The following is a 68,599-nucleotide window of genomic DNA, read 5'->3' on the forward strand; positions in this document are numbered from 1 at the left end:
TAGTGTCCCGCTGCCACCAAGAAGACAAACACAGGCCCGTCGTGCCCATAATGCCCTTCCTGCTGCATTCGCCAATCCTAATTGGGAACCCACCGCTTCTGCAGCGCCCGTACTTCCCCCATTCACATCCCCAACCAAATGCAGTCGGCTGCATGAGAGGCATTTTCTTTATGTCCTCCCGAGTACCCCTACCCAGCGAACCCCCCAAAAAAGATGTTGTGTCTGCAGCAAGCGTGGATATAGGCGTGACTACCGCTATTATTGTCCCTCCTGTCCTGACAATCCTGGTCTTGCATTGGTGAATGTTTTGAACGCTACCATTCACTAGTTGAGTATTAGCGTAGGGTACAGCATTGCACAGACTAGGCACACTTTCACAGGGTCTCCCAAGATGCCATCGCATTTTGAGAGACCCGAACCTGGAACCGGTTACCGTTATAAAAGTTAGTTACAAAAAAAGTGTAAAAAAAAAAAAAAAATATGAAATAAAAAAAAAATAGTTGTCGTTTTATTGTTCTCTCTCTCTCTATTCTCTCTCTCTATTGTTCTGCTCTTTTTTACTGTATTCTATTCTGCAATGTTTTATTGTTATTGTTATTGTTATTATGTTTTATCATGTTTGTTTTTCAGGTGTGTAATTATTTATACTTTACTGTTTACTGTGCTTTATTGTTAACCATTGTTAACCATTTTTTTGTCTTCAGGTACGCCATTCACGACTGGTTATACCAGAATGATGCCTGCAGGTTTAGGTATCATCTTGGTATCATTCTTTTCAGCCAGCGGTCGGCTTTCATGTAAAAGCAATCCTAGCGGCTAATTAGCCTCTAGACTGCCTTTACAAGCCGTGGGAGGGAATGCCCCCCCCACCCCCACCGTCTTCCGTGTTTTTCTCTGGCTCTCCTGTCTCAACAGGGAACCTGAGAATGCAGCCGGTGATTCAGCCAGCTGACCATAGAGCTGATCAGAGACCAGAGTGGCTCCAAACATCTCTATGGCCTAAGAAACCGGAAGCTACGAGTATTTCATGACTTAGATTTCGCCGGATGTTAATAGCGCCATTGGGAAATTGGGGAAGCATTTTATCACACCGATCTTGGTGTGGTCAGATGCTTTGAGGGCAGAGGAGAGATCTAGGGTCTAATAGACCACAATTTTTTCAAAAAAGAGTACCTGTCACTACCTATTGCTATCATAGGGGATATTTACATTCCCCGAGATAACAATAAAAATGATTAAAAAAAAAAATATGAAAAGGAACAGTTTAAAAGTAAGATTAAAAAAGCAAAAAAATAATAAAGAAAAAAAAAAAAAAAAAAAAAGCACCCCTGTCGCCCCCTGCTCTCGCGCTAAGGCGAACGCAAGCGGCGGTCTGGCGTCATATGTAAACAGCAATTGCACCATGCATGTGAGGTATCACCGCGAAGGCCAGATCGAGTGCAGTAATTTTTCCAGTAGACCTCCTCTGTAAATCTAAAGTGGTAACCTGTAAAGGCTTTTGAAGGCTTTTAAACATGTATTTATTTTGTTGCCACTGCACGTTTGTGCGCAATTTTAAAGCATGTCATGTTTGGTATCCATGTACTCGGCCTAAGATCATCTTTTTTATTTCATCAAACATTTGGGCAATATAGTGTGTTTTAGTGCATTAAAATTTAAAAAAGTGTGTTTTTTCCCCAAAAAATGCGTTTGAAAAATCGCTGCGCAATTACTGTGTGAAAAAAAAAAAATGAAACACCCACCATTTTAATCTGTAGGGCATTTGCTTTAAAAAAATATATAATGTTTGGGGGTTCAAAGTAATTTTTTTGCAAAAAAAAAAAACTTTTTCATGTAAACAATAAGTGTCAGAAAGGGCTTTGTCTTCAAGTGGTTAGAAGAGTGGGTGATGTGTGACATAAGCTTCTAAATGTTGTGCATAAAATGCCAGGACAGTTCAAACCCCCCCCAAATGACCCCATTTTGGAAAGTAGACACCCCAAGCTATTTGCTGAGAGGCATGTCGAGTCCATGGAATATTTTATATTGCGACACAAGTTGCGGGAAAGAGACAAATTTTTTTTTTTTTTTTTTTTTTTGCACAAAGTTGTCACTAAATGATATATTGCTCAAACATGCCATGGGAATATGTGAAATTACACCCCAAAATACATTCTGCTGCGTCTCCTGAGTACGGGGATACCACATGTGTGAGACTTTTTGGGAGCCTAGCCACGTACGGGGCCCCGAAAACCAAGCACCGCCTTCAGGCTTTCTAAGGGCGTGAATTTTTGATTTCACTCTTCACTGCCTATCACAGTTTCGGAGGCCATGGAATGCCCAGGTGGCACAAAACCCCCCCAAATGACCCCATTTTGGAAAGTAGACACCCCAAGCTATTTGCTGAGAGGTATAGTGAGTATTTTGCAGACCTCACTTTTTGTCACAAAGTTTTGAAAATTGAAAAAAGAAAAAAAAAAAATGTTTTTTCTTGTCTTTCTTCATTTTCAAAAACAAATGAGAGCTGCAAAATACTCACCATGCCTCTCAGCAAATAGCTTGGGGTGTCTACTTTCCAAAATGGGGTCATTTGGGGGGGTTTTATGCCACCTGGGCATTCCATGGCCTCCGAAACTGTGATAGGCAGTAAAGAGTGAAATCAAACATTTTCACCCTTAGAAATCCTGAAGGCAGTGATTGGTTTTCGGGGTCCCGTACGCGGCTAGGCTCCCAAAAAGTCCCACACATGTGGTATCCCCATACTCAGGAGAAGCAGCTAAATGTATTTTGGGGTGCAATTCCACATATGCCCATGGCCTGTGTGAGCAATATATCATTTAGTGACAACTTTATGAAAAAAAAAAAAAAAAAAAGTGTCACTTTCCCGCAAATTGTGTCAAAATATAAAATATTCCATGGACTCAATATGCCTCTCAGCAAATAGCTTGGGGTGTCTACTTTCCAAAATGGGGTCATTTTGGGGGGTTTTGTGCCACCTGGGCATTCCATGGCCTCCGAAACTGTGATAGGCAGTGAAGAGTGAAAGCAAAAATTTACACCCTTAGAAATCCTGAAGGCGGTGATTGGTTTTCGGGGCCCCGTACGCGGCTAGGCTCCCAAAAAGTCCCACACATGTGGTATCCCCATACTCAGGAGAAGCAGCTGAATGTATTTTGGGGTGCAATTCCACATAGGCCATGGCCTGTGTGAGCAATATATCATTTAGTGACAACTTTTTGTAAATATTTTTTTTTTTTTTTTTTTTTGTCATTTTTCAATCACTTGGGACAAAAAAAATAAATATTCAATGGGTTCAACATGCCTCTCAGCAATTTCCTTGGGGTGTCTACTTTCCAAAATGGGGTCATTTGTGGGGGTTTTGTACTGCCCTGCCATTTTAGCACCTCAAGAAATGACATAGGCAGTCATAAACTAAAAGCTGTGTAAATTCCAGAAAATGTACCCTAGTTTGTAGACGCTATAACTTTTGCGCAAACCAATAAATATACGCTTATTGACATTTTTTTTACCAAAGACATGTGGCCGAATACATTTTGGCCTAAATGTATGACTAAAATTTAGTTTATTGGATTTTTTTTATAACAAAAAGTAGAAAATATCATTTTTTTTCAAAATTTTCGGTCTTTTTCCGTTTATAGCGCAAAAAATAAAAACCGCAGAGGTGATCAAATACCATCAAAAGAAAGCTCTATTTGTGGGAAGAAAAGGACGCAAATTTCGTTTGGGTACAGCATTGCATGACCGCGCAATTAGCAGTTAAAGCGACGCAGTGCCAAATTGGAAAAAGACCTCTGGTCCTTAGGCAGCATAATGGTCCGGGGCTCAAGTGGTTAAATGAACAATACAGTGAATGTCCATGTCATTTCCCTCCTTTTGTTTATTTGTCACCATTCTTCTCCACGTTACATTCAGCCGATTGCTGGTAACTCCTGTTACATTGGCGCAGAGAGATGGCGTCCTGTTCAGCTCTCTCCTAGCTTTCTCACAATAATGGGTTCATCATGGTTGGTGATACATTTGTTGGTACAGCGGGTAGTCACACAGAGACATAGCCTGATGAAGATGTAAATAACAAATATGAGAAAGAGGAACATCACAATGTAAGCGCCTAGTTTATGTAACCATGTTGCTATGCCATATAAAAAGTCACCAAAACCTCCTAAACCCTTAAATGGGTTCCATCCATCTTTAGCAATATCTCTGGCCTTATTCTGTAGTTTTCTTATCTTAGCAAGATGACCTTTAATAATGTCCTTATTATCAGAAGTGTATATACAACAGTCAGTGTGAAATACCTAACATCCCTAGAAAATAATAAAAAAACACTATAATGAATCTGCTCATGTCAAATGAAACATGCAAATGATTAAAACGATTTGTCAATATGATGGGCTACCTCCCACGTAGCAAAAAGGATATAATAGAAAAAAGGAAAAAAGGGACCATAGCAGCCCCTGGATAGCCAACAAAAGGGAGAAGCTACAACGTAATGAGATCAATTGCAAAAAACTTTATTGAAAAAATTACATATAAGTAAAAGAAGAGGGGGGATCCCACATATGTGGAGCGTGGCCACACAGGTGGGGTCCATTCCTCCGCGATATCTATGAACTGTGCAAGACAAATATCAATTGACAGACTGTGAAAATAGAACAACGTTGAATGATTAAAAATAAACGCTGGAAGACCAACCCTTCCCCTCAGTCTCTGTGTAGAGGCCACTGAATGCACTTTCATGCCTAATGATGGATAGGATAAATCAAAGTCCACCTAAGTATACTTAGCAGCTAATGTATATCCCAAATCGTTCCTGACAATAGGTATGCCCTGTCCTGGGCTTAATGGTATTGTGTGTGCATTGACTGGTCATGGTTGGGATATATGAAAGTATAAAAATATTGCTGCTGTTCGGTCTAGGACAATGAAAAAATCACAATGATGATCCTGCAAGTGCGGACATGGAGCTGGTATATTAGTGCTTGAAATACCTGCAGAGGTAATACAGGATACACATCCCACCTTGAGCTGCAGTGAGATAATTTAGCGTTAATCTGTGCTCTAATACTACTTTTTTTAAGCTGAGCCATTTCTTCACTTAATAAACCTATATCAGTGGTAGTAAGGTTAATAATCTCATCTACAGTTCTAGTGTAATTATTTATTCTTTTCATTGCTTCAATTCCCCATCCTGTCCAGGAAGGGAACCATGACCATGACATGTCACCTTCAGTGATCAGCTCTCTTTTGAACACTAAAGGGTATCCTGGACTTTGATCTGGTCACACTGTATCTTTGCGAACAGCCAAAGCAGGTGCTAACTTCCCAATATAAGATGTTCCTGTAACATTAGTAGGAATCCAGGAGTAAGCTTTATTTCCACATATATAATATAACCTGTACGTATGGATGGTATATCTGCTCCTAAAAAAATGGAAGCAATAACATAGAATGTCAGGTAACCGATATTTTCACATATTGGGAACTGTGAGCAATTTGTACTATAAAGGGTTCTATTTAGTTCTGGAAACAGGACCAGAATAAATGGCTCAGACATCTCTCCACAGCTAATAAGCACAGATCAGTAACTTTGATGGTTTCTAAAACAAATAGACACTCCACAGATTTGTTTAACCTCCCTGGCGGTTTTCCCGAGTGTGGCTCAGGGTTAAAATTCAGGACCATTAGCGGTAACCCCGAGCCACACTCGGGATTGCATCGCAGGATCCTGGTGCCTCCTTACTTACCTTGTCCCCGGGATCCTGCGATGTCCCCCGCAGTGTCCGCGGGCTGTGTCCTGTTCCGAAGCCTCTCTGTGCCAGGCTCCGTTCCCTGCGAGCGGCGCGACGCACGGGGGCGGAGCCTGGCGGCAAATTCAAAAAATGTAAAAAGCATAACACATACAGTACTGTAATCTTACAGATTACAGTACTGTATGAAATCATTTCACATCCCATTTGTCCCCAGTGCTCTGGCCCATGCCCTGCATGCAGTTTTATATTGCATATACTGTTCTTTCTGCCTGGAAACTGGAGATTGTCCATAGCAACCAAAAAGTGTCCCTTTACGTCAAAAATGGCTTTAGACCATCTAGAAAACAGCGATAGTAAATTAGAACACTTGCAGAATTGAGCGATAGTGAATCGTGTGGAAATTTATTTTATTAGTATTTATTTTTATTTTTTTTAATTATTATTTTTTTTTTTAGTATATTATAATTTATGTTTTTGTGTTTCAAACTTTATCATACCCGGGATATCTACTAGACTCTTGTTTGGACAGATTTAAGTGTGTTATTGTTAAGAATTACAGACCTACAATATAAAACGCCAAATTTCCATGCAAAATAATTGTACCGCTTTCAGCACCTAAAATCCGAAATAATCATACCGCCAGGGAGGTTAAACATTACATGCCCGTTTAACACTAAATGTATACGGTTGGGCGATTCAGGTTGCACCGGAGCAAAAATTACAGTTCATGGAGGAAACTATAGTCAATATTATCATATCCCAGATCCAGAACTTAATAGAACCCTTTATAGTACAAACTGCTCACAGTTCCCAATATGTGAAAATATTGGTTACCTGAGATTCCGTGTTATTGCTTCCAGTTTTTTAGGAGCAGGTATGCCATCCATACGTACAGGTTATATTATATATGTGGAAATAAAGCTTACACCTGGCTTCCTACTAATGTTACAGGTACATGTTATATTGGGAAGTTAGCACCTGCTTTGGCTGTTCACAAAGATAAAGTGCGACCAGATCAAAGTCCAGAATACCCTTTAGTGTTCAAAAGAGAGCCGATCACTGAAGGTGACATGGCATGGACATGGTAGTATTAGTAAAGTAGTATTAGAGCACAGATTAACGCTAAATTATCTCACTGCAGCTCAAGGTGGGATGTGTAAGGTATTTCACACTGACTGTTGTATATACATTTCTGATAATCAGAACATTATTAAAGGGCATATTGCTAAGATAAGAGAAGTACAGAATAAGGCCAGAGATATTGCTAAAGATGAGGGGTTTAGGAGGTTTTGGTGACTTTTTATATGGCATAGCAAGATGGTTACAGAAACTAGGCGCTTACATTGTGATGTTCTTCTTTCTCATATTTGTTATTTACATCTTCATCAGGCTATGTCTCTGTGTGACTACCCACTGTACCAACAAATGTACCACCAGCCCTGATGAACCCATTATAGTGAGACAGCTAGGAGAGAGCTGAACAGGACACCGTCTACCTTTTCGGAGCAGACATACCATCCATACGTAGAGGTTATATTATATATGTGTAAAGAAAGCTTACGCCTGGATTCCTACTAATGTTACAGGTATATGTTATATTGGGAAGTTAACATCTGCTTTGGCTGTTCGCAAAGAAACAGTTTGTCCAGACCTAAGTCCAGAATACCCTTCAGTGTTCAAAATAGAACTGTCTACTGAAGGTGACATGTCATGGTCATGGTTCAATTCCTGGACAGGATGGGGAATTGAAGCAATGAAAAGAATAAATAATTACACTAGAATTGTAGATGAGATTATTAACCTTACTACCACTGATAATAAAAAGCAAAAACACGCCCTGACTAGTTTCATCCTTCGACTTCTCCTGGGGGCGCCCTCAATAAATGTGAGAAACGGAATTACACTATTGGAAGTGTTTCTTTTATTCCTGAGAATCAATGGAGATGCTGTGACATTGCCTCGTGTGCTGCTGAATACTGTGGTTTATCAATCCATGCCTAAAACATACATCTTTTTGGTGAGTGTAAACCCCGAAGGGGAGCGTGTCTCAAAGATTGCGGTGGGGAGCCTTTGATACAGCATAACAAGATTTCTGGGACTGTCTTCTCACGACATCTGTCAAATATTTTCCACTCATGTGTATTTTATACACATAAAAGCTGATCATATGAACTGTATGATAGTAGCGCTGCTTTAGTAATTACTAACACTTGATCTGGTCTTGTGAAATTGTTATTATTAATATTGTTTTAATTGTGCAGCAGCTTTTATTTTTATTATTACTATTACATAGTGATGAAATTAAGGTTATAAATGTAAATAGTCCATTTATGTGAAATCTGATATATGCTTTGCGCCGAGATAGTGGAAGGAGGCCGTGTGTACACTATGGGGTTGATTTACTAAAGGCAAATAGACTTTGCACTTTGCAAAGTGCAGTTGCCCTCTGCAAGTGCAGCTGCTCCAGAGATTAGTAAATGAGCAGAAACTCTGCTGACTTCCATCATCCAATCATGTGCAAGCAAAATGCATTTTTTTCATTTTCCTTGCATGTGATTGGGTATCCATTGCAAAGTGGAGCCTTACCTCATTTACTTAGTTTTGGAGCAACTGCACTTGCAGAGGGTAAGTGCAAAGTTTATTTGCCTTTAGTAAATCAACCCCTATATGTTTTATTTTGATATATATATATATATATATATATATATATATATATATATATATATATATATATATACAGTCAGGTCCATAAATATTGGGACATCGACACAATTCTAATCTTTTTGGCTCTATACACCACCACAATGGATTTGAAATGAAACAAACAAGATGTGCTTTATCTGCAGACTTTTAGCTTTAATTTCAGGGTATTTACATCCAAATCAGGTGAACGGTGTAGGAATGACAACAGTTTGTATATGTGTTGCCCTCTTTTTAAGGGACCACAAGTAATGGGACAGATTAACAATCAATTACAGCCTGAAGTCTGGAATGCATAGACATCACCAGACGTTGGGTTTCATCCCTGGTGATGCTCTGCCAGGTCTCTACTGCAACTGTCTTCAGTTCCTGCTTGTTCTTGGGGCATTTTCCCTTCAGTTTTGTTTTCAGATAGAAGATAGAAGATAGAAGAAAGAAGAAGCATTTAAATAAAGGAATTGTCAAAAACTGTCTCCTGTCATTTTTAACATTTTTGACATTTTTTTGGTGAAATGATACCATTTTACACAGGGGGAGGGCTGGGATCTGGGGGTCCCCTTGTTAAAGGGGGCTTCCAGATTCCGATAAGCCCCCCACCTGTAGACCCCCACAACCACTGGGCAAGGGTTGTGGGGATAAGGCCCTTGTCCCCATCAACATGGGGACAAGGTGTTTTGGGGGGCTGCTGGTATGGTTCAGGAGGGGGGTCATTCTCTCGTCCCCCCTCTGTTCCTGCGGCCTGCCAGGTTGCCTGCTCGGATAAGGGTCTGGTATGGATTTTTGGGGGGACCCACACCATCTTTTTAAAAAATTGGCACGGGGTTCCCCTAAAATCCATACCAGACCTGAAGGGTCTGGTATAGATTTTGAGGGGGACCCCACGCCATTTCTTTTTTTTAATTTTGGCCAGGGTTCCCCATAATATCCATACCAGACCTGAAGGACCTGGTATGGAATTTAGGGGGACCTCCCATGTCATTTTTTTTCCTGGGGCAGGACCCAGGTCCCCAAACACTTTTTATGACAATACCATGCATATAAGCCTTTAAAATTAGCACTTTTGATTATTCATGTTCGTGTCCCATAGACTTTAATGGTGTTCAAACAAATTTTTTGCCTGTTCGCATGTTCTGGTGTGAACCGAACAGGGGGGTGTTCGGCTCATCCCTACTACAGTCCCTGTCTTGTTTGCACTGCCTGTATACTGCTGTTCAGAGTATATAGGGCCTGGGGGACCCACGCCTTTCCTTTTTTTATTTGGGTGCGGGGTTCCCCTTAATATCCATACAAGACCCAAAGGGCCTGGTAATGGACGGGGGGGTACCCATGCCGTTTGTCTCACTGATTTTCATCCATATTGCCAGGACCCGACATTACATTAACCACTTGCCGACCACCTAACGCAGATATACTGCGGCAGAGTGGCACGGGCAGGCAAAACCACGTACCTGGTATGTGATCTGCCTCCTGCAGGTGGGAGGTGCATTGCGCCCCCCCGGTGCCCAAGGCAGTCGGCTTTGATAGGGGAGCGATCCAGGCTGAGGGGGTGGCCACGATCGCTCCCAACGAATGAAAATCTTCCTCTGCTGCTGTAATGTAAACAGCGGCAGAGGAAGTGATGTCATCTCTCCTCGAGGCGGTCTTTTAGTTCCGGCGCCGAGGAGAGAAGACATTGATGTGAGTTGCACAACACTACACTAACAGTAGAACACACTAGGCACACTTTTCACCCCCCATCACCCTCCAATCACCCCCCGGTCACCCCCCCCATCACTCTCCTGTACCCCCTGTCACAGTGACACCAATAGCAGTTTTGTTTTTTTTTGCATTGGTGTCAGTTTGTGACAGTTATAAGTAGTAGGGCAGTTAGTGGTAGCCCCCTTTAGGTCTAGGATACCCCCTAATAAAGTTTGAACCCCTTGATCACCCCCCATCACCAGTGTCACTAAGCGATCGTTTTTCTGATCGCTGTATTAGTGTCACAGGTGATGCTAGTTAGGGAGGTAAGTATATAGGTTCGCCGTCAGTGTTTTATAGTGACAGGGACCCCCATATACTACCTAATAAAGGTTTTAACCCCTTGATTGCCCCCTAGTTAACCCTTTCACCAGTGATCACTGTATAACTGTTACGGGTGACGCTGGTTAGTTAGTTTGTTTTTTATAGTTTCAGGGCACCCGCCGTTTATTACCTAATAAAGGTTTAGCCCCCTGATCTCCCGGCGGTGATATATGTTAGGTTTTAGGGTCAGATAAGGTCTGTGTCGCCCCAGGCAGCGTCAGGTTATCGCCAGTACCGCTAACACCCACGCACGCACCGTACACCTCCCTTAGTGGTATAGTATCTGATCGGATCAATATCTGATCCGATCAGATCTATACTAGCGTCCCCAGCAGTTTAGGGTTCCCATAAACACAGTGTTAGCGGGATCAGCCCAGATACCTGCTAGCACCTGCGTTTTGCCCCTCGGCCCAGCCCTGCGCAGCCCACACAAGTGCAGTATTGATCGATCACTGTCACTTACAAAACACTAAACACACATAATTGCAGCGTTCGCAGAGTCAGGCCTGATCCCTGCGATCGCTAACAGTTTTTGTTGGTAGCGTTTTGATACAGTCGCTAACAGTCAGGAGCTTTTTTGCCTGTGAGTCTCACTAGTGTAGCACTAAATTTAGAGCCCAAAATGGCAAATCGAAGGTACACTAGTGAAGAGGCCTACACATTTCTGAGCATGACAGGTAGTGAAGAGGAAATCACTCATCTGTCACATTCAGGCTCAGAATACGATCCTGTAGAGGACAGCGGCTCCATGACAGATAGCTCTGACGACGGAGTTGTGGTCCCTGCCAAGGTCAGGCGTACCAGACCCCGAACTTCTTCTGTCTAGCGCCGTTATTCCTTCTGGTGAACTGGCAATCACCAGCGGCCTAGTACACCCTGGTCGTACATCCAGCACTGCAGTATCACTTGGTGACGTGGCGAGTCCCATAAGTGCAGTTCAAGCTGGTGAGGTGGTAAGCACAAGTAGTGTCCCGCTACCAACAAGAAAAAGACGAACACAGGCCCATCGTGCCCATAGTGCCCTTCCTGCTGCATTCCCCAATCCTAATTGGGAACCCACCACTTCTGCAGCACCCATACCTCCCCCATTCACTGGCCAACCTGGCATTGAGGTGGAAACTGTTGATTTTACGTCACTTTATTTTTATTCGCTGTTTTTTACTGAAGATCTCTATAGATCTATTGTGGACCAAAGCAATTTGTACGCTGGTCAACACATTGCCACTATTCCCCAGTCCACCCTTGCCAGAGATTGGAAACCAATTATGGTCTCCGAATTTAAGATCTTTCTGGGCCTTTCCCTCAACATGGGCATGACCAAAAAGAGTGAGTTGTGGTCATATTGATCCACTGACCCAATTTACCATATGCCCGTGTTCTCTGCCTCCATGACCAGGGCACGATACGAGCAGATCTTGCGGTTCATGCACTTCAATGACAATGAGCTCTGTCGTCCTCGTGGAGACCCTGAATACGATCGGCTCTACAAAATTCAGCCCCTCGTAAACCACTTCAACCAGCGTTTTGCAGACTTGTTTAATCCCCATCAAGTTGTCTGCGTTGATAAGTCCCTGATGAAGTTTTCTGGCTGCTTGTCATTCAAACAGTACCTTCCCAGCAAGCGTGCCAGATACAGGGTCAAGATGTATAAGCTCTGTGACAGGGCCACAGGCTTTACATGTAGTTTTATGGTTTACGAGGGAAAAGATAGTCATGTAGAGCCGACAAACTGCCCTGACTACATAGGAAGCGCTGGCAAGATTGTGTGGGACTTGGTATCACCCTTATTCGGAAAGGGGTACCACTTGTACGTGGACAATTATTACACGAGCGTGCCACTTTTTAGTCACCTTTTTGATCATCAGATTGGGGCATGTGGCACCGTGCGACCTAATCGCGGGGCTTTCCCCAGTGGCTTGTAGATTCCTGTCTTAGGCTGGGGGAGAGAGCCTGCTTGCAGTGTAATAATTTGCTCGCTATGAAGTGGAGGGTTAATAAGAATGTTTTTGTTCTTACCTCCCTTCATTCAGACATGACGGTCCAAATTACTACAGCGACTGGTGTTGTGGAGAAACCCCTCTGTGTCCACGAATATAACCTTAACATGGGAGGGGAGGACCTCAACGACCAGTTGTTGGTGCCATACCTAGTTGCCCGTAAGGCCAGACGCTGGTACAAAAAAGTGTCTGTTTATTTATTTCAATTGGCTTTGCTGAACACTCATGTGCTGGATCCTTCCTTAAATTCCAGGAAAAGATCATCAGAGCCCTTCTGTTTCCAGACGGTGCTCCACCTCACCTTCCCCAACCAAATGCAGTAAGCCGGCTGCATGAGAGGCATTTTCTTTATATCCTCCCGATAACCCCTACCCAACGAGCCCCCCAAAAAAGATGTCGTGTCTGCAGCAAGTGCGGATATAGGCGTGACACCCGTTATTATTGTCCCTCCTGTCCTGACAATCCTGGTCTTTGCATTGGTGAATGTTTTGAACGCTACCATACACTAGTTGAGTATTAGCGTAGGGTACAGCACTGCACAGACTAGGACACACTTTCACAGGGTCTCCCAAGATGCCATCGCATTTTGAGAGACCCGAACCTGGTACCGGTTACAAAAGTTAAAGTTACAAAAAAAAGTGTAAAAAAACAAAAAAACAAAAAAAGTAAAAAAAAAACACAAAAAATATATAAAATAAAAAAAACAAAAATAGTTGTCGTTGTATTGTTCTCTCTCTCTCTCTATTCTCTCTATATTGTTCTGCTCTTTTTTACTGTATTCTATTCTGCAATGTTTTCTTGTTATTATGTTTTTATCATGTTTGCTTTATAGGTATGCAATTTTTTTATACTTTACTGTTTACTGTGTTTTATTGTTAACCATTTTTTTGTTTTCAGGTACGCCATTCAGCTGCAGAGCGGATTTATTTATCTTGACAGCAACAGCATTTGCTCCCACTATACATAAAGCCATGACTCCAGCGCTGTCGGAGGTGATTTCACCACCACAGTTACATACTTCAGCATATATGCCGAAGCATGGGGACAGCAGTGGGCGGAGGAGCGATTTGCTCCTACCTTTTGTGGGAGGATGCCCCATGCTTCGGCATATATATATTTTAGGCACAAGTTGCGTTAAATGTTTTATTTTTTTACTATGTTTTTTGTATTTGCTTTGCAGGTATGGTAAGTCTTACTTTATACTGTAATGTTACTTTGTTTTATTGTTAACCATCATTTGCTTAGCAGGTACGCCATTCAGTTGCAGCGTGGATTTATTTATCTTGACAGCAACAACGTTTGCTCCCACGACACATAAAGCCGTGACTCCAGCGCTGTCGGAGGTGATTTCACCACCACAGTTAAAAAAAGAGCATATATGCCAAAGCATGGGGGCAGCAGTGGGCGGACGAGCGATTTGCTCCTACCTTTTAGGGCGGATGCCCCCATGCTTCGGCACGTATAAACGGTGCATGTATGCCCATCATTAGAAGTGGGTGGATGAAGGGAGGTATTCTAATGGTGGGCATACCCACCAATCAATCTCTTTTTTCATTCAGCCCACAGGCCGCATGAAAAAAAAGTTTACAATATATGCCCAACAAGGACCAGCAACGTACTGGTATGTTGCTGGATTTTGAGTGGTTATACCAGAATGATGCCTGCAGGTTTAGGTATCATCTTGGTATCATTCTTTTCAGCCAGCGGTCGGCTTTCATGTAAAAGCAATCCTAGTGGCTAATTAGCCTCTAGACTGCTTTTACAAGCAGTGGGAGGGAATGCCCCCCCGCCGTCTTCCATGTTTTTCTCTGTCTCTCCTGTCCAAACAGGGAACCTGAGAATAGAGCCGGTGATTCAGCCAGCTGACCATAGAGCTGATCAGAGACCAGAGTGGCTCCAAACATCTCTATGGCCTAAGAAACCGGAAGCTACGAGCATTTCATGACTTAGATTTCGCTGGATGTAAACAGTGCCATTGGGAAATTGGGAAAGCATTTTATCACACCGATCTTGGTGTGGTCAGATGCTTTGAGGGCAGAGGAGAGATCTAGGGTCTAATAGACCCCAATTTTTTAAAAAAAGAGTACCTGTCACTACCTATTGCTATCATAGGGGATATTTACATTCCCTGAGATAACAAAAAACAAACGATAACAAAAAATGATTTAAAAAATGAAAGGAACAGTTTAAAAATAAGATAAAAAAGCAAAAAAATAATAAAGAAAAAAAAGCACCCCTGTCCCCCCCTGCTCTCACGCAAAGGCGAACGCAAGCATCGGTCTGGCGTCAAATGTAAACAGCAATTGCACCATGCATGTGAGGTATCACCGCGAAGGTCAGATCGAGGGCAGTAATTTTAGCAGTAGACCTCCTCTGTAAATTTAAAGTGGTAACCTGTAAAGGCTTTTAAAAATGTATTTAGTTTCTCGCCACTGCACGTTTGTGCGCAATTTTAAAGCATGTCATGTTTGGTATCCATGTACTCGGCTAAGATCATCTTTTTTATTTCATCAAACATTTGTGCAATATAGTGAGTTTTATTGCATTAAAATTAAAAAAAAGTGTTTTTTTCCCCAAAAAATGCGTTTGAAAAATCGCTGCGCAAATACTGTGTGAAAAAAATGAAACACCCACCATTTTAATCCGTAGAGCATTTGCTTTAAAAAAATATATAATGTTTGGGGGTTCAAAGTAATTTTCTTGCAAAAAAAAAAAAAATTTCATGTAAACAAAAAGTGTCAGAAAGGGCTTTGTCTTCAAGTGGTTAGAAGAGTGGGTGATGTGTGACATAAGCTTCTAAATGTGCTGCATAAAATGCCAGGACAGTTCAAAACCCCCCCAAATGACCTCATTTTGGAAAGTAGACACCCCAAGCTATTTGCTGAGAGTCATGTCGAGTCCATGGAATATTTTATATTGTGACACAAGTTGCGGGAAAAAGACATTTTTATTTTTTTTTGCAAGTTGTCACTAAATGATATATTGCTCAAACATGCCATGGGAATATGTGAAATTATACCCCAAAATACATTTTGTTTCTTCTCCTGAGTATGGGGATACCACATGTGTGGGACTTTTTGGGAGCCTAGCCGCATACGGGACCCAGAAAACCAATCACCGCCTTCAGGATTTCTAAAGGCGTAAATTTTTGATTTCACTCTTCACTGCCTATCACAGTTTCGGAGGCCATGGAATGCCCAGGTGGCACAAACCCCCCCAAATCACCCCATTTTGGAAAGTACAGCATTGCAGGACTGCGCAATTAGCAGTTAAAGTGATGCAGTGCCAAATTGTAAAAAGTGCTCTGGTCTGGAAGGGGGTAAATCCTTCCGGGGCTGAAGTGGTTAAAGCCGCAAGCAGTTTTAAATGACTTTTATTCCTTTAAAAATGTCATTTTGTGCAGGGACTGTTCTAAGCACGGGATACAGGCATACTATAGACACCCCCCAGGTACGATATTTAAAGGAATATTTCACTTTTTTTCACTTTAAGCATCATTAAAATCACTGCTTCCAAAAAACAGCCATTTTTAAAACTTTTTTTTGGATTGATACATGTCCCCTGGGGCAGGACCCAGGTCCCCAAACCCTTTTTAGGACAATAACATGCAAATTAGTCTTTAAATTTAGCACTTTTGATTTTGAACGTTCGAGTCCCATAGACTTCAATGGGGTTCTAAAGTTCGCACAAATTTTCGGTCCATTCGCAGGTTCTGGTGCAAACCGAACCGGGGGGTCGGCTCATCCCTAATCAGTGGTAGTAAGGTTAATAATCTCATCTACAATTCTAGTGTAATTATTTATTCTTTTCATTGCTTCAATTCCCCACCTTGTCCAGGTAGGGAACCACGACCATGCCATGTCAGCTCTCTAAATAGAACCCTTTATAGTACAAATTGCTCACAGTTCCAAATATGTGAAAATATCATTTACCTGACAATCCATGTTATTGCTTCCAGTTTTTTAGGAGCAGGTATACCATCCATACGTACAGGTTATATTATATATGTGGAAATAAAGCTTATGCCTGGCTTCCTACTAATGTTACAGGTACATGTTATATTGGGAAGTTAGCACCTGCTTTGGCTGTTCACAAAGATAAAGTGCGACCGGATCAAAGTCCAGGATACCCTTTAGTGTTCAAAAGAGAGCTGATCACTGAAGGTGACATGTCATGGTCATGGTAGTATTAGTAAAGTAGTATTAGAGCACAGATTAACACTAAATTATCTCACTGCAGCTCAAGGTGGGATGTGTAAGGTATTTCACACTGACTGTTGTAGATACATTTCTGATAATCAGGACATTATTAAAGGGAATCTTGCTAAGATAAGAGAACTACAGAATAAGGCCAGAGATATTGCTAAAGATGGATGGAACCCCTCTAAGGGTTTAGAAGGTTTGGGTGACTTTTTATATGGCATAGCAACATGGTTACAGAAACTAGGCGCTTACATTGTGATGTTCCTCTTTCTCATATTTGTTATTTACATCTTCATCAGGCTATGTCTCTGTGTGACTACCCGCTGTACCAACAAATGTACCACCAGCCATGATGAACCCATTATTGTGAAAAAGCTAGGAGAGAGCTGAATAAGATGCCGTCTCCCTTTTCGGAGCAGACATACCATCTATACGTAGAGGTTTATATTATATATGTGGAAAGAAAGCTTACGCCTGGCTTTCTGCTAATGTTACAGGTACATGTTATATTGGGAAGTTAACATCTGCTTTGGCTGTTCGCAAAGAAACAGTTTGTCCAGACCTAAGTCCAGAATACCCTTCAGTGTTCAAAATAGAACTGTCTACTGAAGGTGACATGTCATGGTCATGGTTCAATTACTGGACAGGATGGGGAATTGAAGCAATGAAAAGAATAAATAATTACACTAGAATTGTAGATGAGATTATTAACCTTACTACCACTGATAATAAAAAGCAAAAACACGCCCTGAATATTTTCGTCCTTCAACTTCCTCCGAGGGCGCCCTCAATAAATGTGAGAAATGGAATTACAATATTGGAAGTGTTTCTTTTATTCCTGAGAATCAATGGAAATGCTGTGACTCCCCTTTTCTGAGTCACCCCTTTTCAACGCCCCTACCCACCTCCGAGCACCGTCCCTTGGTTCCATCCCCTACCCACCTCCCAGTACCTCCCAGTACCCTTTTAGACTATACAGAACCAAGTATCATTTTGAGGTGCTAAGTAATTTGTATGGAATTTGGCATGATATCAAGAAAAGCAGTAAAATCGATCCCCTTCAGCCAGAAACAATAGATCCCCCTAACAACAATGTACCACCCACAACAAAATCCCCCCCCCAGCAACAATAGACTCCCGGGAAGCATCAACAGATCTCTGACCCACCCCTAGCAACAATAGGTCCCCCACCAGCAACAACAGACCTCCTCAGCAACAATAGACCCCCTGCAAAAATAGATCCCCCTTCAGCTAGAATAGATCCCCCAGCAATGAGCACCAATACCCTGCAGCACACCCCAGCACCCCTTGCCATTACATACAGTCAGCCCAGGAGGTGCTGGAACTGTGTTCCCCTGCGTTCTCGCTGAAAAAAAACCCTGTAAATATATATATATATATATATATATATATATATATATATATATATATATACTCTGCATTCAGTGTAGCCTATATATTCAGTGTAGAATCTATATTCAGTCAATGCAGGCAGTGTAGTTTATATAACACAGTGTATTGAAGTGGTTAAGGGGAACCCTGCACCAAAATTAAAAGAAAATTGTGTGGGGTCCCCTCCAAAATCCATACCAGGCCCTTCAGGTCTGTTATGGATTTTAAGGGGAACCCAGAGCAAAAATGTAAAACAAAAAATGTCATGGGGTCCCCCCAAAATCCATACCAGACCCTTATCCGAGCATGCAACCTGGCAGGCCGTAGGAAAAGAGGGGGGATGATAGAGTGCCCCCTGAACTGTACCAGGCCACATGCCTTCAACAAGGGCCTCATCCCCACAACCCTTGCCTGGTGGTTATGGGGGTCTGCGGACAGGGGGCAATATTTTGCAGGAGGGCTCAAACTAGAGTATCTGTGAGGGGTTGCAGTGTTGTGGCACCAGTGCCTAAGGCTCAATTTTTCTGCCCCTGTTCAACAGGGACATGTAATTACAATTCTTGATCTAATATTTCACAGCAGGGCACATTTATGCGCCCACCAAAAGTAACTGTGAGGACTTACAGTGTTGTGGCACCGGCACCACCACCACCAAAGGCCCAATTTTTCTGCCCCTGTTTAACAGGTGCATGTAATTACAATTCTTGATCTAATATTTCACAGTAGAGCCCGTTCCAGCTCCCACCAAGAGTAACTGTGAGGGCTTACAGTGTTGTGGCAACACCAACACCTAAGGCCTCAATTACAGCAGAGTATATAGGGCAGGCCCCTACTTTCAAACATCCAACTAACAAACGACTCCTACTTGCAAACAGAAGGAGACAACAGGAAGTGAGATGAAATCTACCCCTAGGAAGAGAAATTCTCTCCTGTAAGAGTTAATATGGGAAAAACATTTCTCCTTTCCACTGATGCTTTATCACCAATCCTTGTTTCACTAAAAACCCCAAATTGTCAAAAAACATTTGTCATTGGGACAGAAAGTGAGGTGAAATCTTCTGAAGAGGTGCACAGACAGCAAAACAAATGTCACAGGGGCAGGGGCGGATCCAGAGTCTTGTCTCGGGAGGGGCACTGTCAGAAATATGTTTTTTTGTGGGCAATTTATTGGGGAAATAGCTGATGTTGGCGCTTCATTCATCACTGCACCATGGTTGTTATGGTGTCAGGATGATTGAAGCGCATTATTTCTATTATAAATTGTAATATAAAATTAAATGGTTCAACTCACCATAATGCAGCCCCGAGTGTGTCACTTTCCACCGTCGCCTGCCACACATTCCGAATTGTCACTTGCCTGCCACCAGATGCAGATTGTCACTTGCCACGTCACCTGCCACACCTTGCGGATTGTCACTTGCCACGTCACCTGCCACACATTGCGGATTGTCACTTGCCACATCACCTGCCACACCTTGCAGATTGTCACTTGCCACGTCACCTGCCACACCTTGCAGATTGTCACTTGCCACACCTTGCGGATTGTCCACTTGCCACGTCACCTGTCACTTGCCATGTCACCTGCCACACCTTGCGGATTGTCACTTGTCATGTCACCTACCACAATTTGCGGATAGTCATCTGCCTGCTAAGGTGGTGTTTTGTCTGTTTCTTGCTGTGTCCCAGACTCAGGCAGCAGAGAGATAATGTAATCTCTATGCTGCCCACGCTGCCTGCACAGTGAGGGCGGAACTTATTTACTGCAGGGATGCAGGGCGGTGAGAGATGATCTCATCTCTCTGCTCCCCATCCTTCGGCTAGCTGATTGGCCATCTGTGCACTCACGTACTGATGTGTAGCCCGGCCCGCCCACAAACTGCACCAACCGCTCGCAAACCACGGAGAGACCTGCGGGCCTTACCTGCCAGGCCCACAACAAATTTCTCGGGGGTGGCAATTGCCCCATTGCCCCCCCCCCCCGGATCTTCCCCTGCACAGGGGTGATAACCCTTCCCTATGTTTTCCAAAGCTTAAAAATAGATTTTTTTTGGCTGGAGCTACACTTTAAAAATGTACCAGTTCAAAATTACAAACAGATTCTACTTAACAACAAACCTACAGTCCCTGTCTTGTTTGCACCACCTGTATACTGCTGTTCAGAGTATATAGGGCCTGGGGTCCCCACGCCTTTCCTTTTTTAAATTTGGGTGCGGGGTTCCCCTTAATATCCATACAAGACCCAAAGGGCCTGGACTGGGGGGTACCCATGCCGTTTGTCTCACTGATTTTCAACCATATTGTCGATACCCAACATTACATTAAAGCCGCAAGCAGTTTTAAATGACTTTTATTCCTTTAAAAATGTCATTTGGTGCAGGGACTGTTCTAAGCATGGGAAACACGCATCACTTTACAGGCATACTATAGACACCCCCCAGGTACGATATTTAAAGGAATATTTCACTTTTTTTTCACTTTAAGCATCATTAAAATCACTGCTCCCGAAAAAAACAGACGTTTTTAAAACTTTTTTGCATTGATATATGTCCCCTGGGGTAGGACCCGGGTCCCCAATCCCTTTTTTTAGGACAATACCATGCAAATTAGCCTTTAAAATTAGCACTTTTGATTTTGAATGTACAAGTCCCATAGACTTCAATGGGGTTCTGAAGTTTGCGTGAATTTTCGGTCCGTTCGCAGGTTCTGGTGTGAACCGAACCGGGGGCGTTCGGCTCATCCCTAATCAGTATCATCTAGTGTCCCTCAAAAAGCACCTTGTCCCCATGTTGATGCGGACAAGGGCCTCATCCCTACAACCCTTGCCTGGATGTTAAGGGGGTCTGTGGGCGGGGGGCTTATCGGAATCTGGAAGCCCCTTTTAACAAGGGGGCCCCCAGATTCCACCTCCCCATGTAAATGGGTATGGGGTACAATGTACCCCTTCCCATTCAACAAAAAAGTGTCAAAAAAAGTAAAAACAACGGGAGACATTTTTGGACAATTCCTGTATTACAAAAAAAGTGTCGCGCAATGTCCATCCATCTTCAATCACGGCGCCCGATGGACCCGAAAAATAGGAAAAAATAAATAGCTTTTCCTAGCTGGGAGGCGTCTTTTCACAGTGACAGCTGCTATATAGCCAAGGGTGGGGCCACCTGGTGATGTAAGTGGTGACCCCGCCCCCTTCTAGCATTCTATCCCTAACAATTACCGCAAACCCTAAACAAAACTCTATCTCTAACCCGAGACCTTAACCCTAACCTGTGACTTTGGACACATAGTATAGTGGGATACGGGGCGCTCTAGATAAAGACCATCCAGGAAACTGAAAGTTCAAACTCTATGACTCAATGAAGACAAGTCGGGTAGTGGGCGGGTGTCTTATGGTACATGTCAGCAGCACTTCATGGGAGAACCAAATCTGGTAAAAGATAAAGCAGAAAGAAGTCTCTTCTAAGTGCAATAAAAATCAAGACTTTAATAGCCCGAGGAGAGAAAAGGTGTACAAGTTTATCATATAAAGTGAAGCCTCCACCCTACAGGATCCGCTGTGCCGCACTCAGAGTCATAAAAGGAAATTGTGCGCATGCTCCAAAATGCATCACCGCCCCTCCTGACGTCACATCTGGTAACTGCATTCCACGCTGGTTCCAGCAGTGAGGTGGATCCTGTAGGGTACCTGACATGCAACTCCACACTGCTGGCCGGCTAGAAGACACGTTGATAAGGGTCACCCAGGGAGCTCCTCCCACTGGACGCTTCACATTATATGATGAGCCTGTAAAAAACACAAGGCACAAAATGCATTAAGAACACATCTACTGGGGGTCCACTGAGGTCTATTAAATACAAACTGCATCCTGTTGTGGAGAAAAAGTCCCTGACCCTTTCCAAAATTGCAGTGGCTGAAAATTGCATGGATGCAAACATGTCCCACAGGAAACAATGTTAAATGGACTGTGGTGTGTGAACCGAGCCTAAGACCCCTTTCACACTGAGGCACTTTACAGGAACTACAGCGCTAAAAGTAGTGCCTGCATAGCGCCTGTAAAGAGCCTCTCCTGTCTCTTCAGTGTGAGAGCCCCGAGGACCTTCACACTGGAGCGGTGCGCTGGCAGGATGCTAAAAAAAAGTCCTGCTAGCAGCATCTTTGGAGCGGTGAAGGAGCAGTGAATACTCTATTCCTATACCACTCCTGCCTATTGAACTTAATGGACACCGCTGCCGAACCGCCAGCAAAGCGCCACTGCAGCTGCACTTTGCGAGTTGTTTTAACACTTTTTCGGCCGCTAGCAGGGGTTAAAACCACCCCGCTATTGGCCGAACCCCCCCAAAAAATGGTGGTAAAGCGCCACTAAAAATAGCGACACTTTACCGCCGACGGTGCTGACACCCCAGTGTGAAAGGGGTCCAAAGGGAATATATTGAAGAGTTAACAACTACAGCAGACATAATGGAGCTCATCTCAGCAGTAGAGAAGATACAATACAACTGGGACACGGAGTGGAGGCAGTTGAGCCCCTGTCTTTATGGACCTTGCTTTGTGCACTGATTGGTCCAAATCATTTGGTGGAGGGGGGATTATGGTGTGGGGGTGTTTTTCAGGGGTTGGGCTCGGCCTCTTAGTTCCAGTGAAGAGAACTCTTAAAGCCTCAGCATACCAAGACATTTTGGACAATTTTATGCTCCCAACTTTTTGGGAACAGTTTGGGGATGTCCCCTTCCTGTTCCAACATGACGGCCCACCAGTGCACAAAGCAAGGTCCATAAAGACATGGATGAGCGAGTTTGGGGTGGAGGAACTTGACTGGCCTGCACAGAGTCCTGACCTCAACCCGATAGAACCCGTTATGAGCCAGGCCTTCTCGTCCAACATCAGTGCCTGACCTCACAAATGCTCTTCTGGAAGAATGGTCAAACATTCCCATAGACACCCTCCTAAACCATGTGGACGGCCTTCCCAGAAGAGTTGAAGCTGTTATAGCTGCAAAGGGTGGGCCAACTCAATATTGAACCCTACCGACTAAGACTGGGATGTCATTAAATTTCATATGTGTGTAAAGGCAGGCGTCCCAATACTTTTGACAATATAGTGTATAAGAAGAGTGTATTACCTTTCCTCTTAGGTGGAGACTAAAGTTAGAGGTAGATAGGACTATGGAGGTAGAATGCTGGGTTCATAAGTGTAAGGGGGGCTATGAAACATTCTATAAGACATGGGGGGTACATGGATCCAATACTCCTCACAGATGTCATTCAGAGAGATAGTATAGGATTCATGAAGGTCACTGTCACTCACCTATACTCCCCCATGGAAGGAACTATTTTCATGGGTTAAAATACTTTTCTTGTATATTATTATAACTATATTCCTCACTTTGTATTTATTTATTTTTGCATTTTCCACTTTCTATTTATTTATTGCTTGATTGATATTACATTTGCATTTACTTTGTAAAATCATACTGAGAAATCAATTAAAATAAGATATTATACAAAAAACTATTTCAAGGGAGGTTTTTTGCAAATGCACAAGATTGCCGTGCCGGTTATAGGTCAAAGGTATGGTAAAGACCCCCGGGGGGGGGAGGGGAATGTACAGAATGTTCTTGTGTGTGGCATGTTGCCTTTTTATAAGACTAAAATGAAATTTGACCATAAGCAATACAAGACGTATCTAATGATGATTGATGGACATGAAAGAAGTCTTCAGTGTTTATGTGACACTTGTTGAGAGACGTTATCTGTCACCAGGGACATTTCTGTACTGATGAGGAGAAAACACGATCCTCCTCCGATCCCCGGAGATTTCCCTGCGAGTCGTCCCGACCCGACTGAGGATAAAGACAGGTGAGGTCCTTCCCTTTCTCAGGAAAAATCTGCCCGTCTATTGCCAGCTTTACTCTCTTCCCACCCGTTATTTACCCCGAGATCTACAAGCCACCCATAGCCAGGTACACAGATGTCCCATGATGATCACAGCCATATGCACAGATATTCCAAGACACCCGGAGAACACTGAACCAATCACATCAGTCTCTGTACCAGAGGAGCTTACACTCTAATGTCCCCTCCCCCCACAGTCACACACTATTATTATTATACATGTATATAGCTCTGACATATACCGCAGTGTGTATTACCCCCCTGCTGTGAGGTAGGTTCTTGGCTCCTGAAGTGGCCATGGATTATATGGAGCGGCCGGTTCTGATGGCGGGTCGGAGTTCAGGTTTCCAACACCAGAACATCATCCATATTGCAGCAAGTCCAAACACAACATGACGGCCATGGGCAGCCCCATAGAGTTGTTTATTTGGCCCCTAAATAATATTGTACTTTTCTCAATATACAATCCATACAAAGATATATTCTACTATTTGTGAAGCCAATTCAGACTTTGTATCAGCAGTAACAGGAAGTTTTCATGGTGAATCTGTGTTCTGTTTCCAATGCTGCTTTATACATTGCCGTACTTCAATAGTCCGCCCAGTCTGCCCAGACAGTATAATCACCTGCTGACCTGGCACCATCCACAGGCAGCTTTCCTCATCAATAATGGAATGTCATTTTACTTCAGATAAGAACAGTACAGAGGATGTGTGTCCAGTCTTTAAAGTGTAAGAAGACAATGACTTTCCTGCACTGTGTCTCAGAGAAGAACTAACACTGACTGAGGGACTATGGTAGAAACAGGGAGTGTGTAGCTAAGACTACACTAACTAGCACTAAACAGGAGGGGAGGACACAGGGAGATAGCAAATCACATAACTAAAGAAGTTGTAGTTGCCCTAAACTACCACTAGATGTCAGCATACAACAGAACAGCAAACTGATACAGTTTAGTACAAGAGAAAAAATACATAGAGGTGAGACAGAAGAACAAACACAACACTACATGATATCAGCAAATATCATTTATTTCAATCGGCCCACATAATGCATGTAAATGTGCAAAAATCCAGCATGTCCCGCGTTCTACACTGCAGCACATAAACATGAAGAAGTCACATGGGGATGAAGGGGGATTCATGTTCATGTAGTGGAATGTATCTTCCTGCAGGACGAGTGTGACCGGCCATGAGGAGAGTTCTGGTGGTGAAGGAGTTAAGGGATAAAACATATCAGGAGAGACTGCAGGGACTTCATATGTACAGTCTGGAGGAAAGAAGGGAAAGGATGGACATGACCAGAACATTAAAATACATCAAGAGGGTGAATAAGGATCTGGAGGGCGGGATTTCCAATATGAAGCCAAGATGAAGAACACGGGACATGACCTCCAACTAACTGGAGGAAAGTTCCAAACTCATCTTAGAAAGGAATATTTTACTGAAAGGGTAGTTGATGCTCGGAATAGACCTCCAGCAGAGGTAGTGAGTCCATCAGCAGGAAATGGCTTCAAATATGATTGGGACAAACAAAGATCTAAACTCAGACAAAGAAGTTACCAAGGGATGTAGTGGTTGGTATCGGGATGTGAGGTGGGGGAAGGGAATGGAAATTGTTACTTTGGGGTCGGTTTACTAAAACTGGAGAGTAGAGAATCTGGTGCAGCTCTGCATAGAAACCAATCAGCTTCCAGGATTTTTTTGGCAAAGCTTAATTGAAGAAGCTGAAGTGAGAAGCTGATTGGCTCCCATGCACAGCTGCACCAGATTTTGCACTCTCCAGTTTTAGTAAATCTCCCCCTTTGTGTTGTAGAAATGACTTTGAGGATAGTCATCTTTTGCCCCCTTGCTGTTTGTGGTGAGTGGTGACATCCCAGCAGAGTGACGATGGACGCCCCATGCTCAGTCACACCGGATCCACATTTCATTCATTCTCTGTAATGAGCGCTTCTGGAACAATTCTCAGTCCAGGGAGCACTGGGCGGGGTGATCCCTCTGGGTGGGGTGATCCTTCTGGGCGGGGTTATCCCTCTGGGCGGGGTGATCCTTCTGGGCGGGGTTATCCCTCTGAGTGGGGTGATCCTTCTGGGCGGGGTGACTCCTCCCTCCTGACTGGCTCCGCCCTCAGAAGACCTCCTATATATGAAGAGGTAGAAGTGCAGCTGATCACAAGTTTGTCTGATAAGGGCAGCGCAGAATTACATTGTATATTTTTCCTCAAGGAAGCAGAATGGCAGCAAATGTGAGTATGAGCACCGATGGAAGCTGGAAATGGGTTGTGTAGGGAGTGGAGTGTTGCTGGGTGAGGGCAGTGATGCAAATAATGCGGCTGGTTGTGGTTGGTATATTGGTGTTGGGTGTAAGTCAGGATTTTAGTTCTTGTCCTTCCACTTATTTATATTTAGGGTGTGATGAATGTATTTTGATATCCTGACACAGAGCTGGGTCTACCTTCCTGGGTAGGAATATAATATATATATATATATAATATAAATTTGTATTCTATTCTGCTCTATTGTTTTTCTAGTCTATTCTTTTCTATACTGTTCTAATGTTTTCTATTCAAATTCATTCATTTTATACGAAATTTGAATTTTGGAAGATGTGTGTGTGTTAAAAAAAAAAAAAAAAATTATATATATATATATATATATATATATATATATATATATATTATATTATTATTCATTCTGTTCTATTGTTTTTGTATTATATTCTAATCTTTTCTATTTGAATTCATTCTATATGAAATTTGAATTTTGGAAGATGATATATATCATGACATATATATATATAATATATATGTTTTCTATGCTGGTCTATTGTTTTTCTATGCTATTATTCTCTATTATTTTATTCTAATCTTTTCTATTTGAATTTGAATTCATTCTATACGAAATTCGAATTTCGGAAAATGGTTATATAGAAATAGAATGAAATTGAATTCTAATAGAAAAGACTAGAATAGAAAAAACAATAGAACAGAATAGAAAAAAAATATATTATATATATATATATATATATATATATATATATATAATATTCTATTCGAATTTTACAAAATGGTTATATATAGTTTACTTTTTCCATTTCGGTCAAATTCTTTCGAATACTGGCAAATTTTTCGAATTTGAATACGAAACAAAATGAATCCCGAAATGAATGTATTGAATGCAACAAATTTATCTAAACAAATTTAGTTAAATAACGAATCAAAATGAAACAAAACGAAACACATTTTTTTATCTTGCACATGTCTATAATAGAAAATGTGTATATTGTCAAGTCATTGATCTGTCATTAGAAGACATTTGTGATCTGCTGGGGATGTCTGAGCTCCCTCCCCTCCCCCACACAAAGGATCCGACAAAGTGCTGCGACCCACGAAAATCCCAAATGTATCCTGAGTACAGTAACCGCATCCATGAGACGTCTCTTCTGTTTATCCCTTTCCCGCTGACCGTACGCACATCTGTGTACTCGGTTTTCCGGGGTTATACTGGGATGATGCCTGCAGCTGCAGGCATCATCCCAGTACGTTGCTTAGAGCGGGCGATCGGCTATCCGATTATAACAACCCATGTGGCTAAAATCCGCTCGGCTGTTATACCAGAGGAGCGGGAGGGGACATCCCACCCTCCCGCCGCCTCCCGCCGCTCTTACCGGGCCTCCCGTGCGATCGGGCAGCCCGGTGTCCAATCGGCCACCTTCATCGGCTGGGGGCGGGCTGGAATGAAGCTGTGGGTGGCTTCGTTCCAGCCTTCTCAATGTAAACGCGGAAGTGACGTCATGACGTCACTTCCCGTTTACTCGGCTGCCAATGGCGCCGGTTTTAAAAAAATACACAGTGTTCAGAAATGCCGTTTTCGGTGATCTGAATACTGTGAAGTGCAAAGGAGGATCGGGGGTCTTTTAGACCCCCGATCCCTCTATAAAGAGTACCTGTCACCACCTATTACTGTCACAAGGGATGTTTACATTCCTTGTGACAGCAATAAAATTAAAAAAAAATATGTTTTTTTAAACACAATTTACAAGTATAAAAAAAAAAAATAAAAAAAATAAAAATATTTTAAAGCGTCCCCGTCCCCGCGAGCTCGCACAGCGAAGAAACCGCATACGGAAGTCGCGCCCGCATATGTAAACGGTGTTCAAATCACACATGTGAGGTATCACCGCAATCGTCAGAGCGAGAGCAATAATTCTAGTCCTAGACCTCCTCTGTAACTCTAACCTGGTAACCGTAAAAAAAATTTAAAGCGTTGCCTATAAAAATTCATAGGGACCGTAGTTTGTCGCCATTCCACGAGTGCGTGCAATTTAAAGGGTGACATGTTTGGTATCTATTTACTCGGCGTAACATCATCTTTCACATTATACAACAAAATTGGGGTAACTTTATTGTTTGGATTTTTTAAAATTCATGAAAGTGTCCCTTTTCCAAAAATTTGTGTTTAAAACACTGCTACACAAATACCATGTGATATAAAATATTGCAACAATCTCCATTTTATTCTCTAGATTCTCTGCTAAAAAATATATATAATGTTTGGGAACTCTAAGTAATTTTCTAGCAAAAAATATGGATTTTAACTTGTAAACACCACATTTCAAAAATAGGCTTAGTCATGAAAGAGTTATATACAGAGTGTAATGATCACCCCCCTCTCTCTCTTTATACAGGGTGTAATGATCACCCCCCTCTCTTTATACAGGGTGTAATTCTCTCCTTTCTCCCATACAGATTTTAACCTTAAATAACTTTGTCGTCAAACCCGGTCACAGTGTGGAGGTGGAGGGATTCATTCCGAAGGACTGTAAAGTGTAGGTGAAGATTCTATCCTAGTTTTCTCATTATACAATATACATCTGCTCTCTGTATGATACAATATTTTGCCAAAAGTAGTAAAGTGTTCTCTGTGTACAATACATCCTACTGACCCCTCACTGGGAATTTGGGGTGTGTGGTCCCTCAAATACCCGACATCAGATTGTTTTGCTCACAGCAAATTTAGCTCAAACATTTTGTTCTTCTACATTGTGACAAAATGTCATCCAGGATAAAACTTGCTACATCTGATAAACCCGGGGATGGTCCTCTGTTGCCATTCCCTAGTGCTCCCCTCTCTGCAGCTCATTTCGTGCTACATTGCCGTGCCCTATTGGCCAATTTTTGGGTCTGGACCCTAAAGCATACTCTGGCCATTTGTTCAGAATGGGAGTGGCTTCCGCGGCTTCGCGCCAAGGGGTCCCTGCTCATATTGTCATGAAATTGGGTTGGTGGAGGTCGTCATGTTTCTCTAAGCATATCCCTGATCCACTGTTTGAGATGTCACAAGCTTTTGTCAATTTGGCCGGTTAATGAGTATTTAGTATGTAACAAATCTTTGTTAAGCTTCACCCTACTGTGTTTTATTTTTGCCCCCTTTTTAGGCATACTGACCACGGACCTCAGCACACCTCAAGTCAATGTTCTCTGTTTCTCTTTTCTTTTCCTATACTATCCATAGATAAGACTCCGAGTACAAGTGTAAGGCTGACCGCAGGTCCGCCTGTATTTGTAGGAGGAGTCAGGCCACATAAAGCCTGCCCTCTGTTGCCTCCTCCCCCTGATGGTTGTAGGCTCACATGTCCCACCCCCCATTCCCTTTTCTGTTACTTTTTACTTGTTACTTTTTTATTTCATACTTGGGTATGACCCCTTTTTGACATACTGACCACAGCACACCTCAGGTCAATGTTCTCTGTTTCTTTTTTCCTTTTCCTTCTTTTGTCCAAACATTGTTGTCTTACTCTCCCTATGGACCCCACTAAAGATGTCATCAAAATTTACAGCAGAAAGCACTTTGTCACTATCTCCTACCTAGTTAGAGCTCCAACACCCTTGGAATGGCAACGGAGTGAAAGGGTACAAATTAGTGACTTCTCAGCTCCTCCATCTCCCAGCAGTGACTCAACGACTCGGCTCCCCTTCCCAGCTTTACCTTGTTAGTTCAGCTCCCCTTCTCCCTCCAACAGATGGGACTTGGCATTCTCAGCAGTAGCTCAGCTCCCCCTGTTCCCTTTCTTAGAAGTTTCTCAGGTCACTCTGCTCCCTCAACAGTGATCACCCTTCTCTCTCAGTAGTAGGATAGAAGAGCTGAGACCAGACATGAATTACTTCATTGTGACACTTCAGGATGAATTGTTCCACAGTGGCTACAACTAGAAATGTCAGTGAGGGATTGTCTGAAAGCTTACTTACCGCTTGTTAAGAATATGTAAATGCTCGTATGTCCAGATCCAGGCTACAGGTTCACTTTAGGTATTTTTTTGGTTTGGGGACGTGTATTACCAGGACCCCATTTGTATAGAATTATTTTTATTTTTTTTAAAGCAAACCCTTTATGGCTTTAAGTCTCCAAAAACTCTATTATGAAAGATTAAAAGTGACAGAAGTACCTCTGGTACCCATGGGAGTACCACTGGTGAATGACTCCAGTACTATATCCAACAAGGTCAGCTGAGCAGAATAATTGCTGTTTCTGTCTTTTTAGGTTTGCCATAAACTTTGGAAAAGATGAAAATAATTTGGTGTTGCACTTTGCACCTCGATTTGACCACCTTGGATACAAGAACACGATAGCCCTGAACTCTATGGTGGACGGTGTCTGGGGAGAGGAGCAAAGGGAAAGCTTCTTCCCCTTCCAGGAGGGGACAGACACCACAGTAAGTCTATGCTGGGAGGGGCTGGCTAATATTGGATGGGGCAATGTGGCATCACTGTTAATATTGGACTTATATTTGAATATCTATCTCTGAATAATGCAGTAAGCAGCCAGTGATGGCTTCAGTGAAGGTTATATAGGCTTTGCTATGATGAGAACCTCCCACATGGGAAGGAATTTCATCATGCTGCCATTGTGTGCTATGATATACTGCCTAGCAAATTGTTGCTGTTGGTCAGATCACTGATTGTCAGAATTATTGGCTTACAAAAATGTCCACGTTTCATTTCTGTTTTGTGCATGTATGTGTGCTTGAAAATGTTATTTTGTGACATGATTAAAGGAAGAACAGGGGCAGCGGATCAGGAAATCCCTGACATGGAATGTCACTATAGAGTCTCCTGTAAAGGTTCAATCTGGGGAGTAGGAGACTGGTTGGGAGCTGAAGCTCATTGGCATGTTGTGGGTAGGTGGTTTTGCTGTGGTCGTCGCATCCCCAAAGCTTAACTCCTAGTTGAGCACCAAGCAAGGATCACATGAGAGGCCTACCACAGGGTGGGTTCTTTTGGACTGCTTTAGGCACCTACAACAGGATCCCTTTAGTACATGTGGGTACTTTTACTATTGTGCCCTGGAACAAGTCTGAGCCCGCCTTTGTTGAATACTCAACCTTGAGGTGGGCCTCTGCTTTTAGAGATGACTGTACACTTGCACCTTACCTGATCTCCACTTATCTCTCAGGTCCCCCATGACCAAGTACACCACCTCCTGTAATCTGCATTTAGGAGGGACATATGGAGCTCTGTCCACATCCACCCATCAAGTGTATCACAGCTACCTCACTCCCAGTAATGATATGGGGTCCTGCCATGCTAATGGCATGGACTCCAAGCATGCACTTCAATACCTGGATACAGGCTGGGAACCACTGAGCCTGTTCATGTTGCTATGGGAGATGGATCACGCATGGAGAGAGTGCTGACTCCTCCTGCAAGAGGCTATCCACCCTATCTCCAGCACACACATGACAGACTGCTTATATTTCCTTACCCTAGGTAACCCTTGCATCTTCACACCATCTTGTACTGATATTTTCGGAACTTAGTGACCTGAACCATGGGATGATGCTGGTTATTTGCATTACACCCTTTTAGGAAACTTCAGACCAGGTGGAAACAAGGTTCCAAAACTTTACTTGAGAGTAGGGCTGAAACAACTAATCGATTGACTATGAAATTAATCAATTACTATTTTCATAATCGATTAATTGGCCAGCTGATTAGTTGGCCTGCATATATGCATTATTTGTTTACATATCAGGAAATACAGTGCAGCACACATACAGCTCAGTACATCATCCATACATGTCAGTAAGTGCCTGAGAACTTGTGAATGTGTGAGGAGCCATGCGTCATGGGACATGTAGTCCTGGGCAGGAAGTGAGTGGTTCCAAAGGCAGAAGTTTCCTTTACCATGCTATTGGGGCACTCTATGCTGTACTTAATGCACAGCAAAAAGAAGTGTAGAAACAGATCAAAAGCAAACTGCATAGGTATGTACCGAGCCTTATGCTGGCCACATGGATCGATTTTTAGATGAGAATATTTATTTGAAAAATCTTTGTACATTCGCTGAATGAAAGAATGTTTGACATTTTCACTTGCTTCTAACATTCTGTTTCAAAACCAATGTAATTTCTGAACAAAAACCACATACACTGTCTGAAAATTCCTCTGACCAAGAAGTTTTCTATTTCTAAATTTTCTTGTCACTGTAGTTGAAAACGAACATCGATTTGACCCCACTAACGAATCCAAAAACGAACGAACGTTCTTAAAATTTTTTTTTTTTTTTTTTTAAGGAAGACAATGTTTTTGTATGCCCAGCATATAATATATTAAAGTTTTGTTTGAAAATCTGCAAAACAGTCAGATCTTCTTTTCTTTTTTTTTATTCAAAGAAGAAAAACAAATTGGAATCTGATAATGTTTACCAGATTAAACCTCCAATAGTATATACAGTATATCTCTTCTGTCTGTTATTCTCAGAGTGGATTAGAGTTTTTGCTCCATAACCATATAGTTGGTTATTTATATTTACCACTGTATAGAGATATTTAAGAATAAATTACCTTTTTTTAAACTTTACATATTAACTAAATTATACACCACACTTTTAAGGTTATTAATCGAAACAATAATCGGCCAACTAATTGATTATGAAAATAATCATTAGTTGCAGCCCTACCTGAGAGTGCAACTGCTTACAAAATCCAAATGCAAGAACCATTTCCTCCTATGGCCCTGGCTCGAGCTATGTGCTGCCCTGGCATACCTGCAAAGGTAGAGTCCATCAGTGGCACTCCAGTAGCTGGTGTCTTTGGGGAGGACCCCAAGTTTGTGATGAGCTTTACATCCCAGTAGTTGGAAGTAACCTTCTTCTGCTCCTCAAGGTTGCTGTCCTCCATCACTCTCCCTTATGGGCACAGAGCCTCTGTTGGGGAAACTCTGAGCTCTACCCACACAGTTGTCCCTAAAAGTTCTCTCGGGCCTATTAATTATTTCACAAATTATCATTTACCCCAAGTTACCATAGATGGGACCCCTGTCAAGTATACATATGAATTGGAGCCATGGCTGGGACAGTGGCAGATCGGGGCCCTTCAAGACAAACTTGTATTTGGGTCCCTGGAAAGGGGAGATTTTTAGTATAGACACAAGAATTAGATATTTTACTGACATTTTTTCAGTGATCTGCAGAAGACACAGTATTAAAAATAACCATGGCATAGCATGTCCATTGTTTTACAATAAATATCATGCCAGCCCCCTAGGACTGTCAAAATGTCAGCGGTGTCATGGTACTTCTGCACAGTTCTCACCCTTTTTTTTGTGTAGATGCTTTGTAGCTGACATGGCATAAAACAGCCTTTCAACCTTTTTGCCCAAGAGGAACCCTTGAAAAAAATGTTAAGATTTTGAACCCCTGCTACAACTAATTCATTGGTGGTCAGTAGGAAAAAAAATGTCCCTTACATTGGTGGCCAGTGGTAAGAATGCCCCACTTACTGGTCAAAATGCCACTCTTACAGGCAGCAAAAAGATCTTTGCCATGAAGCTGGTCCCACCAAGTGGTTTTGAGCCCTGAAGTATTTGGACACCATCAAATGGGAGGTTAATCAGCCACAGCTAAAGGAATCGAAGAAACCTCTGATGGAACCCTGAGTGAGACTGGAGAGTCACTGTATGCCAGCCAAACTGGCCAACAACTATTAATCTCCTGAGGCTTCAATTCTTCTAGGTGACAAATACACCATCCTCAAAAACATTGCAGCACAGAAGCACATCCTCCATTAACCATTTTCTGCCATATATAATATAATCTACATGCACGTTATCTTGTGTAAAGATTTTTGTTGAATTGAATGGTGTGGTGGTCTTTGTCTTTATTGCCAACACTCATATATATTTTTATTTTATAGTCCAGCACTATGACACTATGCTATCTTTTCTTACAGGCTTGCTTCAAGTTTGAGAAAGACAAGATCATCATAGAATTAAATCATCTAAAGCCTCTCACGTTTTTAGCCCGCTTTCCCGTAGAGGAGATCTCCTACTTGTCTGTGAGAGAACTCCAGGCCAAGTCCATCACCCTATAATGAAGAATCCTGCAGTAGAGGAGCCGCCTGTCCCACGTGTCCATACCCAGACTCTGTGACATGGCCATAGTGGCTGACAAAGAAAATATTCTTTAAGCCTGTCTTGTAAACCCCCCTCCAATCTCCATCCTTGCTGCTCATGTAGACATACATTGTGCTTTGCTCAGTTCATGTACTAGAAATGAATTTCATTCACATTTCAAATAAAATTCTAGGAGCTCTATTGTGTCTGATCAAACCAGTCATTTTATTTGGTGCTAAACTGACTTTGGATTGATTGCCGTAGTTGTAAATTGTTGCTTAGTGCATAGCGCACACAGTAACCAGCAGAGGGTGCTGATGCTACATTTTCTGCCCACATAGTCTGATTTCCAGTAAAAACTTTGATCCTTTTGCACTTTTTTTCTAGCTTCAGACAAAGCTGTATACAGAGTTATTCCAAGCTTTAACATAAATTTCAATAACCATTACATGCTGAAATTTCACAAAGTCCAAACTCTTTAAATACAGAGAGCAGCTGCATTGGATTTGCCCAGTACAGGCCGTGGTTGGGTATGGGCAGTGGATGTAGTAGTACCCCAGTATGGGCAGTGGATGTAGTAGTACCCCAGTATGGGCAGTGTTGGGGGTAGTAGTTACTGGAGCAGCTTTAGTCTCAGTGTAAGGGTAATACATTAGAAGACAAAAGATTAGGGGTAGTAGTAAAAACATAGTAAGAGTAATGGTAGCAGCACTGTAGTTTTATATACCCTCACTGTCCACTTTATTAGATACACCTGTTCAATTGTTTGGTAACACAAATTGCTAATCAACCAATCGCATGGCAGCAAGTCCATGCGTCTAGATGTGGTGAAGACAACTTGCTAAAGTTCAAACTGATCATTACAATGGGAAAGAAAGGGGATGTAAGTGACTTTGAACGTGGCCATGATTGTTGGTCCACTAAAAACTTTTTGATCTCCTATATATTTTAATCTTTTCAGGCTCCAGACTGAAAGCTGTATACAGTTATTCCAAGCTTTAACCATTACTGAAAAATGCATTTCACAAGGTCCAAGCTGGTTAAATACAGAAAGGGCAGTGGGTTTGCCCAGTACAAGCAGTGGTACGGTATGGGCAGTAGTTGTGGCAGTGAATGTAGTAGTACCCCAGTATGGGCAGTGTAGGTTGTAGGAGTTACTTTAGTCTCAGTGTAAGGGTAGTAGATTGGAAGGCAATAGATAAGGGCTTGCAGTAAAAACCTGGTAAGGGTAATGGTAGTGGTGTGTGTGTGTCCGATGCTCAAACTAGGGCCTAGGGGGCACAGCCGCTGACTTCCCCCCATTAGCCTGGCTGGGGGAACTCGAGGGGCCCTACACAGGGCTGGGGCACTGACTGACTCTACAGAGAAAGAAGCAGCTGTGGAGGACCTCCATTATTGTTGCTGCAGAGGAGGTCAGCAGCAGCTTATCCTGTGAAGAGGGGGTCCAGTGAAGCAGGCGGGCACCATGCCTCTGAACCTGGTTTGTGAGTCCGCTCTCTGATCCTGTCACCGGCAGCCCTAGGCAAGACTAACGACACCCTGGCCACAAACACTCCCCCTCCCGCCCTGGGGGGTGTTAGTCTCGCCTAGGGCATGAAATAGTTAAGCACTATGTATGTACTCATGAGGGCTGCTTAAAGATACTGTACCCCACTGGTTGCCCTGACCTTGCAAGTCCCCTGACACTCTGGGTTCAGACATTTCAGTCAAATACATTATGAATGCAGACACAGAATAGTTCAAAGCAAACCACATAAGTTTCAATTTCTGCAGTAAATGGATTCAGTGAGGATGAACCAGGCAAAAGAAATCTGGTTAGTATTGTACACTTTAAATGAACAAGCAAATGAATGATCAATCCACGTACTCCCTGAGAATCAATAAAACATCATGTCTGCTAAGCCCTGACACCGTGGTCAGTTTACGTTCCTCCATCATCCGCTCTCTCCTCTGTCCTTTCTCCCCCCACCTGTCTGCTCCTGTGTCAGTAAAAGTGATAACACCAAATTTAACACACCTGCTCCCCATTCACACCTTAAACCTTGTCACATTAATGAATCACATGACACCGGGGAGGGAAAATGGCTAATTGGGCCCAATTTGGACATTTTCACTGAGGGGTGTACTCACTTTTGTTGCCTCCTGTTTAGACATTAATGGCTGTGTGTTGAGTTATTTTGAGGGGACAGCAAATTTACACTGTTATACAAGCTGTACACTCACTACTTTACATTGTAGACAAGTGTCATTTCTTCAGTGTTGTCACATGAAAAGATAGAAGAAAAGGTTTACAAAATGTGACTGAGGGGTGTACTTACTTTTGTGAGATACTGTATTTACCATATACGCCTGAGCCAACGTCATCTGTGCATGCGCACTGAAGTAAGGGCACGATCGTGCCGTGACCATCAGCTCCCATGTGGGAGTGATGTCACGTGACTCCGGCCAGTCACAGAGCCCGGAAGGAAGAGAGGTGAAGATGGACGGGGACATCACGGGCTTCGTTTGCAGGTAAGTGGCACATAATGGGCTACTATGCATCACCCATTATGCTTTTACTTTGCAGGGAACAAAAGAGGAAGAAAAACCCATCAGAAGCCGCTATTAGAAGAGCATTGAATGGGTATTCAGCATCCACTTCAATAGTCAGTCCTCATCATCAGCAGGATTCACTGGTAAAGGGGCTCCATATATATCATAAAACACAAGAGCAACACCGACATAGCGTAATCCTGTTTATTCATGTAAAAATCCCCTATACAGCAGTGTTCCCCTTAATCCTAACTACATACATTGTAACATATTGAAACAAGCAAATAAGCAAGCCCAGAGGGCGCTGTCTCCATGTCTAGCCATCCAGGATGGGATGTGTGTTTCCCTGCAGACACCACACTATCTTCCTGGTGGATGGTAGCAGACAGTGGAGCGCAAGCGTCACTTCCGGATCGTCGTGTAGGCCACGCCCTGACCGGTTTTGTCATCAAGGATTTCTACAGAGGGTGTGGCTACACAACATTACAATTGATATAAATACAAGTGCCCTAAAGATCTAGCCAATCAGGCTCACCCAGTAACTGATGACAGCCGTCAGGCTTTGCAACCTGACTGGCCATAAAATCAAGTGCCTCTAATCTCTCAGCCAATCAGGCGCTCCTAGCAACAAATGACAGTAATCAGCCACAGCGTCCTGATTGGACAAGAGCAGTGAACTATCACAAGCGGCACAGGACAGATACAAACATAGCAATGTCACTTGTATTTAGATAGAAAATATACATAAAGCAGTGAAGAAGCAGTAAGGGCGGTAGTCATGTTGAAAGGTAGAGACCTAGAGCAGTACAGACACATTAGAGCATAAATATAACAATAAAGACCAGACAAAATGCAGGTGCCCTAAACATCTAGCCAATCAGGTTCGCCCGGCAACTGATAACGGCCTTCAGGCTTTGCAACCTAACTGGGCACAAAATCCAATGCCTAAAAACTCCCGGCCAATCAGACACTCCTAGCAACAAATGACAGAAAGCAGCCACAGCGTCCTGATTGGATAAGAGCAATGGAATGTCTCAAACGGCACAGGACAACTGCAGACATAGCCGTGTTAATTGCATTTGTTAGTAAATGTCTACAGCGTAGTGGAGAGGCAATATAAGGCAGTAGTCATGATGGGAGATAGGAACCTCGAGCAGCACCAGCACATTAAAGCATAAATATATAGATAAAAAGCGGATCATAAATATAAAAGACGGATATGGAATAAGTAAAAAGCATTAAAATGGGCTCATATCAGTGCAACTCAAAATATCAATATTATATACGTCAAGATACATTAAATTGAAACGTAAGACTAAAATATCTGAACCGATAAAATAAAGATTAAGAGACTAAAGATTGAGAGAATAAACTCAGAATAAAGACACATAGTTGTAATTGGCAAATAAATAGGGAGAGAGAAAAATAAAAAATAAATCACACCACAGGATACTAAAATGATATTGTAAAAAGGAGGGTCAATTAATAATCACTAATAAAACAATTGATGTCTAGGTCAACGTTTAACCCTTTAGGTGATAGGGTATCGACCAGGTATATCCATTGGGTCTCACGTTTAGAGAGTTCTCTTACTTCAATTTCAATCCAGATGGATCTTGCCTATGGTGTATTTTAAAATGTAATGATACGTTATGTTATGGTCTTTAAAACCTATTTTAATATTGGCGATATGTTCTGCAATCTGTACTTTTAACTGTCTTTTTGTGCGACCTATGTAGATGAGCCCACAGGGGCATTGGAGTGCGTACACCACATAGGCCGTATTGCAGGTGATGAATTCCTTAATTTTAAATTCTTTGCTATTGGAGGTAGACACAAACTTATCTATGGCTCTGACCGGTGTATTCACATCCATGCATGCCAGACATCTTTAGCCCAGAAAGATGGGGGTCTACATGGAGGATCAATTACTTTCTTAACAATTGTATCTGCATAGCTAGGAGCTCTTCTATAGATGAATCCAGGTTTTGATGGTAATACTGGTTTGAGGGTTTTATCCAACTGGAGAATATGCCAGTGTGAGTTAAAAATATTTTCCACTTTTTTGTATTGCAAATGGAACCCTGAAATAAAGCTCCATTATTGATTGTTATTAACTGGAGGGTGTGTCACATCCTTTAGAAGTTCGTCTCTTGAGGTGGGGGCCACATTCCCAATTATACGGTCCAAATTCTCTTCAGGGTAGCCCTTTTCCACAATTTTTTCTTATAACTAGGGCTTCTGTGTTAAAATCTTCAATATTCGTGCAATTTCTTCTTATTCTGGTAAATTTTCCCTTTGGGATGTTTCTTAACCACATCGGATGGTGTCCGCTTTGTATTGGTAAATAGCTATTGGAGTCTGTGGTTTTAAAATATACTGAGGTACATAACTTATTTCCCTGTCTAAAAATGTTGACATCCAAGAAATGAACTTCATTGTCACTGAATTTGCTTGTTAATTGTATGTTATTGGTATTGCAATTCAGTTATTCAAGAAATTGTTGTAACGATGTAATTGTTCCAGACCAGATGAAGAACAGGTCATCAATATATCTTCTATAAAGTAATAGTTGGTCCCATTTTATGGAGAATATTGTTTTATCCTCCCATTCGCCCATGAATAGGTTTGCTATACTTGGGGCAAACTTAGCACCCATAGCTACACCGCGTTTTTAAGAGTAGAAGTCTCCATTGTACCAAAAATAGTTGTGGCCTAAGTAGAAATCAAGTGCATTCCGTAAAAACACCTTCTGATTATGGGATGGATCTTCTCTCTGGCTTAAGGCCCAATTTAGGGCCAATAGGGCATCATTGTGTTGAATGATGGTATATAGGGAAGCCACATCTGCCTTAACTAAGTAAACTTCTTCTCTCTCAGTCAAATCAATTTCTTGAAGTAGCTGTAGTAGATTTTTTGTGTCATGTAGGTAGGCTCTGGTTCGTATAACACTCTTTTGAAGGAAGAGATCCAGATATTGACCCATTTGTGATGTTATCGATCCAATCCCATTGACAATTGGTCTCCCGGGAGGGCTATGAAGATCCTTATGGATTTTCGGCAAATTATATATCGTTGGAATTCTACTACTACTTGGGACTAAGTATTTTTTCTCTTTGGTAGAAAGAATTCCTGTTGTGAATCCTGAATCCACCAGAGCCTGTAATTCATTTTCATACTGGAAGGTGGGGTCATTATTTAATTTCTTGTATGTGTCACCATCCATAAGCATCTCATTCAATTGGTTATGATAGAAGTCTTTAGTCAATATGACCACACCACCACCTTTAACGGCAGGTCTAATAACCAATTCTTTTCTTTTTTCTAATGATTCCATGCCTTCTTGTATGTACCTCGGATTAACATCTCTTTTTGGAATCAGGCCTTCAAGGTCTCATAGAACCAGCCCTTTAAAAACTTAGTAGTTGAAGCGAGGCTAGTAACTGGTTGGGAGTTCTTATTTAAAAAATATTTTTTTCATATTGATTTTTCTCATGTACTTATGTATATCTAAGAATACATCAAATTTATTGATCTTTTTAAGCCACATTTCAGACCCAAATTCAGGATATTGGTTTCTTTGTGAGTAAGGTTCACATCCATCAAATTGAAAATTCCTCCAAATCCTGTTCTCTCCTTCTTTTTCTGGATCCTTCATCCAGCTCTTCAGCCCCTGATTCTTCTCTCCTTGGGCCCTGATACTGAGTTAGCTCTCTCTCCCAATAAGGTGGTTCTCTCCATAGAGGTGCCCCGTGTTCCTGCATTGGTTGGGGGTAAGTGGGGGGTCTTCCTCTCTGAGGGGGAAAACCACGGCCCCGTTATTTGCCAATTACAACTATGTGTCTTTATTCTGAGTTTATTCTCTCAATCTTTAGCAGACTTAGGATTTTTTATCCGTTCAGATATTTTAGTCTTAACCACTTCAGCCCCGGAAGGTTTTACCCCCTTCCTGACCAGAGCACTTTTTACAATTCGGCACTGCGTCGCTTTAACTGCTAATTGCGCGGTCATGCAATGCTCTACCCAAACGAAATTTGTGTCCTTTTCTTCCCACAAATAGAGCTTTCTTTTGATGGTATTTGATCACCTCTGCCGTTTTTATTTTTTGCGCTATACACGGAAAAAGACCGAAAATTTTGAAAAAAAATGATATTTTCTACTTTTTGTTCTAAAAAAAATCCAATAAACTCAATTTTAGTCATACATTTAGGCCAAAATGTATTCGGCCACATGTCTTTGGTAGAAAAAATGTCAATAAGTGTATATTTATTGGTTTGCGCAAAAGTTATAGCGTCTACAAACTAGGGTACATTTTCTGGAATTTACACAGCCTTTAATTTATGACTGCCTATGTCGTTTCTTGAGGTGCTAAAATGGCAGGGCAGTACAAAACCCCCACAAATGACCCCATTTTGGAAAGTAGACACCCCAAGGAATTTGCTGAGAGGCATGTTGAGCCCATTGAATATTCATTTTTTTTGTCCCAAGTGATTGAATAATGACAAAAAAAAAAAAAAAAATTACAAAAAGTTGTCACTAAATGATATATTGCTCACACAGGCCATGGGCATATGTGGAATTGCACCCCAAAATACATTTAGCTGCTTCTCCTGAGTACGGGGATACCACATGTGTGGGACTTTTTGGGAGCCTAGCCGCGTACGGGGCCCCCGAAAACCAATCACTGCCTTCAGGATTTCTAAGGGCGTACATTTTTGATTTTACTCCTCACTACCTATCACAGTTTTGAAGGCCATAAAATGCCCAGATGGCATAAAACCCCCCCAAATGACCCCATTTTGGAAAGTAGACACCCCAAGCTATTTGCTTTGAGGCATGTTGAGTCCATGGAATGTTTTATATTTTGACACAAGTTGCGGGAAAGTGACAAATTTTTTTTTTTTTTTGCACAAAGTTGTCACTAAATGATATATTGCTCACACAGGCCATGGGCATATGTGGAATTGCACCCCAAAATACATTTAGCTGCTTCTCCTGAGTACGGGGATACCACATGTGTGGGACTTTTTGGGAGCCTAGCCGCGTACGGGGCCCCGAAAACCAATCAGTGCCTTCAGGATTTCTAAGGGCGTACATTTTTGATTTTACTCCTCACTACCTATCACAGTTTCGGAGGCCATGGAATGCCCAGGTGGCACAAACCCCCCCCAAATGACCCCATTTTGGAAAGTAGACACCCCAAGCTATTTGCTGAGAGGCATGGTGAGTATTTTGCAGCTCTCATTTGTTTTTGAAAATAAAGAAAGACGAGAAAAAAAAATTTTTTTTTCTTTTTTCAATTTTCAAAACTTTGTGACAAAAAGTGAGGTCTGCAAAATACTCACTATACCTCTCATCAAATAGCTTGGGGTGTCTACTTTCCAAAATGGGGTCATTTGGGGGGGGTTTTTGCCACCTGGGCATTCCATGGCCTCCGAGACTGTGATAGGCAGTGAAGAGTGAAATCAAAAATTTACGGCCTTAGAAAGCCTGAAGGCGGTGCTTGGTTTTCGGGGTCCCATACGCGGCTAGGCTCCCAAAAAGTCTCACACATGTGGTATCCCCGTACTCAGGAGAAGCAGCAGAATGTATTTTGGGGTGTAATTTCACATATTCCCATGGCATGTTTGAGCAATATATCATTTTGTGACAACTTTGCGCAAAAAAAAATAAAAAAAATAAAAAATTGTCTCTTTCCCGCAACTTGTGTCACAATATAAAATATTCCATGGACTCGACATGCCTCTCAGCAAATAGCTTGGGGTGTCTACTTTCCAAAATGGGGTCATTTGGGGGGGTTTTGAACTGTCCTGGCATTTTATGCACAACATCTAGAAGCTTATGTCACACATCACACACTCTTCTAACCACTTGAAGACAAAGCCCTTTCTGACACTTTTTGATTACATAAAAAAATAATTTTTTTTTGCAAGAAAATTACTTTGAACCCCCAAACATTATATATTTTTTTAAAGCAAATGCCCTACAGATTAAAATGGTGGGTGTTTCATTTTTTTTTTTCACACAGTATTTGCGCAGCGATTTTTCAAACGCATTTTTTGGGGAAAAAACACACTTTTTTAAATTTTAATGCACTAAAACACACTATATTGCCCAAATGTTTGATGAAATAAAAAAGATGATCTTAGGCCGAGTACATGGATACCAAACATGACATGCTTTAAAATTGCGCACAAACGTGCAGTGGCGACAAACTAAATACATTTTTAAAAGCCTTTAAAAGCCTTTACAGGTTACCACTTTAGATTTACAGAGGAGGTCTACTGCTAAAATTACTGCCCTCGATCTGACGTTCGCGGTGATACCTCACATGCATGGTGCAATTGCTGTTTACATTTGACGCCAGACCGACGCTTGCGTTCGCCTTAGCGCGAGAGCAGGGGGGACAGGGGTGCTTTTTTTTTTTTTTTTTTTTTTTTTCTTTATTATTATTTTTTTTATCTTATTTTTAAACTGTTCCTTTCATTTTTTTTTTTTTTAAATCATTTTTATTGTTATCTCAGGGAATGTAAATATCCCCTATCATAGCAATAGGTAGTGACAGGTACTCTTTTTTGCAAAAATTGGGGTCTATTAGACCCTAGATTTCTCCTCTGCCCTCAAAGCATCTGACCACACCAAGATCGGTGTGATAAAATGCTTTCCCAATTTCCCAATGGCGCTGTTTACATCCGGCGAAATCTAAGTCATAAAATGCTCGTAGCTTCCGGTTTCTTAGGCCATAGAGATGTTTGGAGCCACTCTGGTCTCTGATCAGCTCTATGGTCAGCTGGCTGAATCACCGGCTGCATTCTCAGGTTCCCTGTTGAGACAGGAGAGCCAGAGAAAAACACGGAAGACGTTGGGGGGGGGCATTCCCTCCCACTGCTTGTAAAAGCAGTCTAGAGGCTAATTAGCTGCTAGGATTGCTTTTACATGAAAGCCAATCGCTGGCTGAAAAGAATGATACCAAGATGATACCTAAACCTGCAGGCATCATTCTGGTATAACCACTCAAAGTCGTGAATGGCGTACCTGAAGACAAAAAAATGGTTAACAATAAAGCACAGTAAACGGTAAGGTATAAAAAATTGCATATCTGAAAAGCAAACATGATAAAACATAATAACAATAAAACATTGCAGAATAGAATACAGTAAAAAAGAGCAGAACAATAGAGAGAGAATAGAGAGAGAGAGCAATAAAACAACAACTATTTTTTTTTTATTTTATATTTTTGTTTGTGTTTTTTTTTTTTTTTACACTTTTTTTTGTAACTAACTTTTATAACTGTAACCGGTTCCAGGTTCGGGTCTCTCAAAATGCAATGGCATCTTGGGAGACCCTGTGAAAGTGTGCCTAGTCTGTGCAGTGCTGTACCCTACGCTAATACACAACTAGTGAATGGTAGCGTTCAAAACATTCACCAATGCAAAGACCAGGATTGTCAGGACAGGAGGGACAATAATAGCGGGTGTCACGCCTATATCCGCGCTTGCTGCAGACACGACATCTTTTTTGGGGGGGTTCGTTGGGTAGGGGTACTCGGGAGGACATAAAGAAAATGCCTCTCATGCAGCCGACTGCATTTGGTTGGGGAAGTGAATGGGGGAAGTACGGGCGCTGCAGAAGTGGTGGGTTCCCAATTAGGATTGGCGAATGCAGCAGGAAGGGCACTATGCGCACGACGGGCCTGTGTTTGTCTTCTTCTTGGTGGCAGCGGGACACTACTTGTGCTTGCCACCTCACCAGCTTGAACTGCACTTATGGGACTCGCCACGTCACCAAGTGTTACTGCAGTGCTGGTTTGACTACGACCGGGGTGTACTAGGCTGCTGGTGCTTGCCAGTTCACCAAAACGCTACCAAAAAAACTGTTAGCGATCGCAGGGATCAGGCCTGACTCTGCGAACGCTGCAGTTATGCGTTTAGTGTTTTGTAAGTGACAGTGATCGATCGATACTGCACTTGGGTGGGCTGGGCTGGGCCGGGCGGAGGGGCAAAACGCAGGTGCTAGCAGGTATCTGGGCTGATCCCGCTAACACTGCGTTTGTGGGAACCCTAAACTGCTGGGGACGCTAGTATAGATCTGATCGGATCAGATATTGATGCGTTCAGATACTATACCACTAAGGGAGGTGTACGGTGCGTGCGTGGGTGTTAGCGGTACTGGCGCTAACCTGACGCTGCCTGGGGCTGGTGCTTGCCAGTTCACCAAAACGCTACCAAGAAAACTGTTAGCGATCGCAGGGATCAGGCCTGACTCTGCGAACTCTGCAGTTATGCGTTTAGTGTTTTGTAAGTGACAGTGATCGATCGATACTGCACTTGGGCTGGGCCGGGCGGAGGGGAAGAACGCAGGTGCTAGCGGGTATCTGGGCTGATCCCGCTAACACTGCGTTTTTGGGAACCCTAAACTGCTGGGGACACTAGTATAGATCTGATCGGATCAGATATTGATCCGTACAGATACTATACCACTAAGGGAGGCGTATGCTGTGTGCGTGGGTGTTAGCGGTACTGGCGCTAATCTGACGCTGCCTGGGGCGACGCATATCACCGCCGGGCGATCAGGGGGCTAAACCTTTATTAGGTAATAAACGGCGGGTCCCCTGACACTATAAAAAATAAACGAACTAACCAGCGTCACCCGTAACGGTTATACAGTGATCAGTGGTGAAAGGGTTAACTAGGGGGCAATCAAGGGGTTAAAACATTTATTAGATAGTATATGGGGGTCCCTGTCACTATAAAACGCTGACGGCGAACCTAAATATTTACGTTCCTAACTAGCGTCACCAGCGACACTAATACAGCGATCAGAAAAATGATCGCTTAGTGACACTGGTGACAGGGGGTGATCAAGGGGTTAAAACTTTATTAGGGGGGGTTAGGGGGGTATCCTAGACCTAAAGGGGGGTAATATTCACTGCCCTAACACTGTAACTGTCACAAACTGACACCATGCAGTAATCAGAAAAAAAAAAAAAAAATACTGCTAATGTCAGTTTGTGACGGGGGGGGGGTGATCGGGGGGCGATCGGGGGGGGATCGGGGGTGTAAAGTATGCCTGGCATGTTCTACTGTGTTGTGTGTTTGTGTGTGTTGTGCACTTACATGTCTTCTCTCCTCGGCGCTGGACGGAAACTGCCGAGCCGAGGAGAGATGACATCACATCCTCTGCCTGTGTGAAACTACACACAGGCAGGGGAGGATTCCGATTGGCTGGGAGCGATCGCGAAGGGGGGGCCACGATCGGATGGTCTCCCCCTCGCCTCCCGACGCTCCCAGTCAAATACCGACCGCCGCTGGCACCGGGGGGGGGTCCGATCGGACCCCCCGCCCGCGGGAGGCAGATCACGTACAGGTACGTGATTCTGCCTGCCCGTGCCATTCTGCCGACATATATATACGTTAGGCGGTCGGCAAGTGGTTAAGTTTCAATTTAATGTATCTTGACGTATATATTATTGATATTATGAGTTGCACTGATATGAGCCCATTTTAATGCTTTTTACTTATTCCATATCCGTCTTAGAATTTTATACTTATGATCCGCTTTTTATCTATATATTTATGCTTTAATGTGCTGGTGCTGCTCGAGGTTCCTATCTCCCATCATGACTACTGCCTTATATTGCCTCTCCACTACACTGTAGACATTTACTAACAAATGCAATTAACACGGCTATGTCTGCAGTTGTCCTGTGCCGTTTGAGACATTCCATTGCTCTTATCCAATCAGGACGCTGTGGCTGCTTGCTGTCATTTGTTGCCAGGAGCGCCTGATTGGCCGGAAGTTTTTAGGCATTGGATTTTGTGGCCAGTTAGGTTGCAAAGCCCGTCATCAGTTGCCGGACGAACCTGATTGGCTAGATGCTTAGGTCACCTGCATTTTGTCTGGTCTTTATTGTTATATTGATGCTCTAATGTGTCTGTACTGCTCTAGGTCTCTACCTTTCACCATGACTACCGCCCTTACTGCTTCTTCACTGCTTTATGTATATTTTCTATCTAAATACAAGTGACATTGCTATGTTTGTATCTGTCCTGTGCCGTTTGTGATATTTCACTGCTCTTGTCCAATCAGGACGCTGTGGCTGATCACTGTCATTTGTTGCTAGGAGCGCCTGATTGGCTGAGAGATTAGAGGCACTTGATTTTATGGCCAGTCAGGTTGCAAAGCCTGACGGCTGTCATCAGTTACTGGGCGAGCCTGATTGGCTAGATCTTTAGGGCACTTGTATTTATATCAATTAATATGTTGTGTAGCCACACCCTCTGTAGAAGTCCTTGATGATGAAACCGGAGAGGGCGTGGCCTATACGACGATCCGGAAGTGACGCTTGCGCTCCACTGTCTGCTACCATCCACCAGGAAGATAGTGTGGTGTCTGCAGGGAAACACACATCCCATCCTGGATGGCTAGACATGGAGACAGCGCCCTCTGGGCTTGTTTATTTGCTTGTTTCAATATATTACAATGTATGTAGTTAGGATTAAGGGGAACACTGCTGTATAGGGGATTTTTACATGAATAAACAGGATTACATTATGTCGGTGTTGCTCTTGTGTTTTATGATATATATGGAGCCCCTTTACCAGTGAATCCTGCTGATGATGAGGACTGACTATTGAAGTGGATGCTGAATACCCATTCAATGCTCTTTTAACCACTTGCCAACCGCCCTATAGCCAAATGACGGCTGCAGGGCGGCTGGATAACTCTGGGATCACGTCATATGACGTCATTCCAGAAAACTGCTCCCGCGTGTCCCCTGGGGCGCGCACACGGGAACATCCGTGACCGCCGGGGCATCACGGATCACGGTAAACGGCCGCTGATCGTGGCCGTTTACCATGTGATCGCTCCGTCAAATGACGGAGCGATCACATGTAAACAAACCGGCGTCATATCATGACGCCGGTTCCTCCCTCCCCTCTCTGTACCGATCGGTACAGAGGGGGAGAGATCGGATGGGAGCCGCACTGTGGGCTGGATGTGTAGTGCCCACAGCGCAGCTCAGTGACATGTCCAGTCACATCCATCCATCCATGCTCAGCCATCCCCCCCTATAACCCTGTGAAATACTCTGCAACCCTGTGCAATACTCTGCAATGATCCTGTGCAACCCTGTGCAATACTCTGCAACCCTGTGCAATACTCTGCAACCCTGTGCAATACTCTGCAATGATCCTGTGCAACCCTGTGCAATACTCTGCAACCCTGTGCAATACTCTGCAACCCTGTGAAATACTCTGCAACCCTGTGCAATACTCTGCAATCCTGTGCGATACTCTGCAATCCTGTGCGATACTCTGCAATCCTGTGCGATACTCTGCAATCATCCTGTGCAATACTCTGCAACCCTGTGCAATACTCTGCAATGATCCTGTGCAATACTCTGCAACCCTGTGCAATACTCTGCAATGATCCTGTGCAACCCTGTGCAATACTCTGCAACCCTGTGCAATACTCTGCAACCCTGTGAAATACTCTGCAATGATCCTGTGCAATACTCTGCAATGATCCTGTGCAATACTCTGCAACCCTGTGAAATACTCTGCAATGATCCTGTGCAATACTCTGCAACCCTGTGCAATACTCTGCAATGATCCTGTGCAATACTCTGCAACCCTGTGCAATACTCTGCAATGATCCTGTGCAACCCTGTGCAATACTCCGCCATACCCTGCCATACTCCGCCATGCTCTGCCATGCCCCGCCATACTCTGCCATACCCCGCCATACCCCGCCATGCTCCGCTATACTCCGCCATACCCCGCCATGCTCCGCCATGCCCCGCCATGCTCCGCCATGCTCCGCCATGCTCCGCCATGCCCCGCCATACTCCGCCATACCCCACCATACTCCGCCATGCTCCGCCATGCCCCGCCATGCCCCGCCATACTCCGCCATACTCCGCCATACCCCGCCATACCCCGCCATGCTCCGCCATGCCCCGCCATACTCCGCCATGCTCTGCCATGCTCCGCCATGCCCCGCCATGCCCCGCCATACTCCGCCATACCCCGCCATGCCCCGCCATACTCCGCCATGCTCCGCCATGCCCCGCCATACCCCGCCATACTCCTCCATGCCCCGCCATACCCCCCCATACTCCGCCATGCTCCGCCATGCCCCGCCATGCTCAGCCATACTCGGCCATGCTTGGCTGTACTCGGCCTCTGTATGTGGCCAGGCTGTGGAAGTCTCACACATGTGGTATTGCCGTACTCAGGAGGAGCAGGAGAATCTATTTTGGGGTGTCATTTTTGGTATGTCGTCATACGACGTCCTTGACTTTGTGTGGGGATATCTGAATGATGGGTGCAGCTACAGGCATCATTCAGATATCATCTTTTTCAGCCGGCGATTCCCTACACCATAAGAATGATCATAGCGGCTGTTCCACTGCTTGATCATTCTTACGGGAGGCGAGAGGGGACGCCCCCCCCTCTCGCCGCCCTCAGGTGCTTCTACCGACTTACCGCTACGATCGAAGCCAGGATCATTTTTTTTTTATTTCAGGCTTCCCAGCCTAGAGGTGAGATGTGGGGTCTTATTGACCTCATATCTCACTGTAAAGAGGACCTGTCATGCCATATTCCTATTACAGGGGATGTTTACATTCCTTGTAATAGAAATAAAAGTGATCAAAAAATTTATTTTTTGGAAAAAAGCCTCAAACTAAAATAAATTACGTAAAATGAACAATAAAAAAAAAAAATAAATAAATAAAATTTCCCCGTGTCCCCGTGTACTCGCAGTCAGAAGCGAACGCATACGTAAGTTGCGCCCACATATGAAAATGGTGTTCAAACCACACATGTGAGGTATCGCTGTGATCGGTAGAGCGAGAGCAATAATTTTGGCCTTAGACCTCCTCTGTAACTCACAACATGTAACCAGTAAAATTTTTTAAAGCGTCTCCTATGGGGATTTTTAAGTAGCGAAGTTTGGCGCCATTCCACGAGCATGTGCAATTTTGAAGGGTGACATGTTGGGTATCTATTTACTCGGCATAACTTCATTATTCACATTATGTAAAAACATTGGGCTAACTTTACTGTTTTGTTTTTTTTGAAAGCACAAAACTGTTTTTTTTTCAAGCAAAACGTGTTCGAAAAATTGCTGCGCAAATACAGTGCAAGATAAAAAGTTGCAACGACCGCCATTGTATTCTCTAGGGTCTTTGCTAAAAAAAATATATATAATGTTTTGGGGTTCTATGTAATTTTCTAGCAAATAAATGATGATTTTTACATGTAGGAGAGAAATGTCAGAATTGGCCTGGGTGCTCCAGAACACCTGGAGGTGCTCCCTGCATGTTGGGCCTCTGTATGTGGCCACGCTGTGTAAAAGTCTGACACATGTGGTATCACCGTACTCAGGAGTAATAGCAGAATGTGTTTTGGGGTGTAATTTGTGGTATGCATATGCTGTGTGTGAGAAATAACCTGCTAATATGACAATTTTGTGAAAAAAATAAAAGAAAAAAAAAATCTTGATTTTGCAAAGAATTGTGGGAAAAAATGACAACTTCAAAAAACTCACCATGCATCTTTCTAAATACCTTGGAATGTCTTCTTTCCAAAAAGGGGTCATTTGGGGGGTATTTGTACTTTTCTGGCATGTTAGGGTCTCAAGAAATGAGATAGACCGTCAGTACTTCAGGTGTGATCAATTTTCAGAGATTGGCACCATAGCTTGTGGACTCTATAACTTTCACAAAGACCAAATAATATCCACCGATTTGGGTTATTTTTATCAAAGATATGTAGCAGTATACATTTTGGCCAATATATATGAAGAAAAAATTACTAATTTGCAAAATTTTATAACAGAAACGAAGAAAAATGCATTTTTTTACAGAATTTTCAGTCTTTTTCCTTTTATAGCGCAAAAAATAAAGAACCCAGCGGTGATTAAATACCATCAAAAGAAAGCTCTATTTGTGTGAAAAAAAGGACAAAAAATTCATTTGGGTACAGTGTTGCATGACTGAGTAATTGTCATTCAAAGTGTGAGAGCACCGAAAGCTGAAAATTGGTCTGGTTAGGAAGGGGGTTTAAGTGCTCAGTGGTCAAGTGGTTAATAGCGGCTTCTGGTGAGTTTGACCCCCTGGGGGAGTGTGCATCACATGGTGGAACATGCTTTCTCTCTGGTGAAAGGCGCACGCTTGGACATCAGTGATTTTACACCTATAAAAACCTTGAACTGTCTTCATCATTACCTTCTACATAGAGACTCTTATTTTTGTTCTGGCCACTTACTGTGATATTTTTGTGGCTTTTATTTTAGCGCTGTTTTTAGTATTTTATGATCCAGTGTTTGATTGCTGGACCTTTCACTACTTAGATAGATATGAGATAGATAGATATGAGATAGATAGATAGAGATAGATAGATAGAGCTATTTCATATCCCTCATCAACCGCCCCCTGCAAACGCTGCCCCCCCACCTGGGATGCTCAGTCTAAAATGCCCCAGCCTATTTTTCTGTGGGGGGAGGGGTACAAAGGTGAGTTGTGGATGGGGTGCTAAGGTAAACTGTGGAAAAAGTGACGAGTTGAACTGTGGATGGGGCAGAAGAGGTGTGTTGTGGATGGGGAGGTGTGTAGGTGGGCTGTGGATGTTGGGCACAGAGGAAAGCAAAGAGGTGTGCAGAGGCGAGTAATTGGTGGTAACTTTGAGGGGTGGAGGATTTTTACTTGGAGAGGACAAGGGAACTTTGCGGTGGGCAGCAAAGTATACAGAGTTCAGTAACCAAGAGTATGTCATGTATGGCAGGGTATGCAGGGTACAACAGTGAGGATTTAGTAAAATACCTTGTACATTACCTAGTCATAACTGTATGCTGTGCTATACATTACATACCTCTTACAGTCATAAGTTACATTAACCACTTCAGCCCCGGAAGGTTTTACCCCCTTCCTGACCAGAGCACTTTTTACAATTCGGCACTGCGTCGCTTTAACTGCTAATTGCGCGGTCATGCAATGCTGTACCCAAACGAAATTTGCGTCCTTTTCTTCCCACAAATAGAGCTTTCTTTTGATAGTATTTGATCACCTCTGCCGTTTTTATTTTTTGCGCTATACACGGAAAAAGACCGAAAATTTTGAAAAAAAATGATATTTTCTACTTTTTGTTCTAAAAAAAATCCAATAAACTCAATTTTAGTCATACATTTAGGCCAAAATGTATTCGGCCACATGTCTTTGGTAAAAAAAATGTCAATAAGTGTATATTTATTGGTTTGCGCAAAAGTTATAGCGTCTACAAACTAGGGTACATTTTCTGGAATTTACACAGCCTTTAATTTATGACTGCCTATGTCGTTTCTTGAGGTGCTAAAATGGCAGGGCAGTACAAAACCCCCACAAATGACCCCATTTTGGAAAGTAGACACCCCAAGGAATTTGCTGAGAGGCATGTTGAGCCCATTGAATATTCATTTTTTTTGTCCCAAGTGATTGAACAATGACAAAAAAAAAAAAAAAAAAAAAAAATTACAAAAAGTTGTCACTAAATGATATATTGCTCACACAGGCCATGGGCATATGTGGAATTGCACCCCAAAATACATTTAGCTGCTTCTCCTGAGTATGGGGATACCACATGTGTGGGACTTTTTGGGAGCCTAGCCGCGTACGGGGCCCCGAAAACCAATCACTGCCTTCAGGATTTCTAAGGGCGTACATTTTTGATTTTACTCCTCACTACCTATCACAGTTTTGAAGGCCATAAAATGCCCAGATGACATAAAACCCCCCCAAATGACCCCATTTTGGAAAGTAGACACCCCAAGCTATTTGCTTTGAGGCATGTTGAGTCCATGGAATGTTTTATATTTTGACACAAGTTGCGGGAAAGTGACAAATTTTTTTTTTTTTTTGCACAAAGTTGTCACTAAATGATATATTGCTCACACAGGCCATGGGCATATGTGGAATTGCACCCCAAAATACATTTAGCTGCTTCTCCTGAGTACGGGGATACCACATGTGTGGGACTTTTTGGGAGCCTAGCCGCGTACGGGACCCCGAAAACCAATCACTGCCTTCAGGATTTCTAAGGGCGTACATTTTTGATTTTACTCCTCACTGCCTATCACAGTTTCGGAGGCCATGGAATGCCCAGGTGGCACAACCCCCCCCCAAATGACCCCATTTTGGAAAGTAGACACCCCAAGCTATTTGCTGAGAGGCATGGTGAGTATTTTGCAGCTCTCATTTGTTTTTGAAAATAAAGAAAGACGAGAAAAAAAATTTTTTTTTTTCTTTTTTCAATTTTCAAAACTTTGTGACAAAAAGTGAGGTCTGCAAAATACTCACTATACCTCTCATCAAATAGCTTGGGGTGTCTACTGTCCAAAATGGGGTCATTTGGGGGGTTTTTTTGCCACCTGGGCATTCCATGGCCTCTGAAACTGTGATAGGCAGTGAAGAGTGAAATCAAAAATTTACGGCCTAAGAAAGCCTGAAGGCGGTGCTTGGTTTTCGGGGTCCCGTACGCGGCTAGGCTCCCAAAAAGTCCCACACATGTGGTATCCCCGTACTCAGGAGAAGCAGCAGAATGTATTTTGGGGTGTAATTTCACATATTCCCATGGCATGTTTGAGCAATATATCATTTAGTGACAACTTTGCGCAAAAAAAAATAAAAAAAATAAAAAATTGTCTCTTTCCCGCAACTTGTGTCACAATATAAATTATTCCATGGACTCAACATGACTCTCAGCAAATAGCTTGGGGTGTCTACTTTCCAAAATGGGGTCATTTGGGGGGGTTTTGAACTGTCCTGGCATTTTATGCACAACATCTAGAAGCTTATGTCACACATCACCCACACTTCTAACCACTTGAAGACAAAGCCCTTTCTGACACTTATTGTTTACATAAAAAAATAATTTTTTTTTGCAAGAAAATTCCTTTGAACCCCCAAACATTATATATTTTTTTTAAAGCAAATGCCCTACAGATTAAAATGGTGGGTGTTTCATTTTTTTTTTTCACACAGTATTTGCGCAGCGATTTTTCAAACGCATTTTTTGGGGAAAAAACACACTTTTTTACATTTTAATGCACTAAAACACACTATATTGCCCAAATGTTTGATGAAATAAAAAAGATGATCTTAGGCCAAGTACATGGATACCAAACATGACATGCTTTAAAATTGCGCACAAACGTGCAGTGGCGACAAACTAAATACATTTTTAAAAGCCTTTAAAAGCCTTTACAGGTTACCACTTTAGATTTACAGAGGAGGTCTACTGCTAAACTTACTGCCCTCGATCTGACCTTCGCGGCGATACCTCACATGCATGGTGCAATTGCTGTTTACATTTGACGCCAGACCGACGCTTGCGTTCGCCTTAGCGCGAGAGCAGGGGGGACAGGGGTGCTTTTTTTTTTTTTTTTTTTTTCTTTATTATTATTATTTTTTTATCTTATTTTTAAACTGTTCCTTTCATTTTTTTTTTTTTTTTAATCATTTTTATTGTTATCTCAGGGAATGTAAATATCCCCTATCATAGCAATAGGTAGTGACAGGTACTCTTTTTTGCAAAAATTGGGGTCTATTAGACCCTAGATTTCTCCTCTGCCCTCAAAGCATCTGACCACACCAAGATCGGTGTGATAAAATGCTTTCCCAATTTCCCAATGGCGCTGTTTACATCCGGCGAAATCTAAGTCATAAAATGCTCGTAGCTTCCGGTTTCTTAGGCCATAGAGATGTTTGGAGCCACTCTGGTCTCTGATCAGCTCTATGGTCAGCTGGCTGAATCACCGGCTGCATTTTCAGGTTCCCTGTTGAGACAGGAGAGCCAGAGAAAAACACGGAAGACGTTGGGGGGGGAGGGGCATTCCCTCCCACTGCTTGTAAAAGCAGTCTAGAGGCTAATTAGCCGCTAGGATTGCTTTTACATGAAAGCCGACCGCTGGCTGAAAAGAATGATACCAAGATGATACCTAAACCTGCAGGCATCATTCTGGTATAACCACTCAAAGTCGTGAATGGCGTACCTGAAGACAAAAAAATGGTTAACAATAAAGCACAGTAAACGGTAAGGTATAAAAAATTGCATACCTGAAAAGCAAACATGATAAAACATAATAACAATAAAACATTGCAGAATAGAATACAGTAAAAAAGAACAGAACAATAGAGAGAGAGAGAATAGAGAGAGAAAGAACAATAAAACGACAACTATTTTTTTTTTATTTTATATTTTTGTATGTGTTTTTTTTTTTTTTTACACTTTTTTTTGTAACTAACTTTTATAACTGTAACCGGTTCCAGGTTCGGGTCTCTCAAAATGCGATGGCATCTTGGGAGACCCTGTGAAAGTGTGCCTAGTCTGTGCAATGCTGTACCCTACGCTAATACTCAACTAGTGCATGGTAGCGTTCAAAATATTCACCAATGCAAAGACCAGGATTGTCAGGACAGGAGGGACAATAATAGCGGGTGTCACGTCTATATCCGCGCTTGCTGCAGACACGACATCTTTTTTGGGGGGGTTCGTTGGGTAGGGGTACTCGGGAGGACATAAAGAAAATGCCTCTCATGCAGCCGACTGCATTTGGTTGGGGATGTGAATGGGGGAAGTACGGGCGCCGCAGAAGTGGTGGGTTCCCAATTAGGATTGGCGAATGCAGCAGGAAGGGCATTATGGGCACGACGGGCCTGTGTTCGTCTTCTTGGTGGCAGCGGGACACTACTTGTGCTTGCCACCTCACCAGCTTGAACTGCACTTATGGGACTCGCCACGTCACCAAGTGTTACTGCAGTGCTGGTTTGACTACGACCGGGGTGTACTAGGCCGCTGGTGCTTGCCAGTTCACCAAAACGCTACCAAAAAAACTGTTAGCGATCGCAAGGATCAGGCCTGACTCTGCGAACGCTGCAGTTATGCGTTTAGTGTTTTGTAAGTGACAGTGATCGATCGATACTGCACTTGGGTGGGCTGGGCTGGGCCGGGCGGAGGGGCAAAACGCAGGTGCTAGCAGGTATCTGGGCTGATCCCGCTAACACTGCGTTTGTGGGAACCCTAAACTGCTGGGGACGCTAGTATAGATCTGATCGGATCAGATATTGATCCGTTCAGATACTATACCACTAAGGGAGGCGTATGCTGCGTGCGTGGGTGTTAGCGGTACTGGCGCTAACCTGACGCTGCCTGGGGCTGGTGCTTGCCAGTTCACCAAAACGCTACCAGAAAAACTGTTAGCGATCGCAGGGATCAGGCCTGACTCTGCGAACGCTGCAGTTATGTGTTTAGTGTTTTGTAAGTGTCAGTGATCGATCGATACTGCACTTGGGTGGGCTGGGCTGGGCCGGGCGGAGGGGCAAAACGCAGGTGCTAGCAGGTATCTGGGCTGATCCCGCTAACACTGCGTTTGTGGGAACCCTAAACTGCTGGGGACGCTAGTATAGATCTGATCAGATCAGATATTGATCCGATCAGATACTATACCACTAAGGGAGGTGTACGGTGCGTGCGTGGGTGTTAGCGGTACTGGCGCTAATCTGACGCTGCCTGGGGCTGGTGCTTGCCAGTTCACCAAAACGCTACCAAAAAAACTGTTAGCGATCGCAGGGATCAGGCCTGACTATGCGAACGCTGCAGTTATGCGTTTAGTGTTTTGTAAGTGACAGTGATCGATCGATACTGCACTTGGGTGGGCCGGGCAGAGGGGCAAAACACAGGTGCTAGCAGGTATCTGGGCTGATCCCGCTAACACTGCGTTTTCGGGAACCCTAAACTGCTGGGGACGCTAGTATAGATCTGATTGGATCAGATATTGATCCGTACAGATACTATACCACTAAGGGAGGCGTATGCTGCGTGCGTGGGTGTTAGCGGTACTGGCGCTAACCTGACGCTGCCTGGGGCGACGCATATCACCGCCGGGCGATCAGGGGGCTAAACCTTTATTCGGTAATAAACGGCGGGTGCCCTGACACTATAAAAAATAAACAAACTAACCAGCGTCACCCGTAACAGTTATACGGTGATCAGTGGTGAAAGGGTTAACTAGGGGGCAATCAAGGGGTTAAAACCTTTATTAGATAGTATATGGGGGTCCCTGTCGCTATAAAACGCTGACGGCGAACCTAAATATTTACGTCTCTAACTATCGTCACCAGCGACACTAATACAGCGATCAGAAAAATGATCGCTTAGTGACACTGGTGACAGGGGGTGATCAAGGGGTTAAAACTTTATTAGGGGGGGTTAGGGGGGTATCCTAGACCTAAAGGGGGCCTAACACTCACTGCCCTGACACTGTAACTGTCACAAACTGACACTATGCAGTAATCAGAAAAAAAAAAAAATACTGCTAATGTCAGTTTGTGACGGGGGGGGGGTGATTGGGGGGGGATCGGGGGGCGATCGGGGGGGGATCGGGGGTGTAAAGTATGCCTGGCATGTTCTACTGTGTGTGTTTGTGTTGTGTGGACTTACATGTCTTCTCTCCTCGGCGCTGGACGGAAACCGCCAGACCGAGGAGAGATGACATCACATCCTCTGCCTGTGTGAAACTATACACAGGCAGAGGAGGATTCCCATTGGCTGGGAGCGATCGCGAGGGGGGGGCCACGATCGGATGGTCTCCCCCTCGCCTCCCGACGCTCCCAGTCAGATGCCGACCGCCGATGGCACCGGGGGGGGGTCCGATCGGACCCCCCGCCCGCGGGAGGCAGATCACGTACAGGTACGTGATTCTGCCTGCCCGTGCCATTCTGCCGACGTATATATACGTTAGGCGGTCGGCAAGTGGTTAATGGCCCCTGGACAATACTAATGAATTCTGCACTCTGTACAATGGGTTTTACATTACGTACTCCTGACCCCTGACCACTGTATGCTGGACTGCACATTTCACTCTATATTATTATTATTATTATACAGGATTTATATAGCGCCGACAGTTTACGCAGCGCTTTATACAACATTAGGGCAGATAGTACAAGTACAGTACAACTCAATACAGGAGGAATCAGAGGGCCCTGCTCGTTAGAGCTTACAATCTAGGAATTACATATTCCTGACCACTGCACTTTGTACACAGGGCTATATGTTGAATATAGAGTTCAGCAGTCAGGAGTATGTAAGGTACAACACAACTGACAGAGTGCAGTGGTCAGAAGTATGTAACAGCCTAGTATAAAGAGAACAGGGGTCATGATTATATAATGTATAGCACAGTATACAGGGGTAGTGGTTAGGAGAGTGTATAACTTCAGATTATGTATGTACAGTGTCCATTACATACTCCTGATCATAGTCTCTGTCCTGTATCCTACATATTGTACCTTTTCATGTTGTGTACTGTACATATTTATGGCTACTGCACTCTGTATGATATGCACTTCTCTGCACTGCACAATACATACTCCTGAGTCCTGTACTCTTTGTGTTTCACTTTTCTGAACCTTGTGCCTTCTGCGATACACATTTCGGAGCCTCGATCACACCCACTATTTGGCAACCACGTAATTTTCACCTCTAAAGGAAAGTGCGGGTGGGGTTGTGGGTGTGGCTGTGGGTGTGGCGTTGGCTGGGGAGGGTGAGTTCCAGCACCTATTTTCTGAGAAAAAAGCCCTGGGTAAACCAATTCATTTTTCAGTGGAAAAAAAATGCCCCTTATATTGGTGACTGGTGGTAAGAATACTCCACTTACAGTGGTGGCCCAAATGCCACTCTTGTAGGCAGTGAGAAGGATCATTGGTGTCATGAAGCTGGTCCTGCCAAGTGGTGGTGGGCCCTGAAATAAGCACACAATCAAATGGGATGTTAATCCACCCCCACTCAAGGAACCCCTTGAAGCCTCTGAAGGAACTGGGTGATTATGGCTGGTGTAGAGGGACTCAACTAGCCAACTATTAATCTCCTGAGGGCTTCAGTCATTGTTCTAGGTGACAGATACACCCAGACATGTGCGATTAGTTTTGTGTGAATCAGAAATTCGTACATTCGTAAGGATCCAAAATACAAATTTTTATGCATACCAATTTTGTACGAAATTTTGTTTACAAACTTCAGATAAATGTATCATAACAAAATTTTGTTAGGTTCATAAACTTTACATAACAATAACAAATTCGTATTTCGTAGGAATCCGAATTGAATTTCGGACACGAATTACGAATTAATTTTAAAACGGAACAAAACACATTTATTGACGGCGCACATACACCCAGACCCTGTCACTAAAATATTGCAGCACAGAAGCACATTCCCCCCCTTTTTCCCTTTCCATTAAAGGGTTTGTAAAGGTAACTATATATTTATATATACACATAAACTGCATAGATTGGTAATCTACATATTTTTACATCCAAAATTTATATTAAACCTGTCTTCTGTGTCTATTTTCGGCACTTCCTCCTTTGCAATATTTTCACATATTGGGAACTGTGAGCAATTTGTACTATAAAGGGTTCTATTTAATTCTGGATCTGGGATATGATAATATTGACTATAGTTTCCTCGTTCGATTGCCATAGCTTCCGGTTGTTGGAGCGCACTCCCTGCCACTACGTCATAAGTTAATGGGAACTACAATTCTCTTTATGCTTAGCGGCATTGCGCATGCGCAGTGCTGCTTTTCAGATGACTGTATGAACGAGCCTTGTTCTCACAATGTATAACAGCCTTCGGTGCAGACACCTCCCAGCATTCACGCCCATTCCTGCCTCCCCAGAACGCCCATATTATGTAAAAAATACAGACTAACAGAAATACATTAACAATATTGTAATAAAAATGTATATTCAAGGAATGACAGTAATTGTATAAAGCAAGATAACATTTTTTTTTACATTATTTTATACATTTCCCTTTTTAGGTTGTTGCAGCTGCTGCTGGCATTCTCTGAAAGTCTGCAGCCGACGAACTGCAGACTAGAGATACTTTCACTTCTAAAAAAAGGGGCAGAGTAAAGGCGGGGCTGTGCTGATGAGATCCTGATTTTAATAAAATGGCATAGGAGGCGGAGCTACAGCATCTTAGACACGCTCAAGGTTCCCGTGCCTGTGAACGCAGACAGCGTCTCACCGCGGGGATGTAGTCCCAGTGGAGGGGGGCGCACACAAAGGTAAAGCCCATTCAGAACGGCTCTGATGTTGGGGCAAACTTCTAGGACAAGGACAGGAAGTGGCAAAAAACACACACCAAAAAAAAGAAGCACTTCCAAATGAAAATGAAGGAAAAGGTAAGTGAACACACAGTACACTGCCTTAAAGGAACAGGATTAAAAAAAATAAAAAACCTTTAGTATCACTTTGACTGTTTTCTGCAAAACGTAAGACAAGCTACATGTATCTATCTTATGGAAAGATTTTTGTTGAAATGAACGGTTTGGTGGTTTGTCTCTATGGCCATCACTCATTGACTTTTTATAGTCCACAAGCTGACACTGTGCCATCTCTTTTCTTACAGGTTTGCTTCCACTTTGAGCAAGACAAGATCATTATAAATTTGCCTACCGGAAATCCTCTCTCCATTCCAGTCCGCTTTCCCATAGAGGAGATCTCATACTTGTCCTTGGTGGACCTCCAGCTCAAGTCCATCACCCTAAAATGAAGAATCTCGCAGTAGAGGAGCCGCCTGTCCCACGTGTCCATATCCAGGATCTGTGAAATGGCCATAGTGGATGAAGAGGAAAAAATTCTTGTATACTGTTTTGTAAACCCCCCAATCTGCATCCTTGCTGCTCATGTAGACATATATTGTGCTTTGCTCAGTTCATTTACTAGAAATGAATTTCAACCACATTTCAAATAAAATCCAATGAGCTCTATTGTGTCTGATCAAACCATTTTATTTGGCATTAAGCTGACTTTGGGTGGATTGCTGTAGTCGCTCACAAAGCACTGCCTGCTGCATAGCGCCCTCCTGCTGGAGGTTTGTTGCATTACTTTTAACAAGCACACCGCAACCAGCAGAGGGTGCTAATGTTATATTCTGCCTGCGTAGTCTTGGATTTCCATTAAAACCCTAAACCTTTTCTGATCTTGTCCTTCTAGGCCCTACAGGGTGGAGGGAAAATACATTTTCAATCATGTATACAGGGGCTGAATGTTTTCTCCCCTTATGCCCTGTACACACGATAAGATTTTCCGACGGAAAATGTGTGATAGGACCTTGTTGTCGGAAATTCTGACCGTGTGTGGGCTCCATCACACATTTTCCATCGGAATGTCCAACACACAAAGTTTGAGAGCTTGCTATAAAATTTTCTGACAACAAAATCCGTTGTCGGAAATTCCGATCGTGTGTACACAAATCCGACGCACAAAGTGCCACGCATGCTCAGAATAAATTAAGAGATGAAAGCTATTGGCTACTGCCCCGTTTATAGTCCCGACGTACGTGTTTTACGTCACCGCATTCAGAACGATCAGATTTTCCAACAACTTTGTGTGACCGTGTGTATGCAAGACAAGTTTGAGCCAACATCCGTCGGAAAAAATCCATGGATTTTGTTGTCGGAATATCCGATCAATGTCCGACCGTGTGTACGGGGCATAAGAGTCTGACGGTGGAGGCCGTCACCACTGCCTAGAGGCAGCTGCCCCTGGCACAGGGGAAGGAGTCTGTTTTAAACAAAACGACATTTATACCTTCTTTTGGACAAAAGAGTAACTTCCCTAATAGAAATCATTTGGATGTATTTCACCAAATCTTCCCCAATGAAAAGGGAAACTAGTCAGAAGCCTTTTTGTAAGATGCTTCGGATGACCAACTTTTCAACCACAGGGTCCTACGTAGAGCTGCACGATTCTGGCCAAAATGAGAATCACTGTTTTTTTTTTTTGCTTAGAATAAAAAAGATCACGATTCTCGCGACATAAAATCTTTCACATTCTACAAAAAAAAGGGCTAACTTTACTGGTTAGTTTTTCTTCTTTTTTTTTTAATTCATTAAAGTCATTTTTTCCAAAAAAATTGCATTTGAAAGACCGCTGCGCAAATACAGTGTGACATAAAATATTTCAACAACCACCATTTTATTCTCTAGAGTGTCTACTAAAAAAATATACATAATGTTTAGGGGTTCTAAGTAATTTTCTAGCAAAAAAAATATTTTAACTTTAAACCAACAAATGTCAGAAAAAGGTTAAGGCCCCTTTCACACTGGGCCGGTTTGCAGGCATTATTGCGCTAAAAATATCGCCTGCAAACTGCCCCTAAACAGCCTCCGCTGTTTGTTCAGTGTGAAAGCCCGAGGCGGTGAAGCGGTGCGCTGGCAGGACGGTAAGAAAAGTCCTGCGAGCCGCATCTTTGGAGCGGTGAAGGAGCGGTGTGTTCACCACTCCTAAACCGCTCCTTCCCATTGAAATCAATGGGACAGCGCGGTAATACCGCGGCTATAGCAACGCTGTACGAGCGGGTTTAACCCTTTTTCAGCCGCCAGCGGGGGTTAAAACCGCACCGCTAGCGGCCGAATACAGCTGCAAAAACGACGGTAAAACAGCGCTAAAAATAGCACTATTTTACCGCCGATGCCCCCACCGCCCCAGTGTGAAAGGGGCCTTAGTGTTTAAGTCCTCGTGCACACGGACGTTTTTACAGCTGCTTTTTTGAGCTTTTTTTGCAGCTTAAAAAGGCCTGTCTATGTTAGTCTATGGCTTCATGCCCACCTAGGCGTTTTTGAGCTGCAAGTGGCATAGGCGTTTTTAAGCTGTAAAAAAAACCCAGGACCAGTGGGTTCTGAGAGACGTTTTTCAGCTGTAAAAACGCTCTAACGCTGAAAAACGCTGAAAAACGCTCAAAAACGTCATTCACCAACGTTTTTTAGCGTTTTTGATCCATTGAAAAAAAAAAAAAAATTTGAAAAAAAAAAAAAAAAACGCTCAAAAACGCTAAAAAACGCTATTGCAAAAACGCTGAAAAACGCTGATAAAAGTTAATAAAAATCACTGCAAAGATACTGGCGTTTTCATAACGTTTTTTTAACAGTCTGTGTGCATGAGGGCTAAAAAGCTGCAAGTGGCATAGGCGTTTTTAAGCTGTAAAAAAAACCCAGGACCAGTGGGTTCTGAAAGACGTTTTTCAGCTGTAAAAACTCTCTAACGCTGAAAAACGCTGAAAAACGCTCAAAAACGTCATTCACCAACGTTTTTTAGCGTTTTTGATCCATTAAAAAAAAAAAAAAAATTTGAAAAAAAAAAACGCTAACGCGAAAAAACGCTCAAAAACGCTCAAAACGCTAAAAAAACGCTATTGCAAAAACGCTGAAAAAAGTTTAAAAAAATCACTGCAAAGATACTGGCGTTTTCATAACGTTTTTTTAACAGCCTGTGTGCATGAGGCCTAAGTGGTTAAACTTTTTTCACTTACACAGGAAGTCTATTCCATTGATAAATTGTTACAATGTTTATACTTAAGTCCAACTGATAAAGAATGTTTTGTTTCTTGGCAGACTGCCAGGTTTTTCTCTTCCTTTCTTTTGATGGCTTCAGAAGAGCAGAGAGAATTCTTTGCATAGAAAGAATCATGAAACACTTTAGTCAAGATTGTGATAACGATTCCTGACGATTAATCATTCAGCTCTAGTCCTACGCATGTGTTTTAGCAAATCATAGTACCTTTGGTAGGAGGATTTAAAAAAAAAAATTCCAACTTCTTATCTGTTTTATCCTTAACCAGTTCCCTACCGCCTTATAATAAAATGACGTCGGCAGGAACCCTTCGTCCCTCTGGGCGGGCGTCATATGACGTCCTCGGCTTCCCGGGATTGTGGAGAGCGCGCCCCATCACTGGGGAACCGTTGTGCGTGCCTGGCAGCCGCAATGTCCACCGGGCACCTGTGATTGCTGATCACAGAGCAGGGACATGGATCTGCGTGTGTAAATGCACAGATCCCTGTCCTGTCAGGGGAGAGAACTGATCGTATGTTCCTTGTACAGAGGAACACCAATCGCTCTCCTCCCCTCATCAGTCCCCCCCACAGTTAGAATCACTCCCTAGGACACACATTTTACCCCTTCAGCGCCCCCTAGTGTTAACCTCTTCCCTGCCAGTCACATTTATACAGTAATCAGTGCATTTTTATAGCACTGGTCGCTTTATAAATGTCAATGGTCCCAAAATAGTGTCAAAATTTTCCGATCTGTCTGCCGCAATGTCGCAGTCACGATAAACATCACGGATCGCCACCATTAGTAGTAAAAAAAAAAATGAATAATAAAAATGACAAATCTGTCCCCTATTTTGTGCAAACCAATCAATATACGCTTATTGGGATTTTTTTTTTACCAAAAATATGTCGAGGAATACATATCGGCCTAAACTGAGGAAAAAATTGTTTAAAAAAATATTTATTATGGCACAAAGTAATAAATATTGTGTTTTTTTTCAAAATTGTGGCTTTTTTTGTTTATAGCGCACCACCATAAGAAAGCTCTATTTGTGGGGAAAAAATGATCAAAATTTAATTTTTGTACAGTGTTACATGACTGCGCAATTGTCATTCAAAGTGTGACAGCGCTGAAAGCTGAAAATTGGCCTGGGCAGGAAGGGGGTATAAATGCCTGGTATTGAAGTGGTTAAGCATTTGCATCTTTATTGATGCTGGAAATCGCAGCGTCTACTGCTAATACTTTCCATCCTTTGTGAATTTTTCCTCCATGACAGAGAACTGAGAAACTCTTTGGAGGGAAAAAATGCTTATCTGGATGATCCCATTCAGTATACAGTATGTGGATGTTGCTGCAAATTATAAAATTATTAGAATAGTTTTTACATTTTAGGATGACTGTCTATAATTGTAGAGCGTGCCTCCAGACTGTCCATAATTTGGGAGGTGCCTCTAAATTGTCCATGATTTAAAAATGCCTTGAATGAAAAAAGTTGAGAAGCAAACTGTCTTAGGCTCCATTCACACTAGCGCTTTTTTTGATACATTTTGCATTTTTCAGAAATGCATGGGAATTTTTTAACATGGGTTCCTATGGAACATGTTCACATCAATGCCTTTTTGTACCTCTGCTTTTTTGGAAAGGGTCAGGGACTTTTTTCATGCAAAATGCAGCGTTTTGCATGTAATAGAATTCAATGGACCAGCATCAAAAACTCAAGTGCAGCGTTTTTGCAGCATTTTTATAGCATTTTTGCAGCGTTTTTGGCGTTTTTTTAGACTGTATACAGTCTAAAAAAACTGTAAAAAATAGCAAAACGTGGCAAAAATGATGCAAAAACGATGTAAAAACGCTGCAAAAACGCTGCTCAAAAACGTGGCAAGCATCACAAACAAACTCTAGAAACACTCAAAAGCAACATGCATAGGTGTGAATCGAGCCTTAAAGAGTAGTGGCAAATTAGTATTTGTAGCCGTAGCATAGTAAGGGGGAATGTTGGAAGTGTAGTTGTAGCAATGAGTGATTGTTACTGTAGAAGCAGAGCAAGGGTTGTGGTAGAAGTAGTGACTATACAGTAGGTGTGATAGTAGCACAGTCAGGGCCGCCATCAGGGGGGTACAGCCATCACAACTGTAAGGGGCCCTGGGGATCGGGCCAGAAGAAGACAGGACGGGTGAAGGGGAGCCATCCTGTGCATTACAGAAACAATCTCACAGCATGTGCTCTCTGTGTCATTGAGCTCAGACATCGAGCTCTTTACTGCCACCTCTGGCTACTATGTGTATGTGCGCCCCTCGTGTGATCTGTACTGAGCTTCTCAGCTTTGTGAAAATGAGCCGGGACCAGGTAGGAAGACCTTCTTTACAAGTGGGGGCTGTGAGGGAAAGGGAGGGGCCAGAGCCTTGTGTGTTTACAGGTTTGTGTATGTGAGGGGCTGACATATATACAGGTGTGTGAGAGGGGCTGACATATATACAGGTGTTTGGGGGGGACTGACATATATACAGGTGTGCGGGGGGCTGACATATATACAGGAGTGTGGGGGGGCTGACATATATACAGGTGTGTGGGGGGCTCTGACATATATACAGTTGTGTGGGGGGAGGTGCTCACATATATACAGGTGTGGGGGGGCTCTGACATATATACAGGTGTGGGGGGCTGACATATATACAGGTATGTTGGGGAAGGCTCTGACATATATACAGGTGTGTGGGGGGGCTGACATATATACAGGTGTGTGGGGGGCTGACATATATACAGGTGTGTGGGGGGGCTGACATATATACAGGTGTGTGGGGGGGCTGACATATATACAGGTGTGTGGGGAGGCTGATATATACACAGGTGTGTGGGGGGATGACATATATACAGGTGTGTGGGGGGCTGACATATATACAGGTGTGTGGGGGGCTGACATTTATACAGGTGTGTGAGGGGCTGACATATATACAGGTGTGTGGGGGGGCTGACATATATACAGGTGTGGGGGGGGGCTGACATATATACAGGTGTGTGGGGAGGCTGATATATACACAGGTGTGTGGGGGGATGACATATATACAGGTGTGCGGGGGGCTGACATATATACAGGTGTGTGGGGGGCTGACATATATACAGATGTGTGGGGGGCTGATATATATACAGGTGTGTGGGGGGGCTGATATATATACAGGTGTGTGGGGGGCACTGACATATATGCAGGTGTGTGAGGGGCTGACATATATACAGGTGTGTGGGGGGCTGACATATATACAGGTGTGTGTGGGGGGCTGACATATATACAGGTGTGTGGGGGGCTGACATATATACAGGTGTGTGGGGGGCTGACATATATACAGGTGTGGGGGGGCTGAGTGTGTAAAGGTGAGGTGGCCAGTGGGCAAGCCCTGGGGAATGTTGGTGGTCAGGCTCGGGGGAGGCCTAAAGCTGTGTAAGGGGCCCAAAAATTTCTGATGGCTGCCCTGAATACTATTAGACAGCTTACACTGACAAATTGTAAAAGGGTCCTTATCCGCCGAGCGGAACTTTCTCGGCAGAACACCGGTTCTGTGTATCTCGGCCACTTTCGGATCCTCTCGTAGTCCCGCCCGGGATGGGCTTGACTGAGCGGAGCCAAGCACCGCCCATATACAGATAGCGGAGTGTACTCGGCTAGGTTGGGCTAGCTCCGCTCAGTCACGCCCAGTCCCTGTGTTATGTCCATCATAGGGCATGACTGTGAGCGGAGCTAGCCGAACCTGACCAAGTACACTCGGCTATCTATGTATATCGGCGGCCGGCGATCGCTCCGCTCACAGTCAGCGGGGGATCGCAGGGGATCAGCGTATAACACGCACCCGCGATTTTCCCCTGATTTTAAGGGGAAAAAAAGTGCGTGTTATACGCCGATAAATACGGTATTTTGGCGTGCATTTTATTAAATGATTCACAACAGTCCTTTCATTTCTGGCTCCATTGAAGTGCTGTTTGTGCATTTCTGATGTTCACTTTTTTCCCTCAAGAGTTGACAGCTGCACTGGTTCCCAGTCTTCTTATTTTATTTGTCATGACATTATGATGATTTTCTGATGGCTGTCAATTTAGCGCTATAAGTTTGTGTGGTTTTTTTATAGGGTTGGGGGGCCCAGGCCAGGTGTGTGTGTGTGTGTGTGGGGGGGGGGGCGCTGTACGAATTTACAAATGTGCAAATTTACACATTTTTGAATATTCTAATTTATGAATATTCAGTAGGATGGTGTGTGGGCAAACCCTGGGGAATGTTGGTGGTCAGGCTCGGGGGGGCCTAAACCTGTGTAAGGGGTCCAAAAATACTATTAGACAGTTTACACTGACAGCCTGCAGGAGGGCTGCATGGCACCTGTGATCTGCTTATCATGGGTGTGATGCTTTCCAGGCTCCTAGTTATATAATTGCTCATTTTTTACCTGCAAAGAGATGCTTATCCTTACCCGCTTTCACTCAGCACGACCTCCGTGAGTGTGATCGCGGGTCCCGCGTAGGGATGAGCTTCGAGTTCGAGTCGAACTCATGTTCGACTCGAACATTGGCTGTTCGCAAGTTCACCGAACAGCGAACAATTTGGGGTGTTCGCGGCAAATTCGAATGCCGCGGAACACCCTTTAAAAGTCTATGGGAGAAATCAAAAGTGCTAATTTTAAAGGCTAATATGCAAGTTATTGTCATAAAAAGTGTTTGGGGACCTGGGTCCTGCCCCAGGGGACATGGATCAATGCAAAAAAAAGTTTTAAAAACGGCCGTTTTTTCAGGAGCAGTGATTTTAATAATACTTAAAGTCAATCAATAAAAGTGTAATATCCCTTTAAATTTCGTACCTGGGGGGTGTCTATAGTGTGCCTGTAAAGGGGCGCATGTTTCCTGTGTTTAGAACAGTCTGACAGCAAAATGACATTTTGAAGGAAAAAACTCATTTAAAACTACCCGCGGCTATTGCATTGCCGACAATACACATAGAAGTTCATTGATAAAAACGGCATGGGAATTCCCCAAAGGGGAACCCCGAACCAAAATTAAAAAAAAAAAATGACGTGGGGGTCCCCCTAAATTCCATACCAGGCCCTTCAGGTCTGGTATGGATATTAAGGGGAACCCCGGCCAAAATTTTTAAAAAAAAATGACGTGGGGTTCCCCCTAAATTCCATACCAGACCCTTCAGGTCTGGTATGGATTTTAAGGGGAACCCCGCGCCAAAAAAAAAAAAAAAAACGGCGTGGGGTCCCCCCAAAAATCCATACCAGACCCTTATCCGAGCACGCAACCTGGCAGGCCGCAGGAAAAGAGGGGGGA

The 68,599-nt window shown here is 43.2% G+C and overlaps 1 protein-coding gene across 2 annotated transcripts; it reads left to right on the forward strand.

Moving 5' to 3' along the window:
- Positions 1–26,158: 26,158 nt before the first annotated feature.
- Positions 26,159–60,567, forward strand: LOC141102366 (galectin-1-like). 2 transcript variants are annotated; one of them, XM_073591321.1, is made up of 4 exons: positions 26,159–26,232; positions 28,735–28,814; positions 30,527–30,698; positions 60,369–60,567. In XM_073591321.1, the coding sequence occupies exons 1-4, from the start codon at positions 26,221–26,223 to the stop codon at positions 60,510–60,512; spliced, it is 408 nt and encodes a 135-aa protein (XP_073447422.1). In that variant the 5' UTR covers positions 26,159–26,220; the 3' UTR covers positions 60,513–60,567. The 2 variants fall into 2 exon arrangements, with proteins under 2 accessions (XP_073447422.1, XP_073447421.1); XM_073591320.1 differs by lacking the exon at positions 60,369–60,567 and adding an exon at positions 34,215–34,593.
- Positions 60,568–68,599: the final 8,032 nt, after the last annotated feature.

Source organism: Aquarana catesbeiana, linkage group LG07, assembly GCF_042186555.1.
Source record: "Aquarana catesbeiana isolate 2022-GZ linkage group LG07, ASM4218655v1, whole genome shotgun sequence".
Taxonomy (NCBI): Eukaryota; Metazoa; Chordata; class Amphibia; order Anura; family Ranidae; genus Aquarana; species Aquarana catesbeiana.

Coding starts and splice junctions, on each gene's coding strand:
- LOC141102366 (XM_073591321.1), top strand. Junction 28,815..30,526: donor ATTCCGAAGGACTGTAAAGT/GTAGGTGAAGAT, acceptor CTGTCTTTTTAG/GTTTGCCATAAACTTTGGAA. Junction 30,699..60,368: donor AGGAGGGGACAGACACCACA/GTAAGTCTATGC, acceptor CTTTTCTTACAG/GTTTGCTTCCACTTTGAGCA.